This window comes from Rhinatrema bivittatum, chromosome 3 (genome assembly GCF_901001135.1).
Source record: "Rhinatrema bivittatum chromosome 3, aRhiBiv1.1, whole genome shotgun sequence".
Classification (NCBI taxonomy): domain Eukaryota; kingdom Metazoa; phylum Chordata; class Amphibia; order Gymnophiona; family Rhinatrematidae; genus Rhinatrema; species Rhinatrema bivittatum.
In genome coordinates, this window is record NC_042617.1 from 538,446,441 (window position 1) to 538,518,529 (window position 72,089).

Sequence of the window (72,089 nt, forward strand, 5' to 3'; positions counted from 1 at the left end):
GCGCCCGTGCAAAGAGCAGGAAATCTTTCAAGGCAATTTATTTCTTGCTTTCATTGCAGGCAGAGAGGAACATACGGTATATCAGAAGCGCTACTCTGTTACCTGCTCTTTCAAACCACCAAGAAAGGAAACAAAAGTTTACAAAAATACAATGCAAGAGAAACTCCGAGATAAAAAATATATGTTTGATTAAAAAAAAAAAAAAAATTCTTCTCTACAATAATCTGATTAAAGTGAGAAACTTCAATTTTTATCCAGCTTTTCCCTCTTACCAAGTTCATTTCCTAAAGCTGTATTTAAAATTTTCATTTGACCTTTTTTTTTTTTTTTTTTGTTGATTTGAAGAAGTCCAGCATTTACAGAGAGATTTTAGGGTTACAGCAAAAAAAGTTGTTGAGGAAAGTTCAAAGAAGACTGCAGTAAACACTCCTCTACCAATGATCTTGTAAAAGTACCCTGGCGTTCTTAGTCACAGAACCGCTTCTGCATGTAGGTCTCTTCTGAAGGGGAGTAACCAAACTTTTCATAAAAAGCCACGTTTTGCGGCGTACACTCTAGGGTAATTTTATAACAGTCCAGTTTCTTACTGAGCAATGTAAGAGTCGAAACTAATCTAGAAGAAAGAAAAAAAAAAAGAAAAACACATCAATGCATTGGGGTAGATTTTCAAATACCGCGAATAGGCGTACTTTTGTTGGCGCTCCAGGCGCAAACAAAAGTACGCTGGATTTTAGTAGATACGCGCGTAGCCGCGCGTATCCGCTAAAATCCGGGATCGGGGCGCGCAAGGCGATCAATTCTGTATAGCCGGCGCGCGCCGAGCCGCGCAGCCTACCCCCATTCCCTCTGAGGCCGCTCCGAAATCGGAGCGGCCTCAATCGGAGCGGCCTCGGAGGGAATCCTCTAACGCCCTCCCCTCACCTTCCCCTCCCTTCCTCTACCTAACCCACCCGCCCGGCCCTGTCTAAACCCCATCCTTACCTTTGTCGGGGGATTTACGCCTCCCGGAGGGAGAAGTAAATCCCCGTGCGCCAGCGGGCCGCTAAGGCGCCGGGACGCGACCTGGGGTCGGGTCCGGAGGGCGCGGCCATGCCCCCGGACGCCCCGGGCCGTAGCCACGCCCCCGAGCCCGCCCCCGGAACGCTCCCGACACCCCGAAAATGCCGCTGCGCTCGGTCCCGCCCCCCGACACGCCCCCCTCCGAAAACCCCGGGACTTACGCGAGTCCCGGGGCTCTGTGCGCGCCGGTAGGCCTATGTAAAATAGGCTCACCGGCAAGCAGGGCTCTTAAAATCCGCCCCATTATGTTTTAGAGGGGGTCCCCAAAAAACTCTGTCCTTGCAGGTCTTAATCCTGTTTGGATTTCAGGACTGCTAAAGTGAACGTGCAGGTCATCTATTTGTATGCGCTATAAACAGATCTCATGCACATTCACTGTGACAATCCTGAAACCTGACTGCGTTCTAGACCAAGTTTGGGGACTCTTGAATTACCTGAGTACAGATTTTATACATTCTAGGGCAGCGTTTCTCAAGCCAGTCTTGGAGTATTCCCTTGTAAAAGGGATGGTCCAAGAAAACAAACCGGTAATTGATCCAAGATGGCTGACAGCAATGAACACAAGTAGTTGGATCGATGTAAAACAGGTCCTGTTTTACATCGATCCAACTACTTGTGTTCATTGCTGTATTCCCTTGTAAGTCTAGTTTTCAGGATCTCCACAATGAATATGCACGAGATAGATCTGTGTACAATGAAGGCAATGCACATAAATCTCTCTTATGCATATTTATTGTGGAGATCCTGAAACAGATTGGCTAGGGATAGCGGAACTAGTTTGAGAAACACTGGTCTAGAGTTTGTTTCAGAATGTTTCAAGTCAGTTTCTTGAAATGCAAATATCCAGTTTCAAATCATGGTGCTACTGAAAACAAACAAAAAAGTTTCCTTTACTGTGGAACAGATTAAAAATGAGCCTGTCGGGCTGCCTGTGCCTCTAACATCCAACTTCCATTTCCTGACTTTGGGGCCAATGCAATAATCTTCGTGGAAAGCGGGCGCTGAAAAGTCAGCGCCCACAAGGGGGGGGGGCGCCATGCAATATGTAAATTAGGGGGGTCACGCTAGGAAGGAGGTGCTAGGGTCGCTTGTGTGACCTTAGCGCCTCCTTCCTAATGCAACTCACCGCAGCTGCTGGTTATGAAGACTGACGCCGGTAAACTCGGCCTCGGTTTTCATAACCTGCCTGTCTGCCAGTAATGAAAAACTGGCAGAGTTTATCAGCGGCCATTTTCATTACTGGCAGATGGCCGGTTATGAAAACCGAGGCCAAGTTTACCGTTGTCTATCTTCATAACTCGGTCTGTGGAGCTTTTTGGGTTTTTTTACTTTAAAAAAAAAGTACAGAAAAGCAGTTTTTTCTGCTTTTCTGTACTTTTCAATGCACTCAGCTATTAACGCCTGCTTCAGGCAGGCGTTAATATCTGAGCGATAAATGTGCGTCCGAGACATACATTTATCTTTTTGCATTTGGAGTGAATGAGTAATAGGCTCATTCACGTGCATTTGCATGTGATGAGCGCTAACTCATTCACTCCATATCAGACACGCGTTAAATAGGCGCTAATCCCCCTATTGCATTAGGGGTGGATTAGCGCCTATTTAACCCGTGTCCGACAGCATGTGCTGCATCGGCCCCTTTACTAGCTAAGTTCATTCTTTATACACTTGATTACTGTATGGTCAAAAAACAAAAGAATATGTTGATTTCCTGCAATAACTGAAAGACATCAGCAGCCATAGGTTATCCTATTGTGTATCGACATCTACTAAACAGCTACACTCCAAGCCTTGAATCTGTAGGTTATTTGTGCATTAAGTAACTTTTCGACCCAGGGCTGCTGGAAGGGCACGGCAAGGATGACCACAATGAGCATCAAACTAGGAGAGGTGAAGGATGCACCATCACCTGTTTGAGCCTACAAGTGCACAAGCCCAAAAGGGTTGCTTTTGGCACTCTCTTCCCTTGGCAGGGGTGCCATTTTAGCCAGCAATGGTCCTGGTTCTACCCAGGAAGCTGAGCAAATCTAGGCTGCCAGTCACAGGGCAGTCCTCTCTTAACTGTGGGGGTTGAGGGGTTGTTTGTAGTAGCTGTCATCAACTTTAAATCTATTATTACTGCTTTAAAATCTACATCTCTAATTAGCAAGTCCATGCTAATTAGAGATGTACGGACCATGGCTTTTAAACTGAAGCAACTCCAGTTCTACTTTATGATAGAAAAAAAAGATATATCTGTATGTAATGTTACACTGGACCATGTTCAAGGATTTTCACATGGTATTCTTTTGTTTGGGCGTCAGAGCAATCTTAAAATGTGACCTTCTACGAAGCAGATAAAGCGTGTGCTGCTTGGTAACTCAAAACACACAACAACTGAGTTTCTAAGCCTTCAAATCACAATTTATTTTTTTAAAACAAAAAGATACTTACAATTTGCCAAGTTGCTTCCCTCTACATTATCACTAACCACCACTTCTTCTATCCTTCCTCTCTGTGGGAATATTGAGAAAGTACTTAGTTTAGCACAGAAACATGCAATGCAAGTTTAGCCACATTAAACAATGAAGCAGAATTCTAGCATATCTGAAAACATGAAAATATGGCTGTCAGAAAACTTACAAAATAAGATGAGCATTAGCTTTAAATTCCCCGAGCTTTCCTGCATATTAGGAACTTGTTTTTCTCCTAAGGCTAACAAACTCCCTGGAGATCTAGTTGAACATGTTTTGAGAGACTCAGCAAGGACCAAGTAAGTGGGACTCTCTCTCTCTGTTGGCACATCTCTTGAAATGATTTAAATCGCTGGTAAAATGAATAATTCTGAATGCCTGCTTTACCCTTGTTCTATAGCTTTATTTAAGATGATCAGAGAAGACAATGGCCCTTTAATGGCCAATACTGATAACATGACCCTGTCTGAGGGAATATTGCCAACCTCCCTGAAGTCAGACTCTGTCCATTACTGAAGAAATAGGGGATAGGCCCTCTGCTACTGTCCCATCTCATCCTTGCCTTTTCTCTTGAAGATAAATCAAGACCGCAGTATTGCAGCAATTGACGAGCACTGAAACCTTGCTTCTTTCAAGCACTGATACAGTTCATTGTAGGTTTGATAATAGCACTAAAATACATTCTGGTGCTGTTGGACATTACCGTGACTTTTGATGCTATTATCCACCAGATTATGATTTTTCAATCGAGGGCGGGTTGGGAGGCACTGTATTATCTTGGTTTACCTCCTACCTTTCCAACTAAATCCAACAAGTCAGAATTGCCAACAATACCTCAATAGGATATCAGATTTCTACGGGCGTTCCCCAAGGCTCTGCTCTTTTGGTGACACTTTTTAATATCTATTTGACCCCATTGTGTAAGCTCTTAGCAGGACTTGGCCTAAACTACAAATTATATGCAAACAATATACAGTTCTTCATACTTGTTACTTCATCTTGGTCTTCTACCTTCAAACACACGTGTTGAAAATAAACATGTATGCACTGGCGTCCGTTAATGGATTGAGAGTGTGGAGAGTAGCATACATGTAAAAATCATCTGTGGCCGTGGAATATAGGTAAGCACTACAATTATTGATGCGTATGATGTAGTTCAGCACTGCAGTGAGTATTTTATAATATTGAATTATAAGTAGGGTATAATTATGTAAAATGATTATAAATATTTGTTTAGACACATTGAGTGCTCTTGATGAACAATTTATATGAAAATAGCTGTTTTTGTATGATGTGCATTATGCAAATACAATGTAATAATTTAATGTATGTATGATATTGTGTATTGTTTGTGTTTTATGTTGTGTTCTATATGTTTTGCAGATATTGTGGAAGTTGTATTTATACAAAGACATGGGGGTTGACATGGTTTTAATTGGGTGTCCCCTGAAGAAGGTGAATGGTGTCGTCAAAACTAGGTCCTAAGTTGGGTGTTGAGATCGTGGGTTTGAGGGTTTTAATGTATGTTTTAACATTCTGTGTATAGCAGGGTATTGTGTGTTATACAGTGTACAAAATAAAGTGTTTGGAATTGATAACACCACTGTTTGGTATTTGGAGTTAATTTTTACAGAACCAGTAAAATATCTGAACACCCAGTTCTGTGTCCTGTGAATTTGTCCCTTCAGCACTACATCACAGACCACAAAGAGAATCTCACACATGTTTTGAGAAAAACATGTCACCATCTGGACCAGAAGCATCAGCTTGCTCCAGAGAAAGGACTCACACCTTGGGGGAAAAGGTAACAGTGAAGACAGCCCCAAAGACAAATTATTTGTGTGTGCCCTTGGAGAATATGCCACTTCAGAGAAAAGGGTTACAGAAATATTAGTTTCTCCAATTATAGGGCTTCACACACAGCAGGAACAGTCAGCTCCTAAGGAATCTGTCAGGGAACTTCCTGCTTCTTGAGCAGTTCGCTTCTCCTACATTACCCTCATTACCCCACAGGCCCAGAAGGGAGTTAAAAGACAGCTGGAAAACTATTTAAATTATACAGAAAGATGATGCTCATTAAACAGGAGTTTTTTGGTGTCTAAGGATGCAGGCATATCTTTATGCCCTATACCCAGTAGAGATTACAAAATAACCAGCTTGAGTTCACTGGTTGAAAAAGTGCTTTAAAATACAGCACATTGACAAGACCTCTTACTATTCTAGTCCATATTGCAAAAATAAATAAATAAATAAATAAATAAAAAATACCTTTGAACACGCACGAATAAATTTATGTTCTATGATAAGCGTGGCTGTAGCAACAATCTGTCCAAGATAGGTGTCTTCTACGACAGTAATATAGTAATCCCCCGTTTTCTTCATGTGGTCAAATTTCTCTGTGGAAAAATTATGAAAAATGAAAATGTAACAAGCATTTCCAAAACTTAAACGCATCCCCTCCTCTGCTGGTTCACAGACCATCTCCCACCCACCTAACAAAAGGGACAGGCCCTCTGGCTCAGGGCACAGCGCTGGCAGGGTCCAAGTATCTGGCAGTGGCTGCCCAAGATCCCAAGGAAGGGGGGGGGAAAGGCTGCTGCTGCTACTGGGGCAGGCCCTCCCACACAAAGAACAGCACTGTAGGATCGTCCCAGTGAAGTCTCTCCAGACCTGGGCTGGCAAAGATTCCCACTGCAGTCTGGGCCTGAGGTTTTAGGGATGGAGGTGGGTAGGGGGGGAGGTTTAAAGAGAAGAAACTAAAAAAAAAAAAAAATAGATGTTGGGGAGAAAGACTAAAGGGTAAAGACAAATCAAGGACAGGACGAATGGAGAGGAGATTGGACCGGGGGCAGCACAGAGAGAACGAGAAGGGAGAAGTAGTAATGGAAGAACAGACAAAAAGTGAAATTAACTGGGGAGTGAGACCATGTGATGAGGGAGTGAAACGTAGGGACATGAGCTTACAAAAGAAAAAAAAGTGTAAGAGATAGGGGCCGCAGGGGAGCTCAGATGTGCATGAGACAAACAAACAAGGATAAACTGTATCCATTTATAAAATACAGCAGGGTAGGCAACTCCAGTCCTGGAGTGCCAGAAACAGGACATTACCAATGAATAGAGAGAAGATAGATTTGCATTCAATGAAACAGTGCATGCAAATAATCCTCATGCATACTCATTGGGAATATCTTGAAAACCAGACCTGTTTGTAGCACTCCAGGACCGGAATTGCCTACTCCTGCAATAGAGTAAAACGCCAACGAGAATGGAAAGGCTGTAAACTTAACTCACAGTGACTGACAGTATGTTTAGTGGGTAAATCATTTAAGCTTACTTTGAAATAAATATACCGTGAGCCACCTTACGTTCACAATGATTCCATCTGCCTGTGCTATTTTCTAATGTATGTGTGTAAATTTCTATGGCGTGTGCAGAATATGCAATATTTTCCTAAACAGGATGCTTGGCTGTACAAATCGTAATGTGTCAACCATACTCACAGCTTGCCAGTTTGGCTACTTTAATTTGCTTTAGTACTAAATTAATATTAAACATTTGCCAATATTTAAACCTTTAAAAAAAAAAAAAAAAAAATTAAAGACCCAGAAAAAAAACAACCCAGATACATATTTCCAAGTCTCTTTCCTGGATCTTTTTCAATAGCAACTTAACAAAGCTCTGGAGAACCAGTGAAGGAAGGGAGACTACTCCCAGCTTCCCCCTGCCACCAATCACACACTACAAATTAACATATAACTGATTTAAAAAGTCATACTTCTCACTTGAGTAACACTAGTTTGCATATTGCCTTTGGTTAAATCCAAACATCTTATACAATATTGCATACATACATGAAAAAACCATACAATTAAAAAAAAAAAAAAAAAGGTACTCACTGACAAATTGCTCTACAGTAACATCTCCGACATCAGTCAACTGACTGAGCACTTTGAAAAACCCTGTTTTATAAAAATAAAGCAAATATTAATTCTATGCAGAATGAAAAGAAGCAAACAGGTCTTCAGAAGTGCCCGTGTGGGGCTAAGGCACAAACGCATGACGCGCTAAAAGGAGATGTTCCAGCTACAGACGCTGGCAGAGGAGAACTATAAGGCTCGTCCAGTCTGCCCAACTTACATCACATTGCAAGAAAGGGTCAGCAGAACATTTTTTTTGGGGGGGTGGCGGCAATAAGGGGCAGCCCAAGCCAACCAAGCTTGGCACCCCTTCCCCACTCCCTTCGTTTTTCTCTCTCCTTAATGATCCCCCTTCCCCCTCCTCCCATGGTGATCGGCAACCGGAGGCAAACAGTGGCGCCTTAGGTCATGCCCCCCCCCCCCCCCTTTCTCTGCCACTTGGCCCAACTGCTGATTTGAACCCCACAACTGTACAGAATCCCATGTGGTTCAAAGCAGCAATCAAACCCCGAGCTGCGGAGGTGGGCATGGCTGACATGCTGTGGCTCTCCTCTTGCTCGACCCAGTCCTGAATCTCCTGCAGCGATTCTGCAGATGGGCCAGATTTTGATCACCCCGTGGTCCCTGTGGGTCCCCCCATTCTGACACAGATACTGCAAAACACCATAGACCTTTATTGATTTCTGGACTGAGCTACTTCTAGCAAATCAGAAGAACAAAGGACCTCACATACATCATATTAAAAACTAATTTTTTGTATATTCCTACGAATGTTGAATCAAGGAGGAAAGAGACCTCAGAAGCTCTTGCTCATTCTACAGAGAACATTAAAGCATTTTAGAGGATAATGTCAATCATTGGTCTTAAAAAAAACCTCCAACCACCACATTTCAGAATTTTATTTCTCAATAATCTATTATTTTCTTTTTATTAATTTGTAAAATTTCTTTTTTTTTTTTTTTAATTATAAAAGAGTAGATTCACTGGTTAATAACTCCAGCTGTAATCCCATCAATTAGAAATCATAGGGGCAGATTTTAAAAGCCCTATGCGTGCCAAGCCTATTTTGCAGAGGCCCGGTGACGTGCGCAAGCCCCGGGACGCGCATATGTCCCAGGGCTTGAAAAAAGGGGCAGGGAGTGGGCGGTCCGGGGCAGGGGTGGCCAGAGGCCTCCGTAGGGCCTCTAGGCTGGGGGATCGCACGCCGGCAGTTGGCCGGCGCGCACAACCTACACCTACCCAGAGGCAGGCGCAACTTGCAAAACAAAAGGTATGGGGGGAGTTTAAGTAGGGCTGGGTGGGGGGGGGGCAGAAGGAAAGTTCCCTCCGAGGCCGCTCCCATTTCGGAGCGGCCTCGGAGGGACAGGGAAAGCCATCAGGGCTCCCCTAGGGCTTGGTGCGCGCAAGGTGTACAAGTGTGCACCCCCTTGCGCGTGCCAACCCCGGATTTTATAACATGCACGCGGCTGCGCGCGCATGTTATAAAATTGGGCGTAGATATTAAAATCTGCCCCATAGCGTATGTCTCTTATGAATGAAATGTCCACTACATGTTTTTCGCACGATAAGGAATTTTCACTTATCTGACTGGAAACATTGCACAGAGAACCATCTACATGTGGTAGTACTTCTTAACGATCCAAACTGGACATTCTTAGACAAGTTAGATGAAACCCGAAGGGAACAATTTTTTCATTCACCAAGCCAACGTTTCGCCGTGTGGCTGTATCAAGGCAAACTATGTAGACAAAATATAGCGACATCAGGGATTTAACATTTTGAAACAGCTTCATAAACAATGCAAATTTGAACCCCCAAAATACTTTTAAGAAAAGTTCCAACATCCTTCTATTTCTCTGCTGCGGAGAACCGCTAATGGCGATTTTGTTAAAAAACGCCAGCGCATGCGCTGTCTATTTATATATATATATATATATATATTTTTTTTTTTTTTTTTTTTTTTTTTTTAAATTTAACAGTTTTTATATACCAGTATTCGTAGATACATCATATCGGTTTACAAGAAACAATAACGCAATACATGGAACAGGATGGGTGGAAGTCAACAAAACATTTTGATTATAGGGGATATATTAAGGTAGTATAAAAGTGGGATGGAGCAGTAAATATATAAGGGAAATACAAGTGATATACAAGGGAAATACTATATAGGAGTAATGGAGGTGGGTAACAGGGGGAGTAAAAGGGAATTATAATGTGCAACGTTATGTGACAAAGGTTAAGTACATTGAAGTAAGGTTATATGAAACAGGACAATTACATTGTAGCATATTTTATGGGGACGGTAGTGACGGAAATTGGAGGAGGGGGGAATAGAGTAGGGCATCTTGTTGGCAGAGGAGGGATAAAAAGGAGGTAGAGGAGGGAGGGGTGCTATTGCGGAAAGGCCTGTTTAAAGAGCCAGATCTTAAGTTTTTTTTTAAATTTCTGGAAGCAAGGTTCTAGACAGAGGTCAGGGGGCATTGAGTTTCAGAGAGTGGGTCCTGCAATCAAAAGGGCTCGTTCTTTCGGGGATTTGAGGTGGGTGGTTTTGGGTGAGGGTGTAATTAGGGTTCCTTTGTAAGCTGCTCTCAAGGGTCGATTGGAGGTGTAGAGGCGGAGGGAGTCACCTAGCCAGGGTATATTACAGTTATGAAGGGTTTTGTGAATAAGTGAGAGATTGTTTTTTATGGAGGATACAGAAGGCTATTGGAGGCCAGTGGAGTTCTTTGAGGACAGGGGTAATGTGGTCTGCTTTGCAGGCGTTGGTTAAGATTCTGGCTGCGGCATTCTGCAACATTTGGAGTGGTTTGATGGTGGAGGTGGGGAGGCCTAGGAGTAGTGTGTTGCAGTAGTCGATTTTAGAGAAGATGGTAGCCTGAAGGACTGTACGGAAATCATTTAGATGAAGGAGGGGTTTCAGGTTTTTTTTTGAGGACATGAAATTTGAAGTAGCACTTTTTTGTTGTGGCGTTGATAAATATACAAGCTTCACCAACAGGAGCAGACAATCTGAGCTACAAAGATTAATACCGAATGTTTCAAATGCATAGTCAGTGTGCATCAATAAATGTGCTATCAACCCTTTTTCCTATCATTTGGAAAAACTGAGAAACATGAAAAAGTGGAAACCAATGAATTACTAAGCTTTTGCGATTTATATATCTAGCAAAAATCCTGCTGTATAAATCTCTTTACTCTAACATCGCCCCTGATGTAAATTTGTGCAAACAATATATGGAAAGTCAATATGTAAAAGTAGATCTGTTGTAGACCATGTTATTTTCAATTGAAAAGGTGTATTCAAAAAAATGGAAACCAATCAATTTCTGAGTTTAAACCAAGAGGACCGAAACTTTGCAACTTGTATTTCCAACGTGATTCTTGCTGTAAAAGTCTCTTCATCTGTCACCGCCCCTGATGTTAAACGTGACTCTCTCCAGAACACTACATCGTAGATCCCAAAATTTATGTTTGAATTCTATTCAATGGGATACCACGGGCTCTTCAATTTTGACTATTTATGCATTTGAAACATTTGGTATTAATCTTTATAGCTCAGGTTATCTGCTCCTGTTGGTGGAGCTTGTATATAAACAGGCAGTGCATGCGCCGGCGTTTAATAAAATCGCCATTAGCAGTTCTCCGCAGCAGAGAAATAGACGGATGTTGGAACTTTTCTTAAAAAAGGTATTTTGGGGGTTCAAATTTGCATTGTTTATGAAGCTGTTTCAAAATGTTAAATCCCTGATGTCGCTATATTTTGTCTACATAGTTATGCCTTGATACTGCCACATGGCGAAACGTTGGCTTGGTGAATGAAAAAATTGTTCCCTTCGGGTTTCATCTAACTTGTCTAAGAATGTCCAGTTTGGATTGTTAAGAAGTACCACCGCATGTAGATGGTTCTCTGTGCAATGTTTCCAGTCAGATAAGTGAAAATTCCTTATCGTGCCAAAAACATGTAGTGGACATTTCATTCATAAGAGACATACACTATGATTTCTAACTGATGGGATTACAGCTTGAGTTATTAACCAGTGAATCTAATCTTTTTTAAAAAAAATTTTACAAATTAATAAAAAGAAAAAATAGATTATTGAGAAATAAAATTTAGAAATTTGGTGGTTGGAGGTTTTTTTTTGTTCTCTGTAGAATGAGCAGAAGAATCTGAGGTCTTTTTCCTCCTTGATTCAACATTCGTAGGAATATACAAAAAATTAGTGTTTAATATGATAAATGTGAGGTCCTTTGTTCTTTTGATTTGCTATTCACTTGCTTCACATTTACCTGTTTACATGAAGTACTTCTATCCAAAATACTTTTACTTCAGTTCAAGCTCCAGAATGCAGCGTTTCTCAAAATGGTCCTGGAATACACCCTAACCAGTCTGGTTTTCCAAATATTAACAATGAATAGTCATGATGAGCTAGATTTCCATGCAATGGAGGTTATGCATGCAAATCTAACTCATGCATATTCATTGTGGATATCCTAAAAGCCAAAATAGCTAAAGGGTATTCCAAGATTGGCTTGAGAAACAGTGGTGCAATGCATGTCTTTGGAAGCAGAACATGACACAAAAACGTCTATGAAAAATATTCAGCATGAAATACACCTTTTATTCATTCCCTCCCATTTCTACAAAATAAAACAGCACTATACAAAATTGGAAAAAGAAAGGGAAGTTGTTTCAATGCAGGCTATATCCTGTGCAAACTGCAAGGTACTATGTGCAGTAACCGATGAAGTTACCTCTACTCCAGTCAGCTGTGCACAAGGGCCTCATAATGAGGCCATCTCCTGCATTCCCAGGGGACAGGGCCGGGGAAAAGAGAACGGTGTTCTGGCTCCAGTCAAGGTCCTGCAGAAGTCGGGGGTCAAACAGTGGCGTGTCGTCGGACATTATGATCATACACAAGATTTCAAATCCAAACAAAATTCCTGAGAAAAATAAAAGGGTTCTGTCTTTAGTATCCTGTAATAGCCAAGTGCTAAGGGATCAATTTTCAAAAGGGCTAGGTAAACTTTCAGCTAAATTTAGAGGCCATACTTTTCAACTAAGATTTAGGCCTGCTATTCAATTTTCCTATATGGAGGCGCCTAACGTTTCTCCCCTGACCCACCCACTTTTTTGGCTGTCGGGATTTAGGGCAGAGCTTCCCAAACTGTGGCTCGGGACCCCAAATGGGATCACAAAACCTCCAGCCGGGGTCACAAATGCCTCAAAGAGCAGTCCTCTCCAGACATCACCAGCAGCAGAAGTAGTGGAAATCAGCATGAGCTCTTTGAGATAGCAGGCACTCTCGGGTCCTGCAATGGTCCTGCCCTCGCTTGAGTTTCCACTTTAACAGGAAGCCATGTGTGAGGAGGGACTGGGGCCACTGCAGGGCTTGTGAACTTTTACTGGCTCACAGATCCTGTGCTGACTTTCATTACTAATGCTGCTGCCAGTTGCAGTTCAACATCAGGCATTGGACCAGCCATTGGTGAAGAGTGGGCAGAGTGCGCACAGGTCTGTGCAGATTGTCACTTCTTCTCTATCCTCTCCCATCATCACTGAGCTTACCTAAGAGAAAAATGTTGCCCCTGTCATCAGCCTGCCCTCTCTTCCCACTAGTTGTCGCATGAGGCCCAAAGGAAAATGTTGCTGCTTGAATGGGGGCTGTTTGAAGGGAGGGATCAGATACAGGAAGGGTTTGAGGGTTGGATCAGTGGGAGAGGGATGGGCTGTGGAAGGTGAGAGGAGATGCAAGAGAAGAGCTAGGGGTGAGAGTATCAACTGGGGGGGGGGTATGTGAGAAAAGACAGGAAGGGGATGACAGATGATCAATTGGGGTTACAAAAATGGCTTGGAGGTGAGAGAGGTTCAGTGGGGAGGATGTAAAAAGCTGGAGTGGGTGAGCGAGAGGATAGGCTGGGAAGGGAAGAGGAACTGGGGGATGTAAGAGGGGATCAGTTGGAGTGCAGGAATGGTGAGCAGAGGGACTGTTGGAGGCGAACGACACCCTCACTAATTAGGTTTGGTTGTCCTCTGGGGTCGTGTGAATTTTCAAGTGCTAAAATGGGGTCACATTGGCTAAAAGTTTGGGAAGCCCTGATTTAGGGGTCTTGTGAAATAAGGTGCTCAGCCTGGCTCTGTTTTCAACTAGATTGATTTAACCATCCAACTCCTAAAGTTAGAAGGCTAAGCCCTTTGAAAACTGAGCCCTTATTGATTACTGTCACACTTTCTCTGGGAGAAAAAAAAAAGCAAACATTTACTTTAGCAAGAGATGGACTTCTGGGTGTATCAGTCCTGCTTGCTCATTGCATTGGCTTTCTATCTCTTGATATGGACTCCAACCCACAAAACTTCAGATAATTCTCATGGCAAAAAATTCCCCTTTTTTCCCCCCTAGCACTGCATAATACGTTTACCTTTTATTACAGATTTAAAAAGAAAATCGCTTCTGTCTTTTCCCTTTCCATAAGATGCCTTCCCTTGCTTCCACCACTAAACTTTAAAGAAACAATTTTAGGGATCACATCTATATGACAAGTATACTCAACTTTGCACTTTTCCTGTGACAAAAATGTTACCAAACTGGTTGTATCAGTTTAAATCATACAAGGGATGGACTTATCTCTATAATTTTTTCCACCTGGAATCCAAACAGTTCAAACATGGCCAAAACTGTTTTCTGAAGTTAAAAATCCTTGTTATTGGATAGGATTAGTATAACTGTTGTGAATAGCAATATGCAGTGCACAGCTATAAAAATTATTTTTAGCACAGGCCTTGGAATAGTGTGGGCCACCCAGGCCCTGGCCTGTCCAATTTTTTTGCAGCTCCATCTGGGAATGCCCTGGACCCAGAGAGGAGCAGCAAGAACCCACGCTGCTGTTCCTGCTGCAAACTCTCGGTCTGTGCCGGCAGCATGTCCTGAAGGCAGATCTCACGATAAGCGAGACCAGCCCAAACAAACAGAGGTGCCGCATGCTCGCTGGCAGGTCAGACAGTCAGACTGAGAAAAGCGCAGGGACATCAGCGCCGGCCAACAGAGGGAGTAGTATGGAAGCAGCAACAGGTGGCAGGTGGCGGCAGCAGTAAGATAAGGGGGGGAAAAACCTGGGGAGGGAACAGGGAGAAGAGAAATTGAAAGAGCTGGGGAGAAGAAAAACTGATGGGAAGGGAGAGGAAAAGAAATTAATTGGGCACTGATGGAGCTAGGGAAGGAGGAAATGAAGGAAGGAGCTGATGGGGCTGGGGGAGCAGATGATGGCCAAGGGAGAATGGGTTACCAGATCAAGGCTTGGATGAATGGGGGCAGAGACTGGATAGAGGCTTTTGGCTCAAAAGCCTTGATCTAGCCCTCCTCCCCCTGGGCTGCTGCCCCCTCCTACCCAAACATGTGGTAATCCAGGGGGGAGAAGGGGTGGATCATGGCTTTTGAGCCACACAGTGTTATGTTGGGCTTACTGAGCCTCTTGTCGCAGGGATGTGATGCAGGGCTGGCCGACTTCCTGCTGTTCTTGCAGGAGGCGCGTACTATATTAAGGCCCATAATGTCCAGACAACAGAAGTAGGAAAAAACCATTTTATTTCTGTTTAGCGATTGGAATATGTTAGCTTTGGGAATGGGAATCTCCTCGGACTTTGTTTTTATTGCTCAGAACAGGAGGAAAGGTTTCTGTTTCTGTTTTTCCGGTATTGCACTGCATGCGGTGTCTGGCTTCTTGGAGATTCTTATTTTTGTCTGGGCCTTACTTTGTATTTGATAATGGTCTCTGTGGCTTCTGTGTGTGACTGAGGTGAGGGATTCTGCTAGCTTGTTAATTCCTGAGAAAGGATCCAGGGCAGGCCCAGCTTCCTTTGTTTTCCTAATAGGCGTGTTCTAGGCCTAGTATAATATTTGCAGTGCTGCCTTTTCATAATTGGGGTATTACTTTTGGAATCCTGCTGCGGTCTGGTAGGTTTACCACCTATGTCCCAAGTGGGGGTTTTTTTTTTGGCAGGATTATGTATTTCATAATTGCCTGGTAGAGGAAGAAGTCTGTTTCTGTTACTTAGATAATACCAGAATTTTTTTGTATGGTGAGGTGTAGGGGAAAATATCCTGCTTTGCCTTCATTGTTAGAGAAGGTTGTGGGTGTGATGTGGATACAAAGGATATATTTATTTATGGAACTAGAGGTTCAGGATTTATATTGGGTTTGTCTTGCACAGAGGGACTGATGCAATACGACACGCATTGAAAACGAGCTATCGTGTTGAGCGCCCGTTTTCCTAACTTGCACACAGCAACATCTCCTAGGCGCCCGATGCAGTGTTTAAATGAGAGACTGCTTAAAAAAAAAAAAAAAGACATGCCAGGGGAGAATTGTGCTGGGGAGATACCCGTATCAGAGAAGGTTTTCATGAGTGATGATTCAGATGGACTGAACCAAATCACGGTGAACCTAGAAGACGTGGTAGGCCTGATTGACAAACTGAAGAGTAGTAAATCACCTAGACCGGATGGTATACACCCCAGGGTTCTGAAGGAACTAAAAAATTAAATTTCAGACCTATTAGTAAAAATTTGTAACCTATCATTAAAATCATCCATTGTACCTGAAGACTGGAGGGTGGCTAATGTAACCCCAATATTTAAAAAGGGCTTCAGGAGTGATCCGGGAAACTACAGACCAGTTAGCCTGACCTCAGTGCCAGGAAAAATAGTGGAAAGTGTTCTAAATATCAAAATCACAGAACATATAGAAAGACATGGGTTAATGGAACAAAGTCAGCATGGCTTTACCCAAGGCAAGTCTTGCCTCATAAATCTGCTTCACTTTTTTGAAGGAGTTAATAAACAAGTGATAAAGGTGAACTGCTAGATGTAGTGTACTTGGATTTTCAGAAGGCATTTGACAAAGTTCCTCATGAGAGGCTTCTAGGAAAAGTAAAAAGTCATGGGATAGGTGGCAATGTCCTTTCATGGATTACAAACCGGCTAAAAGACAGGAAACAAACAGTAGGATTAAATGGACAATTTTCTCAGTGGAAGGGAGTGGGCAGTGGAGTGCCTCAGGGAAATATATTGGGACCAGTACTTTTCAATATATATATATATATATATATATATATATATATATATATATATATATATATATATATATATATTTATAAATGAATCTGGAAAGAAATATGACGAGCGAGGTAATCAAATTTGCAGATTGTGATAAATTGCAGGAAAACCTTCTGAGACTGGAAAATTGGGCATCCAAATGACAGATGAAATTTAATGTGGATAAATGCAAGGTGATGCATATAGGGAAAAATAACCCATGCCATAGTTACACAATGTTAGGTTCCATATTAGGAGCTACCACCCAAGAAAGATCTAGGCATCATAGTGGATAACACATTGAAATCGTCGGTTCAGTGTGCTGCAGCAGTCAAAAAAGCAAACAGAATATTGGGAATTATTAGAAAGGGAATGGTGAACAAAAATGGAAAATGTCATAATGCCTCTGTATCGTTCCATGGTGAGACCGCACCTTGAATACCGTGTACAATTCTGGTCGCCGCATCTCAAAAAAGATATAGTTGCAATGGAGAAGGTACAAGATGATAAAGGGAATGGGACAGCTCCCCTATGAGGAAAGACTAAAGAGGTTAGGACTTTTCAGCTTGGAGAAGAGATGGCTGAGGGGGGGATATGATAGAGGTGTTTAAAATCATGAGAGGTCTAGAACGGGTTAATGTGAATCAGTTATTTACTCTTTCGGAAAATAGAAAGACTAGGGGGCACTCCTTGAAGTTAGCATGTGACACATTTAAAACTAATCGGAGAAAGTTCTTTTTCACTCAACACACAATTAAACTCTGGAATTTGTTGCCAGAGGATGTGGTTAGTGCAGTTAGTATAGCTGTGTTTAAAAAGGATTGGATAAGTCCTTGGACGAGAAGTCCATTACCTGCTATTAATTAAGTTGACTTAGAGAATAGCCACTGCTATTATTAGCATCAGTAGCACGGGATAGACTTAGTTTTTGGGTACTTGCCAGGTTCTTATGGCCTGGATTGGCCACTGTTGGAAACAGGATGCTGGGCTTGATGGACCCTTGGTCTGACCCAGTTTGGCATGTTCTTATGTTCTTCTTACTGCTGAAGTGCATCGGGCGCCCGCAATTGCAACAAACGCTCAATTCGAGCGTCCATTTTTCTCCCGCTTCTTCTGGCCGATTTTGCTGAGGTTGCCGAAGACGCCCATTGCTAAGCGCCCTTTACTATGGGCATCTAAATTGCATGTCCAGGAGATTTTTTTTTTTTAATTAAGGCAATACACATTTATTTTTCAACACCGCAAGCAGTAAATTTAAGTGTCACAACGATACTAAGGAGGAGACACCTCAGAAGACCATATTTTTTAAATTTCTCCTGAGCCCTTGATTCATGGATTGACTTTACACAATCTCTGGGGCTGGAGTTAAAATTTGCTGCGCGTAATGGGGGTTACGCACGCAACCAGGCCCCTTCTAAAATGCACGCAGTGCGCACAAGGCCCAGCCATGCGCGTAACCCCCGTTTTCCCTGTGCACCTTTTTTTTTTTTTTTTTTTTTAAATTGACCCGTTAGGACTTTTTCTGTATCTTTAGGCCACATGTGCTCCGTCTGCTTACATCTCCTGGTACTTGATGATCTTCTCTCTTGTTCCATACAGAACAGAATAGTTCCTTAGTACCGATGCTTCTATTAATAATCCTGTTTTGGACATTTTCTCCTTTACCATAGTGGTAAAGGAGAAAATTGCTTTTCTAGCATCAAGCATTTTATCGGTTGGTCTGGGATTGATTATGATTTATGAGAAGGATGGCACTGACTGTAAACCAAGTTAAGAAACTGGCAATGGGAGCGGGGGTTGGAGCTGATCAAAAAGATGTTCCACTGCCTCCTGATTTTTTAGTACACTACAGTACAGTGCTACAGTCTTTTTGGTCTTAAGTGTGGGGTGTAAACCAGTATGTTATGTCTTATAAGAACTTAAAGCAAATACCATCACTTTTTTGTGTAACTCAAACAAAAAAAACAAGTCCCATAAAAATTACTCCCCATAATTACATAGAGGTGCATAGCTAACATTAACAGCCTGCAGCTCACCAGTTAGCTAAAGTCAACATCGTGTAAATAAAGTGCACGCATACTACCAGGAAGAGAGGATCTCAGGAACCACACACTCGGAAGCTGACAAAGAATGCACAGCTAATCAGAAACCCCCTATTCCCATCCGTGTGTACAAACATACAGATTAGAGTCTGAGAATTTGTATCAGTATAAAAACTTAAATGATATATTGGGTCAGACCAAAGGTCCATCAAGGCCCCTAACCTGTCTCTGGGACCAATCCAGGTCACAAGTACTCGGTAGGATCATAAAGATTAGAGCCAGTCCTCCTTGCTCCTAACCACGTTTTCCATCAGCGACAAGTGATATGGAACACATTCAGTTATGGGTGTTTAAGAATCGGGAAAAGTAATTTTGTATCTGAGTTGCACACTGGAGAGAAAGAAAGGAGCAGCAATGATGGCAGTGATGTATTTTTTATTTTGATTAGCGGTTGTTTTTTATTTTTTTATAAACTGCTTTTTCGAGCACTTTTTTGTTTTGGGTTTTTTTTTGGGGGGGGGGATTTTTTTCTGATTTTGCAATACATAAATTCAAATAATCATAATTATATAATTAAATAATCATAAATTCAATAAGTCATCTATTAATACTACTAGATTTATCTGCTGCTTTTGACACAGTAGACCACAGTAGACTAATTTCCAGTCTCGCCAACATTGGACTTACCGGAGTCACACTCAAATGGTTCACCTCTTTTTTAAATGACAGATGTTTCAAAGTCACCTTCAATAACATCTCTTCCGACCCATGCCCCTTAAAAACAGGGGTTCCCCAAGGATCTGCCCTCTCAGCCACCCTTTTTAATATATACCTTCTTCCCCTCTGTCATTTCATTTCTAACCTAGGTATCACCTTCTTTCTATACGCCGACGATATTCAACTGTTAATCCCAATAACCTCTTCAATTGAAGATGCAATCTGCCTCACAAAAAAACATCTCAACTCAATCAAAAAATTTCTAAACCAACTAAAATTATGCCTAAACATGAACAAGACAGAATGTATCCTGATAAAAAGAAACAATCTAGAAAAATTATCACAAATAACCCACATCACAATTGACAACATCAATATCCAACTGAAGAACACAGTAAGAGACCTAGGTATTTGGATTGACAATGAACTGAACCTCAAAACATGCATAGCTACAAAAACAAGGGAAGGTTTCCAAAAACTTCACATACTCAAACATCTCAAACCCTTACTGTATCCTCATGATTTTAGAACTGCTCTTCAATCACTCATATTCTCATGTATCGATTACTGCAACGCATTATTCATTGGACTCCCAAAATCCACACTGAAACCCCTACAATTACTGCAAAATGCTGCAGCACATGTCCTCACTGGAAAAAAATAACAAAATGGTGGATGCCACAAAAGAGTCTCTCAATCTTTAATCAAGGAGACGTAAAATATCATGTACAAATGCCCGACTCTGGCCGAGTTTTGCCACCTATGGTGGCTGCCTCAGGGGCTACAAACAAACATATAAAAGTGTTTAATAAATCATAAATACCATTAAAAACAAATATTAAAAACATAAATAATTAAAAAACTCACAAACATAAAAATCAAATCTTCAGAAAACATAAAAAATAAATAAATAAATAATAAATAGCTTACAGTGACAATGGAATAACAACATGAAAAAATAATAAAATGATAAAATAATAATAAAATCAACACAACTAGAGCAAAATGCAGCATGAAAGGATAGTACCTCATTAATCAAAGAACAGTGTTCTGGTGATGGTCCGGATAAGATCAAATGTATACATACATCTATTTAAAACAATGAATAGATCAAGGTCAGCTATATATTGTATCAATAATACTAAATAGGAGGACATACCTCCACATCCATTAATGAAGTGAATATCCCCTTCTTTTAGAAACTCTATCGTTGAGTATCATCATTGTTTGATATCGATCACAACATGTGTCAATCAATCAATCTATTCATTTTTTACTCAAATTGTATTCATGTATTTTAGATGAAAAGAATTTTTAATATTATATTTTTTATTATTATATTTTGTGTATGTCGAAACTAAACAAATATGTATTGTGTTCTTCGAAACAAAAAACCTTTTCAAATTTTCTTCATATGTTTTGAATGAAAAGAATTTTTATGAATAATATATTTCTCTAATTGTGTCAAAACTGAACAGATCTACATGTGTAGAAACTAGTGCTTGAATCAAGAGGTCTACAACAAAAAACTTATATATTGTGCCAAAACAGCGAACTAAATCAATACTATTTAGAACGTGATCTCAAGTTGAGAAGTATAAATAAAAAATTAATTGATTGTCATTTGAAAAATAATATGAGTGCACTACAATTCATGGTCAAAGTGGAAAGGAATTGAACAATCCTACATATTAGTTGTGAAACGATTTGTGTTAGAATATTCAGCCAGCATTACTTATTGTCTATGTACCGACACAACTCATCTCCTCTTATTGCAAAGGCAAAAACACCGCCATTTAGAAGCGGATTTTAGCACAAAAAACCAAGGCAGTGTAATTAAATGAATTGATATGAATGCAAAAAGGTTCCAATTATTAATACAGGAAAAACAAAGGATCCCATTAATAGTACTGAAAAAAAACGAGAACTAACCCCACTAGTACATAGCGTATATCAGAAAAAAAACCTAAAATAAATTATGCAATTAGCTCTACTGTGCTCCAAACCAGGGCAATAAAACATATAAAAATCAGAAGGTAAATGGTGAATAATGTGAATGCAGATATGAATCATTCATAGAACAAAAATATATGATATAGGGCATTACACCACTTTTATCTGTTTAACCAGACTGCTTGTATAAAAAATATATTGCTGTCACTATGTCAAAACTAAAAAAGTAAAAAAGTGCTCAATTGCGAAACACCTGTTGTGACACATAATAAAAAATATATATCTATTCACCACTCCTCTTGTGGTGCAAAAGCGGGATGAAAGTAATCTATATATAGCGTGACAGGTCAGAAACAAAGTGAATAGTTTACGTGAGAAATCTGAGTTGTGTGCACAAAGATTCGCGCTTGCAAGAACTTCATAATTATGAAGTGATGAATGACTTACCTCTCGTATATACAACAACACGGTTCGTCTCCTCGCAGTGAATAGTGAAATGTGGAGATGCCGAAAAAGACGCCATTTAAAGGTAAATTTGGCGCCAAAAATGTGTTAATTAACATAGGGGTGGGGTTATGAAACTGACGTGAATGCCGGGAGGGGTTACCTAATAACATAGGGGTGGGGTTATGAAACTGACGTGAATGCCGGGAGGGGTTACCTAATAACAAACAAATGCAGTGAAAATCTAACGATATCCTGACTGCAATCATGTATATAGATATGTCAAGTCAAAATAATACTGAAAAGAACGAAAACGTAGCTTGTATCAGAACGGCAAAATATATGAAGATAAAACTAAATTGAATTATGCAATCAGCTCTACTGTGCTCCAACGGGGCAATAAATAAGAAATAAAAATCAGAAGGTAAATGGTGAATAGTGTAACTGCAGATATGAATCATTCATAGAACAAAATTATTTGATATAGGGCATTACACCACTTTTATCTGTTTCATCAGACCTCTTATATAAACGATGTATTGCTGTCACTATGTCAAAACTAAAAAAGTGCTCAATTGCGAAATACCTGTTGTGACACATAATAGAAAAAGTAACTATTCCACAATAATATTGTGGTGCAAAAGCAGGATGAAAGTAATCTATAGCGTGACAGGTCAGAAACAAAGTGAATAGTTTACGTGAGAAAATCTAAGTTGTGTGCACAATGATTCGCGCTTGCAAGAACTTCATAATTATGAAGTGATGAATGACTTGCCTCTCGTATATACACCAACACGGTTCGTCTCCTCTCAGTGAATTGTGAAAGGTGCATTCACATTATTCACTATTCACCATCTGATTTTTATATTTTTTATTGCCCTGGTTTGGAGCACAGCAGAGCTAATTGCATAATTTATTTTAGTTTTTTGTTGTTTTTTTTTCTGATATACGCTATGTACTAGTGGGGTTAGTTCTCGTTTTTTTTCAGTACTATTAATGGGATCCTTTGTTTTTCCTGTATTAATAATTGGAACCTTTTTGCATTCATATCAATTCATTTAATTACACTGCCTTGGTTTTTTGTGCTAAAATCCGCTTCTAAATGGCGGTGTTTTTGCCTTTGCAATAAGAGGAGATGAGTTGTGTCGGTACATAGACAATAAGTAATGCTGGCTGAATATTCAAACACAAATCGTTTCACAACTAATATGTAGGATTGTTCAATTCCTTTCCACTTTGACCATGAATTGTAGTGCACTCATATTATTTTTCAAATGACAATTAATTTTTTATTTATACTTCTCAACTTGAGATCACGTTCTAAATAGTATTGATTTAGTTCGCTGTTTTGGCACAATATATAAGTTTTTTGTTGTAGACCTCTTGATTCAAGCACTAGTTTCCACACATGTAGATCTGTTCAGTTTTGACACAATTAGAGAAATATATTATTCATAAAAATTCTTTTCATTCAAAACATATGAACAAAATTTGAAAAGGTTTTTTGTTTCGAAGAACACAATACATATTTGTTTAGTTTCGACATACAAAAAATATAATAAAAAATATAATATAAAAAATTCTTTTCATCTAAAATACATGAATACAATTTGAGTAAGAAATTAATAGATTGATTGATTGACACGTTGTGATCGATATCAAACAACGATGATACTCAACGATAGAGTTTCTAAAAGAAGGGGATATTCACTTCATTAATGGATGGGGAGGTATGTCCTCCTATTTAGTATTATTGATACAATATATAGCTGACCTTGATCTATTCATTGTTTTAAATAGATGTATGTATACATTTGACCTTATCCGGACCATCACCAGAACACTGTTCTTTGATTAATAAGGTACTATCCTTTGATGCTGCATTTTGCTCTAGTTGTGTTGATTTTATTATTATTTTATCATTTTATTATTTTTTCATGTTGTTATTCCATTGTCACTGTAAGCTATTTATTATTTATTTTTTATGTTTTCTGAAGATTTGATTTTTATATGTTTGTGAGTTTTTTAATTATTTGTTTTTAATATTTATGTTTTTAATGGTATTTATGATTTATTAAACACTTTTATATGTTTGTTTGTAGCCCCTGAGGCAGCCACCATAGGTGGCGAAACTCGGCCAGAGTCGGGCATTTGTACATGATATTTTACGTCTCCTTGATTAAAGATTGAGAAAGACTCTTTTGTGGCATCCACCATTTTGTTATTTCCTTACGGCTTCACTGGATCGCCTACCCTGCTGTTTTTTGGGCCCCTCACTGGAAAAAAGAAATTCGATCATATCACTCCAACACTGATGAATCTACATTGGCTACCCATCACTCAAAGAATCAAATTCAAATCATTATCTATTCTCCATAATGAAATCTACAATGATAACAACACTTCACTTGATCACATGATTAAACTTTTCAGACCACCAAGATCTACTCGAATCTCCAACAAATTGCAACTAATCATTCCCCCACTCTCCGATGCAAAACTTACCAATACCAGGAATCGAGCATTCTCTATAGCAGGACCAAAAGAATGGAACTCCTTACCATCACATTTAAGCTCTATTAGAGACATCAAATCCTTCAAAAAAGAAATCAAGACTTGGCTTTTTAGACAATCATTCACTACCTAAACTGGATTTACACTCTCGGCTCATTGAATTCATCCCTATGTATGAACATTAAGCCTCTCTCCTTCCTTCAAATCCACTTATCTATTCCCCATCAATCCCAACCCCTCTTTTTCTCCACTTTACCTCACCTCCCTTTCACCCACCCAGCCTTTACTTTATCTTTTGCCCGCACACTCCCCCTCAATACTAATCTGATTCCTGTACCCACTATAACTAAATCCTCCCACTATTTGTCAGCAAGCTCAACTAATAAGATTCTCCCTATAATTATGTACCTCTCTATACTAATCTGCGCTCACTGTAAGATCAATTATGATTCTAATGCTGAATGTTTATGTTAATCCTGTTTAATTGTTTAATGGTTAGATTGATATGTTATAAAAAAACAAACAAAAACGTTTCCATGTATGAAGTTGTTCAACTGTAAACCGGAGTGAAGGCTTTCTGCTATACTTCGGTATAGAAAAGAACATAAATAAAATAAATAAAAAATAAATAAGCACTGGTTCTCTCAAGTCTACATGGTTAATAATGGTTTATGGACTTTTTCTCCAGGAACTTGTCCAAACACTTTGAATTCAGCTATACCAACTGCTTGTTCCATTTCCTTTGGCAACAAATTCTACAATGTAATTGTGTTAGACTAAAAAAAAAAAAGTCCTTTCTCCAATTCATATTAAAACTTGCTACCTACCAGCTTCTTGGATCGCCCCCTAGTCCTAGTATTGTTGTAAAGGGTAAATAACTGCTCCTCCTCATTAATGATTTTATAGACCTTTATTAGACCTCTCAGCTGTCGCGTCTCCAGGCTAAAAAGCTCTAACCTCATAGGGAGCAGTTCCAGCCCCTTTATCATTTTTGGTAGCCCTTCTCCGGACCTTTCTTAGTTCCACTATATCTTTTTTGAAATGGGGTAACTAGAATTACACACAATGCTCAAGGTGTGGTCACACCATGGCTTGATACAGAGGCATTACCATATCTTCTGTTTTAATTTTCCCATTCCTTTCCTTATAAAACCTAACATTCTATTTGCTTTTTCATGGCTACTGCACACTGAACTGAGGATCTCAAAGTCCATAATGACTGGCTAGGAAAGGTCGGAAGCCAGCAGTTCTCCCAGCCAGTCTGAGAACTTTACAAGGGGGGAGGGGGGAAGGAAAAGGAACAGCATTCCAAACTTCATTGGATCAGTCTGAAAAAAAAAACGAAGCAAGACAAAACTGCAGCCACTGCTACAAGAATAGGGTAAAGAAGCTGTGATTAAAATTTCCTGCTTTTACCATGTGTTCAGTAATACATTCTGGTTCTCTAGGTGAAAATGGGGACAAGTCCCAATATTTCCTATGGGAAAAATCACTTTCCACTTAAGACATGGTTTGCAGGAATCAACTGTGACTTAAGTGTGAGGACTTCCTGTGATAATGTTAAGAGGTTCAGAAATAGGTAAAGAGAATCTGAAGCCCTGGCCAGTAGCGCTACTGCTCATAATTTCAAACTTCTGCTAAGTCAACACCTTTGTGATTTCAGCAACTAAAATGTCTGGAAAAGAAATAACCTTTTAAAGAGTCTAAAACATTTATTGATTATATACTATTGATTTACAGGAGTTCAAAAATAAGAACAAAAGTTATGCATGCCATACTGGGTCAGACCAAGAGTCCATCAAGCCCAGCATCCTGTTTCCAACAGTGGCCAATCCAGGCCATAAGAACCTGGCAAGTACCCAAAAACTAAGTCTATCCCATTTACTTTTGCTAGTAATAGCAGTGGCTATTTTCTAAGTCAACTTAATAGCAGGTAATGGACTTCTCCTCCAAGAACTTATCCAATCCTTTTTTAAACACAGCTATACTAACTGCACTAACCCCATCCTCTTGCAACAAATTCCAGAGTTTAATTGTGCATTGAGTAAAAAAGAACTTTCTCTGATTAGTTTTAAATGTGCCCCATGCTAACTTCATGGAGTGCCCCCTAGTCTTTCTACTATCCGAAAGAGTAAATAACCCTAGACCTCTCATAATTTTAAACATCTCTATCATATCCCCCCTCAGCCGTCTCTTCTCCAAGCTGAAAAGTCCTAACCTCTTTAGTCTTTCCTCATAGGGGAGCTGTTCCATTCCCCTTATTTTGGTAGCCGTTCTCTGTACCTTCTCCATCGCAATTATATCTTTTCTAAGATGTGGCGACCAGAATTGGACACAGTATTCAAGGTGCGGTCTCACCATGGAGCGATACAGAGGCATTATGACATTTTCCGGTTACACTAACTGCTGTAACCACATCCTTTGGCAATGAATTCCAGTGCGTAACTAAGCGCTGAGTGAAAAATAATTTTTTTCTATTTGTTTTAAATGAGCTACTTGCTAACTTCATGGAGTGACCCCTAGTCCTATTATCTGAGAGCGTAAATAACCAATTTACATTAACTTGTTCAAGTCATTTTATCATTTTGTAGACCTCTTATCATATCCCACTCAGTCATCTCTTCTTCAAACTGAACAGCCCTAACTTCCTTAGCTTTTCCTCATAGGGCAGCGATTTCATACCCCTTTATTTTTGTCACCCTTCTCTGCACTTTCTCCTGTGCAACTATATCTTTTTTTGAGATGCAGCGGCCAGAATTGCACACAGTATCCAAGATGCAGTCTCACCATGCAGCAATACAGAGGTAGTATGACATCCACTGTTTTACTCACCTTTCCCTTCCTGATAATTCCTAACATTGTTTGCTTTTTTGATCGCCACAGTACACTGACCCAACGATTTCAATGTATTATCTACTATGACGCCTAAATCTCTTTCCTGGGTGGTAACTCCTAAGACAGAACCTAACATCATGTAACTACAGCAAGGGTTATTTTTCCCTAGATGCATCACTTTGCACTTGTTCACGTTAAATTTCATCTGCCATTTGGAAGCCCAATTTTCCAGTCTCGCAAGGTCCTCCTGCAATTCATCACAATCTGCTTGAGATTTAACTACTGTGCATAATTTTGTGTCATCCATAAATTTGATCACCTCACTCATCGTGCCCCTTTCCAGATCATTTATAAATATATTAAAATGCACTGGTCTAAGTACAGATCCCTGAGGCACTCCACTGTTTACCTTTTTATATTGTGAAAGCTGACCATTTAATCCTACTCTGTTTTCTGTCTTTTAACCAGCTTGCAATCCACAAAAGGACATCGCCTCCTATCCCATAAGAACATGCCATACTGGGTCAGACCAAGGGTCCATCAAGCCCAGCATCCTGTCTCCAACAGTGGCCAATCCAGGCCATAAGAACCTGGCAAGTACCGAAAAACTAAGTCTATCCCATGTTACTGTTGCTAGTAATAGCAGTGGCTATTTTCTAAATCAACAATTAATAGCAGGTAATGGACTTCTCCAAGAACTTATCCAATCATTTTTTAAACCCAGATACACTAACTGCACTAATCACATCCCCTGGCAACAAATTCCATAGTTTAATTGTGCGTTGAGTGAAAAAGAACTCTCTCAGATTAGTTTTAAACTCTCCAGCGTCTCGATCCAGGAGAGTGGGAGCTCTCGTCCTACACCATGACCTTGATCACCAACAGGTGGGGCCTTCCGCACCTGGATCTCATGGCGACTTTGTCCCTCATTAGCAGGGCCTACATTATGGAACATCATGCCGTCAGAAATCAGATTGCAAAAAGACATCAAACTATTCAAAAAGAGCCGAAAAACATGGCTATTTAAACAAGCATACCACAAAGAGAATGGAGAATAGAATCCAAAGAATTGTAGAAAGCGATGAGTTTGCGCTTTGACACAACACACCTACTCATAATGAGTGTTTTTACTTTTAAGCAGTAACAGATAACATGTAGATTATTAATAATTTTGAACCAACCTGATAAACCTAAACACACAACCTCACCTAGCATCTTATAGCTATTATGAAACTCTGTACTGTACCTTACAGGCACCTGTCTAGATGTTAAAATAACAGTTAAACAACATTATTTTAAGTGCCTTATTGTTAACCGTTGTGACGGCTTCTAGCTTAACGACGATATAGAAAAGAGTTTAAATAAATAAATAAATGTGCCACATGCTAACTTCATGGAGTGCCCTCTAGTCCCTTCTATTATCTGAAAGAGTAAATAACCGAATCACATTTACCCGTTCTAGACCTCATGATTTTAAACACCTCTATCATATCCCCCCTCAGCCGTCTCTTCTCCAAGCTGAAAAGTCCTAACCTCTTTAGTCTTTCCTCATAGGGGAGCTGTTCCATCCCCTTTATCATTTTGGTCACCCTTCTCTGTACCTTCTCCATCACAATTATATCTTTTTTTTAGATGCGGTGACCAGAATTGTACACAGTATTCAAGGTGCAGTCTCACCATGGAGCGATACAGAGGCATTATGACATTTTCCGTTTTATTCACCATTCCCTTTCTAATAATTCCCAACATTGTTTGCTTTTCTGACTGCTGCAGCACACTGAACCGACGATTTCAATGTGTTATCCACTACGATGCCTAGATCTCTTTCTTGGGTGGTAGCTCGTAATATGGAACCTAACATTGTGTAACTATAGCATGGGTTATTTTTCCCTATATGCATCACCTTGCACTTATCCACATTAAATTTCATCTGCCATTTGGATGCCCAATTTTCCAGTCTCACAAGGTCTTCCTGCAATTTATCACAATCCACTTGTGATTTAACTACTCTAAATAATTTTGTATCATCTGCAAATCTGATTACCTCACTCGTCGTATTTCTTTCCAGATTATTTATAAATATATTGAAAAGTACAGGTCCCAATACAAATCCCTGAGGCACTCCACTGCCCACTCCCTTCCACTGACTTTTTAGTTTTCTTAGAAGTCTCTTATGAGGGACGTTGTTGAATACCTTCTGAAAATCCAAAAACACCACATCTGTTCACCTATGTCCACATGTTTATTCACCCCTTCAAAAAAATATAGATTTGTGAGGTAGGACTTCCTTTGGGTAAATCCATGCTGGCTGTGTCCCATTAAACCATGTCTATCTAAATGTTTTGTGATTTTATTTTTTTATAACAGTTTCCACAACTTTTCTTGGCACTGAAGTCAGGCTCACCGGTCTATAGTTTCCCAGCTCACCCGTGGAGCCCTTTTTAAATATCGGGGTTACATTGGCCATCTTCCAATCTTCAGGTACAATGGATTATTTTAATGATAGGTTACAAATTAATTGAAATAGGTCTGAAATTTCATTTTTTAGTTCTTGGAGTGTATGCCCTTTTTCAATATAGTTGTGAAAAAAAATGTACTTTTTTCTCATACATTTTACAGTTTTTGTGGGTTTTTTACACTCCTAATTAGGCTTTGAACCTGCTTGAATATCCCCCATCTCTTCCCAGTAAATCAGAAAGTGGTTGAAGCATGGAACTGGGATTCACTGCCACACAGGAAAGGCCAGCCCCGATGATATCAGTGAACATACCGTACCACTTCATCAGACAGGAAAGCTAAAGCAGAACATGACAGTGAACTGAAAATCAGTCAGTTACTGGCCACCTATACCCTAAAGCCCAAGGTACCAGTTATTTACAATTAATCTTATCTATTTCGTGTTATTACTACACTATTATTTCTAAAGTAAGGGTTAGACACACAGCTCTACAGACACACAACAGTCTCTTCTTCATAGAGCTTAAAATCTAGTCAAGACACATACATGATCAATGGTGTGACTGCACCTCGAGTACTGTATGTGGTTCTGGTCACGCCATCTCAAAAAAGACATAGCTAACATAAAAAAGGTACAGAGAAGGGCAAAATATGGAGAAAGGCTAAACAGATTTGGGCTTTTTAGCTTGGAAAAGAGATAACTTTCTGATTTTTGTCAGAACAAAGGTATAGAAATAAAATAAAGAAAGTTGTTTAATAAAGTTATAAAAAAATAAACAACTGAAAGGGGACATGAATGAAATTTATAAAATCAAGAGTGATATAGAATGGTTAAATAGGGAATCCTTTCAAACAGCACAGACTAGGGGACACTATCAAACGTGCAACGGGCAGATTTAAAACAAAAGGTAGGGAGTATTTTTCACTCTGTGCATGATCAAGCCATGCAATCTGTTGCAGGAGGACATGGTGACAGTTTACATAGTGGAGTTCAAAAGAAGATTTGACAAGTTCCTGAAAGAAAAGTCAATACACAATTAGCCAGATAAAGTTGGGAAAGCCAGCACTACAACTAGTAGATCAGCTATTGGGAATCTGCTGGGTTCTTGTGGCCATTGTCGGAGACAGAATGCTGGATTCCGATGGATTTTGGTCTCACCCTGCGTGGCCCTTTTAAAGTTCTGATGAGAGCGATTATAGAAAAGTGGTTCGGTTAAGCTTTAGAAGCAGACTCCAAAAGGCGAGTTTTTAGATAGGAAAAAAAAGGGGGGCGTGTCAGGAGAAATCCAAATGAGGAGGCTGAGTCACATCTATCCTGCATTCCGCCCAAGTTACTTTCCCTACGGGGCTATCAATGAATGGAAGCTGCAACGCCGTCCCTCTCTTCGAGGATACTCACCTTCTTTCCCTCCTCACTCTCCTGTACGGCTGTCTCAAAGACGGGGATAAAAAAGAGAAAGGATCGCAACCTTTAAAGCCAGAGCCGCAGCCGCAAGTCAGTCAGAAGGCCGGCTCGGGGGACACTCGGACTGTCAGTGGGCGACAGCCACGGGTGAGGACTAGGGATCGCAGAACCACACGCGCACGCTTACCCTCAGCAGCAGCAGCAACTCCTTCCTCGCGCTTCCGGCCCAGCAGCAACAGCAACAGTGACGTGGCCCCCTAGCCACGACGAAGAGAGCACAACCAGTCCCTGCTCAGGAATCCGACACGCCCACCGGGCGCCAGCGGAAATGCTCAGGCGGGGCGGCCCTCTCGGTGCCCCACGGCAGACCCCACCCCCAACACGCGTTTATTGTTACCATGGCAACTGTGTCAGGGATGAGTCGCGCGGGCTCACGTTGCCTGATTTTCCAGTTTGTGGAGCCCACGAAAGAACTACGAAGGCGAAGGGCTGCACCCGCGGAGAAATTGTTTCCCCAGCGCTGTGTTTCAGTTGTGTAGTATACAAATATCACCCCTAGTCTTTTATCATGCTATCCATTCTGCTATACTGGGACATTTTTTCTATATTAGGGCATCACATGAAAAAAAACCCCTACAGTTTAATTCTGATCAAGACTAATGTAATGGAAATGATTGAACAGGTGGGAGATAGTCATCGCTGATTTTTGCTTTCCTGATGCTACATAAAGATTAGATGCAGCAAAAGTGAATTCATGGCTCTGGGAGAGAGGGTAAAGAAGTTAGGTGAACAGGTTGCATTCACCTTAAGGTTCCCAGTAAAGCAGTGATTCTCAACCCGTGTGTCGCCAAGCACCGGCAGGTGTATCGCGGCTTCCGGTGTCCCACTGCCCCATTTGTGCTTCCCTTCTCTCCAGGGGTGAGGCTGACCTAGGAGAGACACTGTGCGCCGCCACCGGAGGCCAGGCCGATGGAGGCTGAAGAGTTGGGAAAAACCCTGTGCGCCGCCGCCAGAGGCCAGGCAGGCGGGGCCGAAGAGCGGAGAGATCCTGCGCGAGGCCAGGTCAGCAGCGGTGGCTGATAAGCAGAGGCCAGGGTTATTGGGCCAATCAGAAGAGGCTCCCTGTGAGCCTGTGTTTATATGTTTACTGTTTATTGATTTCTGGTTATTAATCTTTGTTCTATGTACACCATATCCATGGTAATTAACAATCTGGTTATATGTAAACCGAAGCGATATGTACCAGTACATGATCTTCGGTATATAAAAGTCTTTAAATAAATAAATATGAGTGGCAGGTTTTTTTTTTAATTTTTATTTATCAGTTTTTTACAATAATTTCAAGTATTACAAACTTGAATGGAAATATATGCTTAGTAATACAATATCACAAATATGACAATTTAATTCTGCTCTAGGATAATTAAAGATTCTTAATCACCAACCCATTTCTATAATAAGTAAACAAACCATTCCACAAGCTTCTAAGCACATCTCAAGCCCACTAAATGGGTCCAAAATTAACTCAACCTTGAAGGAAATATTACAAATTCATGGTATTGGGGGATACAATATACTTTATGATAGACAAGTTACATCTATTGAAGTTAACATTTAGTCACTAGGGAGGAGAAACGAACAGAAACGTTCTTCCTACTAGGGATGTGAATCGTTTTTTGACGATTTAAAATATCGTCCGATATATTTTAAATCGTCAAAAATCGTTAAAGCCGCGATACAATAACAATTCCCCCGATTTATCATCCAAAAATCGTAAATCGGGGGAAGGGGGAGGGCGGGAAAACCAGCACACTAAAACAACCCTAAAACCCACCCCGACCCTTTAAAATAAATCCCTCACCCTCCCGAACTCCCCCAAAATGCCTTAAATTACCTGGGGTCCAGAGGAAGGGTCCCGGTGTGATCTTTTACTCTCGGACCTCCGGTGCTTGTAGAAATGGCGCCGACGCTACCTTTGGTTTTTCCGTACGGAAAATGGCGCCGGCCATATGGCTATGGCTGGTGCCATTTTCCGTACGGAAAAATGATTCGCGGCAGGAGATCGCTCCCGGACCCCCGCTGGACCCCCAGGGACTTTTGGCCAGCTTGGGGGGGGCCTCCTGACTCCCACAAGACTTGCCAAAAGTCCAGCGGGGGTCCGGAACGACCTCCTGCAGTCGAATCGTGTTGTCTACGGCCGGCGCCATTTTGCGCAAAATGGCGCCGGCCGTAGACAACACGATTCGACTGCAGGAGGTCGTTCCGGACCCCCGCTGGACTTTTGGCAAGTCTTGTGGGAGTCAGGAGGCCCCCCCCAAGCTGGCCAAAAGTCCCTGGGGGGTCCAGCGGGGGTCCGGGAGCGATCTCCTGCCGCGAATCATTTTTCCGTACGGAAAAACGATTCGCATGAAGGAAGTCGTTCCCGGACCCCCACTGGACTTTTGGCAAGTCTTGTGGGGGTCAGGAGGCCCCCCCAAGCTGGCCAAAAGTTCCTGGGGGTCCGGGAGCGATCTCCTACGCTCCTGACCTCGGGGGACAAAAAACAAAATGGCGCCGGCGCTACCTTTGACCTGTCATATGACAAGGCAAAGGTAGTGCCGGCGCCATTTCTACAAGCACCGGAGGTCCGAGAGTAAAAGATCACACCGGGACCCTTCCTCTGGACCCCAGGTAATTTAAGGCATTTTGGGGGGGTTCAGGAGGGTGGGGGATTTATTTTAAAGAGTCGGGGTGGGTTTTAGGGTTGTTTTAGTGTGCCTGTTTTCCCGCCCTCCCCCCCACTGGACCCCAGGTAATTTAAGGCATTTGGGGGGGGGGTTTCGGGAGGGTGGGGGATTTATTTTAAAGGGTCGGGGTGGGTTTTAGGGATGTTTTAGTGTGCCGGTTTTCAATTTACACGATTTTCACGATTTTCACAAAACCCATACGGCGACGATCCGATTCCCTCCCCCTCCCAGCCGAAATCGATCGTTAAGACGATCGATCACACGATTCACATCTCTACTTCCTACTTGAAATAAACGAAATTAGTTGTGATGGTTGAAAAAATAGGAATGAATTACCTTGGTGCTTGATTAAGCACTTGCAGGGAAATTTTAGTAGGAATAAACAACCCAGCTGCAAAACTTGAGGTTTCAAGATAAGAAATTGTTGCCTACGCTTCTGGGTTACCCTCAAGAGATCAGGAAAAATCTGAACCTTGTGACCAATGAAAGTTTCTGTTCTATGGGAGAAATACTTTTTAGGAACTAACTCCCTATCAGATTCTAACAAAAAAATACTACAATTAAAGTCGCTGAAACCGCTATAGTTTCATGTGATGGTACAAGAACTGCAGCTATGTCCAATACTGATGTTTCCCTTAGGGTTAAAGTTTGAAAATCATCCGTACCAGTCTGTATTCTCTTCTTCGGTGGTATATAATAAGCTTTTGATAAAATAGGTAATGTTTCTTCTGGGATTTTTTAAATCTCCATCCTATATCTCCTCCAGCTCTCTTTTGGGGTACTATATGGCAGCTTGGGGAAATTTATACATCAAAAATTTCTTACTCTACTTTGGTTATCTAGATTTTCATATTTTTGTTGTAGAATTTGGTTCTCTTTCAGCATTTCATGTTGTAAATTTTTTACACTTTCAATATTAACCTCCAAGGCTTGCAGTTTTTGTTGATTCCCATCTTGTTCCTTTTCTAATTTGGTCACTCGGACTTCCAATTTTTCTACTTTTTTATCAATTTGTAGAATTTGTAGAGAGATATTTCTGTTAGTTTCTTTAATAGCTTCCCAAATTGTTTCCAGCGAAAAAAACTGGGGCCTTACCAGCTCATAAATTTGTCCAAAAGTCTCCAGTCCTCCAGAAGCTTGCTCCAGTATCTCCACTCCCTGTGGCTGCAGTTCAGCTTCAGGTGTAGCTTCTCCTCCATCCCGTTCTAGATGGTGCGACGCTGAAACAGTCCCCCCCGTCAACACAGGCTCTGGAGAAGAAACTTGCACGGCCCTCAGCTCCAGTGCCTCCGGTTCCTCCTGCAGTTGACCGGCACGTTTCAGCGCGGGATTCAGTGGAGACTGTCTATCCTCCGGTGATGATGACATCAAATGCTCAGGGCCGTCTCTGGACTCTTCTTCCCTCTGTTCAACGACCAGCGAGCTTGCAGCCGGAGTTTCTGCTCCCCGACGCAGATGGGCATCCATAGGGCTTAAGACCACTTGGGACGGGGGGGGGGGGGGGGGTTGTTTCCAGAGCAAGGCGCTCCCTCACCCTCTTTTTGCGGCTTGAGTGAGGCATGTAAAAAGGTAAGATTAAGGAGAGACGCTCTCGTGTGTCTTACCATTCAGCCATCTTGGACAAGATCCACCTCTCCATGAGTGGCAGTTTTGTGTGCCTGTGGTAGAATGGGTGCCTGAGTGCATGAGTGAGAGCTTGTGGGTGTATGGTAGAATGGGAGCAAGAGCATTCATGTGTGATTGAGAGCTTGTATGTAAGAAAGCATGTGTGTGATTGAGAGAAAGACTGGTCAGAGGTGATGTGTTTCTGTGAGAGACAGACTGGTCAGGAAGATGACTGGTGTGTGTGTGTGTGTGTGAGAGAGAGAGAGACAGAGACTGGTCAGAGGTGATGTGTTTCTGTGAGAGACAGACTGGTCAGGAAGATGACTGGTGAGTGTGAGGGAAAGACTGGTCAGAGGTGATGTGTTTCTGTGAGAGACAGACTGGTCAGGAAGATGACTGGTGAGTGTGAGGGAAAGACTGGTCAGAGGTGATGTGTTTCTGTGAGAGACAGACTGGTCAGGAAGATGACTGGTGTGTGTGAGAGAGAGAGACAGAGACTGGTCAGAGGTGATGTGTTTCTGTGAGTGAGAGAGAGAGAGAGAGACAGAGACTGGTCAGAGGTGAAGTGTTTCTGTGAGAGACACTCTGGTCAGGGAGATGACTGGTGTGTGTTACAGAGACTGGTCAGCAAGGTATCAATGGGCTTGGTACTGCATTGCCAGGGAGTTAAGTTTGCGCTGTTGAACCCAGCAAAACTTGGTGTTTACCATGAAGGCACTGTGCGTCTCTTTGCCAGCAAAACCGAGGATGAGGCATTTCTTCACCAGTTGAATGAATCAGACGGATGATAGTAGTGCAGTGTCAGGGATTGTCGAGTTTGGTTGCGGCGTCAGACCATGAAGAGAGTTTCTAAATCCAGGACAAATACTGGCAAACACTGTTGTCAGCAGGTCTATTTGATTTGGTGCTCCTTTGTACTGTACTTTTTCTTATGCTTTCCTAGAAGTGCATCATTCATTCCTTTTGGCTGCTTGTTGTCTACAGGCTGGCAGACTATGATAAATAAAAAAAAAAAAAGGGAAGAAAAAACAAAACAAAACATGGCTAGCCATTAAACTTGAGTCTGTTGATTCAAGGTTTATTATATTTTGAGATCACAATAATCTTTTTGTATGGTTTGATGGATGCTGATTATACTAGACTAATTTCATGTGGGGACCCTGTCTGTGCACATCTTGGGCAGTGGAAATGAGATGGGGGTTGTGGTCCCTTGGAGCACGGGGGTAATTTTTGCTGTTTTGGGTGTATGGGCTAATTGGATGACTGTGGATGTCTGTTTGTGTTTACATGTGGCTGTGTAGAACCTGGTCCTTGGGAGAGAGATGGATAGTCATGGGAATATTCTTGATAGGGATGGTACTGGTCTGGAGTAGTGTGGATCAGTGGCCCTCTATACTAAGACCTGGATGTCAGGGCTTTGGTGGGGGGGGGCATCTGGAGAAGTGGAACACTATCAGTCAGAACCCACTTCGGCAGGATGCAATTTTACTTTTTTGTTGCTCACAGATCATGGTTAAGTTAAATGTATGCACTTTGAATGTTGTTGGGGTGCATTCCCCCATTAAGCATCAGAAACTGCTATATATGTTTAACAAGCAGAAGACTCATATAGGAATGGTCAGGAGACACATTTGTCTGATGCAGAATACCTTAAATTGGCAGAGAGGAGTGGCAATTTTGATCCATAAAAAATGCCCTTTCAATTGGACCAACATGTTTCAGATGATTAAGGCACATATATCATGTTATTTGGTAGTTTATTTGGGCAGCGGTTGTGATTGTGTAATCTTTATGCCCCACATACATACTCCCACAAATTTTTTGCAGAGGTGGTCTGTGTGTTGTTACAATTTCCTGGCTATAAATTGATAGTGAGGGAGGGACAAATTTCAAATGGTAACTGATAGCAGAATAGACCATAAGCTACAGAGAGAGCATAAGTTGACTCAGGAACAATTTCATTATTGCAGAGTTGGGTTTTGCTTGATATTTGGAGGACTCTCCCCCACAGCGAATGGGACTTTACTTTTTATTCTAATCCACACAGAAGCTATTTGAGATTGGACTATTTATTGGTCTTGAAGTGATGCGAAAGGCCAAAGTAGGCATCATATCTATGCCAGATCATGCACTAGTAATGCTTGGATTTGAACTGGGGGATCCTGAGCAAAGGGCGTTTATTTGGAGAAGGAATCGTGGTCTTTATCAGGATCAAGATTTCCATGAGTATCTTCCTTCTACGTGGAGAGAGTATGTGTCGTTCAATAAGGTTGATTCAATCCCTGGCTTTGATGTGGGAAGCCAGTAAGGTGGTAATGAGGGGTCATATGATATCTTGTCTAAAATAAATAAAATACAAAATGCTGAAATGTTAAGACTATCTCAAAGTTAAACAAGACCAAGCCCAACACCTGATATGTTAGCTGCAGAGTATAAAAGAATCTGGGAGCAGGTACGGGTGGCAGTGAATAGCTTTTGTTCCAAAGAGCTGGAAAATCGCTTACCGTATATACTCTTGTAGAAGTCGAGAAATTTATGCCAGAAAAACAAAAAGGTACAAAGGTCATCCATTGCTCCTACCATGTGACAGGGGCTGGCCAATGGCACCAGTAGCCTCTGTCACTTGGTGAGGACAAAGGGCTGCCGGTGCCATTTTGGTTACTGGCAGCCGACTGAGTCTTTCAGTGAGTCTTGGAGGAGGGATTGAACAGGGAGGGCAGTTATCAAGAGAGTTACCCAGGCAAATCCTCCTGAGGGAGAACTGCCCTCCCCTCAGCTTGCACACATTTAGACACTGGGGTTAGGGAAGATAAAGTACATACGGAGATCTCATTCTCAAATCCCCATGCAGATTTTCCTGTATGGAATTTGCACCTGTGCTAAATCAAGTATTTTAGACAAGCATTGCAAACTGAAAATCCTCAAAAAAACTCAAACCTCTGCTATTCCACCACGACTACCGCACAGTAATTCAATCCCTCATACTATCCAAGTTGGACTACTGCAACTCCCTCTTCCTCGGACTGCCAGCCTCCACCACCAAACCTCTTCAGCTTCTTCAAAATGCCGCAGCCAGAGCCATCACGAACACCAACCGAACCTCACACATCACCCCAATTCTAAAAGAACTACACTGGCTCCCCATAACATACAGATCTCAATACAAAACCCTTACCATACTACACAAACCATCAACAACCAAAATATCAAATGGTCCAAAGACCCTCCCTAACCACAACATAACCCAAGAAACCTGCGTTCCCAAAACACAGGCCTCATTAGCATACCACATACAAAACTTGCCCACCTGACCTCCACCAGACAACGCTCCTTCTCTGTAGCCGGTCCTTCCCTCTGGAACCAGCTTCCTTTCCACCTCAGATTGGAACCCTCCCCCCAAACATTCAAAAAGCATTTGAAAACTTGGCTCTTCCTGAAAGCCTACCAACTCCCCCCCGGCATTTGCCCGCCCTGGTACATGCCCCTGTACCCACTCCTCCCGTTGTCACTCTCCTGCCCCCGCATATTCCACTCCTGCCCATCTGATACCCATCCCATCCCCCCCTTTCCCCTCCACCCCACTCCTCCCTCCCTCCTTCACCCTAATATCTTTGGCCCTCCCAACTTGGCCCTTCTGTCTTTCTGCTAATGCCCCCCCTCCCCTATCCTAAAACTTTTCATTCTATGCCAAACATTCCGTCCCTCACCTACCTTGGGAATGTATATATGTTACAATGTATAATTTAATCCATGTTACAATGTTACAATGTTTCTATGCATAAAGCATAAATGTTACAAGGTTTAATTTTAAAAAATTAATGTTACAATGTAAAAATAGTACGACCCATCATACTATTTCCTCTGTTACAATGTGAACCGATGTGATGTACCCCTACGAATGTCGGTATATAAAAGCAAATAAATAAAATAAAAAAATAAGTACATTGTCTCAGGTCTGTGGATATGAAAACCTGCAAACTCTCTGGGATAGGTTAAAAATTGCCCTTAGAATGGGGAAGATGCCTGAGGAAATCTGAGCCTATAAACATATCTTAGAAATAGGAGCCTATGCTTGAACTAACTTACATAATTTAATTTACATAATGAAATGCTAGCAAAGACCAGTCAAAGCAAAGGGTATTGCACTGTACTTCTCCCCTTTATTTATAAGCTACAGAGGATCGGACAGTTCTAATCCTTCTAAATTTCTCTTCTGAATTCAAATGCTTTGGGGAAAATGAATTGAAGTTGCCCAAAATACTTTGAGCTGCTTTAATTTAAGCTTGAATTCAATTATTGTACATAAGTCTAAAAAAAACCAACTAATTTAAAGGAAAGAGAAACACTGGCTGGAAAAAACATCAGCTCTTCATGGAACAATCCATCTTGTTAATTGAACAAATGTTTCATAAGCCACCCTGTTCCTGCTGCTAGTAAGGAAGGATTGAACCATTTCATAAGCACTCTAGGTTTTTTCCTCAACTTATCCACGGGGTGACAGATAAATCTTGATTTTGGGGTCCAAAAAATACCCTTGACTTATACATGAGATCAACTTATACACGATTAAATACAGTAATTTCTTTAAGCATAAGCTTTACAAATATGGAAATAAGGCTAGTAAACTCCTAGCAAATTTGGTAAGAATCAAGGGGGAAAGGTCTACCATAACACGCATACAAGATGCTACAGGACAGTTGAGGCATTCTTCTAGAGAAATAGCAGACAGTTCCGTATCCTTTTTTCAGAACTTTATATAGCTGACACCTGGGGGACAAAAATATTAGTGTTTCTTTTAAGACTTTTGTTGGCCATCCCGTTCTAAATACCAATTGGACAGCACCAATGTACCCATATTCAAGGTGGAAGTTAGTGCAGCTATTCAAAGACTGAGACTAGGGAAAGCGGCTGGCCCAGGCAGGCTTGTTTTGGAATATTATAGAATTTTGCAATTTGCCCTTCTTTCACCATTAGCTAAATTTTATAATTCCATTTTGGAATCAGGCATCATTTCTGAAGAAATGAATCAGTCACTGATAATTGTTTTGCCCAAAAAAGGGGTAAAGATCCCTTAGATGTCAAATTTTATAGACTAATCTCAGTGATAAATGTAGATTTGAAACTTATGGCCACATTGTCGACAGCTCACACGAATACAGTGATCTCAGGATTAGTTGTGGAAGAACAGGCAGGGTTTGTTCATGATAGACACAAGGTTAGGAATGTTTGTAGGTTGTTAGCAGCTGTATCTCAAAAAAAGACTTGCAGCAGGGTCCTTATCCTTGATGCCGAGAAGGCATTTGACTCGGTCATGGGACTACTTGTTGTGGGCATTGAATACTTTTAGTTTCCAGGAGCCTATTCTAAAGTGATTAAGTATTTTATATAGTAATCCAAAAGCTCAAGTATTTACAGACAGCTCTGTATCAGTTTGGCTTTCAGCTAGGGCTGGGTGTTAGACAACGCTGCCCCTTTTCTCCCTTGTTTGGTTTGGCAATAAAGCCTATAGTTATAAAACAAAAAGGATCAGTCCTTTCAAGGCATTAAAATAGGGTGGAAGGAGATAAAAATTTCACTTTTGGCTGATGATATATTACTTTTGTTGATAACTCACAAAGGAAGATACTGGCGATACAGGAGCAATTTATGCACTTTTATTCTAAAGTGAGCTTCAAAATGAATTGTGATAAATCTGAGGCTTTGGCTCTAGACCCTACCATCGTGGGATCATGGCATGGAACTTTCTTATTTAAATGGGCAGAGCAGAAGTTAAAATATTTGGGGTGTGGATTCCTCGGGATCTCTCACTGCTTTACAAGCTTAATATTACTGAAAGTATAACAGCAATATAGACACAAATGAATACTTAAGGAAACTGCCTGTGTCCTTTATGGGGAGGTGTGCACTCTTAAAAATTGTAATCCTGCTAAAGTTGCTATATAAAATGCTTCCATGTTGGCTAGCAAGGGCCAACCTTTCTCTCCTTAAAAGATTGTTTCTTAAGTTTATCTGGTGTGGTAAATGAGCCAAAACTGGGTTCTGTAAATTGTTCAATAGTAAGGAATGCAATTATATAATGTAGCATGTCATTTATGCTTCCTTGGAGAATGGCTCACAGGCACATATAATAAATATTATGAACAAGATATGGTCTCAAACATGCTCACCCCTTGGTCACCACTGTATATACTGCATACCATCAAACCCAGAATAATCAGTGTCACACAGGAACCTGTGCTGATGTGGGTGCTGGTTTTGGCACTGGAGTGGCAAGAAAAGTCCTGTTTCCCTATTTCTGCCCATTTTAGGAAACAAGGCCTTCCGACCTGGATTGGAATACAAACATATCTTTCAAAGTTGAGCCCAAGGAGGTTGTCACATAGTGTGTCACTTTGGCAAGGTGGACACAGTGGAACAGTCATTCCAGTTGTTGCAACTCCAGTATGATCTTTCAAAAACTCATTCTTTCATGTTTCTTCAGGCCAGACACTACTGGGAGTCTCTTGCATTTTCCGAGGATGACAAACAAAGGAATGCAAGTTCTTTTCTACTGTACATGTGGAAGAGTCTAAAAATGCTATCTCTCAATTGTATACCAATTGTAAACAACAACAGCTGTCGGAGGAGCTCCCTAAACTGGGTGCATTCTGGAACTAGGAGCTCAATACAGATATTTCTCTTGTGATGCATCTCTATAGCTCTTTTTGAACATTATGCATATTGATATACCCCAACATGAATCCCAGTTTAAGATCTTGCACCATTTCTACTTGGATGATCTTCATATGATGCTAACCGATATGCCCCCTTGTATTAGATGTAAGTAGGAAAATGGGTTGATAATGCACCATTTTTTAAAATGCTGTAAGTTGGTATCGTTCTGGGGACAGATTGTTCACGAGTTGCATGGCTGTATGGGGGTGTTGTTTCCTCAACAGGGTGCAACATTGCTTTTAGGAACTCTCTCCAGGTTTTGAGGTTAGCTCAAGGAAAAGAATGATTCCTCCCATTAGCTTTAGCAGTTGACCGTGAACGTGTGCTTAAATGGTTTGAGACAGGGGCGGCTCAAGGCACTCTGCTGCCTGAGGTGAGGGATGAGATGGCACCCACTACCCCTCACACATACATACTCTTATACATACCCACAACCTCTCAGGCTCTAAGATCCTTCCCCCCCCAGGCACCAATTCTCTCTCTCTCACACGCACACACACACACAAGGCACTCATTCATTCACCCACCCATACCCAAGCAGTAATACATACACACCCACACACAGGCTCTCACCCTCCCACCGACACACAGCCTCTCACCCCCCCCCCCCCCCCCCAACACATACACAGCAGTCACCCATCTACCTAGGCAGGCAGTCACCCACCTGCACACACACAGACAGACAGTCATCCACACATGCCCAAAAGACCTAGACCTTTTTTTCAGCACTGTGTCCTCCTCCTCTCTTGGGTCGCCAGTCTCGCAGCAGCAGGAAAATGATGAGTCGCGTTTCTCCCGACGTCATCTCCTGCTGCTGCAGGGCCAGTCTCATGGCAGCAAGAGATGACAAGTCACGTTTCTCCCGAAGTCGAGAAAAATGCAACTCCTGCTGCCGGGGGTTGCCACTGAGTGGATCAGGCAGGGGTTTGGGTTATTCCTGCCCGATCCGATGTTTGACTTTGGAGGCAGGGTGAGGCGGCGGCTGCAGTACAGGTGTTTTGGAGGGGCACTTTTTGCTGCTCCAAAATTCTGCCACCTGAGGCCGCTGCCGCTGCCTCACCCTGCCTCATGATAGAACCGCCCCTGGACAGAGGAAACTCCACCTGACTTGAGTGTATGGAAACATAGAATGTCTGATTATATATGTTATTAGAGAGGATTCATGTAAAGTATGCTAAACAGAAAGTGTCTAAGGGATATGTTGAGGAATGGGCTCAATTTTTCCAGTGGCTGTTACCAGATCTGTTGAAATCTATGATAGATGTAGACTGGTAGGTAATATTTGTAGAAGTGCAGTCAAAAGTCTTTCTCGGGGATGGGGCAATGTGTGTTGGCTGTGTGCAAGTATGATTGTGGAGTGGAGTAGTAGAGGAGAGATGATTTGAGCGTGTGAATTTTGAGGAGAAGTGTATGTGAGGTGAGACAATTGGAAGGGTGAGGTGGGGATAGGGCCAGGAAATTGTCTATTGAGTGAGGTGCTATGTAAATTAGGTTACAATTAAAGGAAATGGCAAGAGAGCCCAGGTGGTTAGTAAGCCTTTCAGTGAGACAGGGAGGCAATGTTATTATAACCAATAACCAATTTGGATTCCGAAAGAAAAAGAACACCGAATCACTATTAACTACCCTAGCTGACACCATTATCTTCAATCTGGAAAAAGGCCATCCTTGCCTTCTCGCACTCCTAGATCTGTCAGCAGCATTCGACACCGTGAATCACACTAGCTTACTACAACGACTCATAGATATCGGCATCACAGGAGCAGCGTTTAACTGGTTTAAATCCTTCCTAGAGAACAGAACATACAGAGTCAAAATAAATAACAAGGAATCTCATCCCATCCAAGCCAAAATGGGGGTTCCACAGGGATCCTCACTCTCCCCCACCCTTTTCAACATTTATCTTCTCCCACTCTGTCACCTTCTCACCAACCTCAAGCTTACCCATTTCCTATACGCGGATGACATACAAATCATCATTCCCATAACGGACACATTACACAATACCATGGCCTTCTGGAATAAATGCCTCTCAACCATCAACGAGCTTCTAACCAGCCTCAACCTAGTTCTAAATACCAACAAAACGGAAATCCTGATAATAGCAACGGAAAAATCTACCCTGCTGACCTCAAGCAATTCCCCTGACACCTCAGGATACACCACCTCACCGCATGTCAGAGACCTGGGTGTAATACTAGACGACAGATTCAGCCTCAATAAATTCGTCAACAACACCACCAAAGAGTGCTTCTTTAAATTACAAGTTTTAAAGAAACTAAAGCCACTTCTACGCTACAGAGATTTCCGCACAGTACTCCAAGCCATCATTCTCCCAAAAATAGACTATTGCAACTCACTTCTGCTGGGACTTCCCGCCTGCTCCACCAAACCCCTCCAGATGGTGCTGAATGCCACAGCAAGAATTCTCACCAACGCCAAAAAAAGAGACCACATCACCCCGATCCTCCAGCACCTCCACTGGCTCCCCATTAAATATAGGATACAGTTCAAAAGCAGCATGATGATGCATAAGGCCCTTCATAACTTATCCCCACTCAACTTAACCTTCAAGCTGCAACTACATACTTCGGATAAGCCGACTAGAAGTGCATACCAAAACAGAATGATTACTCAGCCCGCAAAATCCTCCCTGAGAAAACGCGCTCTATCAACGGCGGGCCCGTCCCTCTGGAACTCTCTACCACCAGACCTCCGCCTTGAGCCATGCCATACTACGTTTAAGGCGAAACTAAAGACTTGGCTCTTCCTGCAAGCATTCCCAGAGAGCTAAGAACTAGAAAATATAACAACCCCTATCCTTTGGTTCTAATGTACTGTTCTCTGCACTATTTATCCAAGATTATAAACTGCCTTATTTATATGTTTAAAGTTTAAGCCTAGTTAGTTGGTTTGCTTATTTACTTAGATCAAGCGTTCTGATTTGTTCCAAGATCTGTTCCATGTAAACTGCCATCCGGCAGTAGTTATTTCTGTTATCTGTGAACCGGAGTGATATGTATTGTATACAGGAACTCCCGGTATATAAAAACCATAAATAAATAAATAAATAACAACTAAGACTGAGTTATTATTAGCCGTTGTATCAGTGTTTTGATATATTCTGGTAGCTGCCTTATGGCGGTATACTTTATTGAGTGTTTTCAGATATACTGTGCATCTTGCTAAATAAGGGCTAATTAAAAAAATATATATATTAAAAAGCTCCATTTAAAAAATGCATGGTTTCTGCCCACTAATTCTATATGGTTCAATGCATACATGATTGTATTCAGAAACTGAAGCCTTTCCTTCTATCCAGCGAAGGTGAAATTGCATACCTAGATGCTGAAGAACGTATGCATCATCTTATTCGCTCTATTTACGAAGTGTTAGACATTACAGCACATACTTCAACAGCATCTATCAGAGCACATTGTTTGGCTTCTTTGAGAGCCAGTAGCCTCCATAATGATATCCACGACATGTTGATGGACTTCCCATGCCAAGATGATCACCTTTTCAGCAAAAAAGCTCAAACAGTTGCTCAACTAAAAGGAAAGGCATGTGGGCAGTCCAGCCCCTTTCAACAGGAATACAACATCCTTCTGCAAGGCTCTCTTACTATACTTTTAAAAGACCGTATTTGCAGAGATGCCCCTTCCAGCAATTTCAGCCTCTGCTTCTGCAACAGCAGCAGCTTCCAACACATTAAACAGCACAAATGTCATCAACCTAAAGCAGCTCATCTAGTCCAGCCCAAGCCTGGACCAAGTTTTTGACCAAACTCCAAACCCAGCAACAATAGAAGGATCCAGCACTTTAAGGAATGGCTCAAAATCACCAAGAATCACTGGGCTCTCAAGATTGTGGAATCTGGGTAGTGCTTGCTTTTCTCCCAGTTTCCAATGCTGCTTCCTTGCTCAGCCTTCAAACCGGATCTGTCTCACTTGAGGCAACTCCACCTAGAAGTGGAATCGCTCCTCAGAAAACTGCTGATGGAACCTATTCCTCCACGTTACTATGGCCAGGGGATCTTAATCCAGTCACATCATCTCCAAAAACTCCTGGATATTGAGATCCATCTTGGATTTAAGACACCTGAAGAAGCATATAGTCCAGAAGAAATTCAAAATGAACTCTCTCCACACAATTCTTACCTTTATCAGATAGGAGAGTGATGTGTGCTCTAGATTTGAAGGATGCTTATGCTCACCCATCCACTCGCATTACCTTCATGGAGGACTCTTCCAACTATCAGCATAGAGTGCTCTCCTTCAGACTGTCAGCAGCACCAAAGGTATTCACCAAATGCCTAATGGCAGTAGCAGCGCATCTGCGACAATAAGACATCAGAGTCTTCCCATACCTAGACAACTGGCTTGTGACTGAATTTTCAGAAAGATGCATTAACTTTCCTGAAGAAATCATAAGAACATAAGATATGCCATACTGGGTCAGACCAAGGCTCCATCAAGCGCAGTATCCTGTTTCCAGAAGTGGTAATTCAAGTCACGAGTACCTGGCAAGAACCCAAACATTAGATAAATAACAAGCTACTATTGCTTATTAATTACTATAATAGCATTTTATGGATTTTTCCTCTAGGAACTTTATCCAAACCTTTTTTAAACCCAGTTACACTAATTGCTGTAACTACATCCTCTGGCAATGAATTCCAGAGCTTAACTATGTGTTGAGTGAAAAAGAATTTTCTTCGATTTGTTTTAATTGAGCTATTTGCTAACTTCATGAAGTGCCCCTTAGACCTTCTAATAACTGAGAGAGTAAATCAATTTACATTAACTTGTTCAAGTCCTTTCATAATTTTGTAGACTGTTATCATATCCCCCCTCAGTCATCTCTTCTCCAAACTGAACAGCCCTAACTTCTTTAGCCTTTCCTCATAAGACAGCTGTTTCATGCCTCTTTATCATTTTGGTCACCCTTCTCTGCACTTTCTCCAGTGCAGCTATACCTTTTTTGAGATGCAGTGACCAGAATTGCACACAGTATTCAAGGTGCGGTCTCACCATGGAGCGATGCAGAGGCATTATGACATCCATCATTTTATTTGCCATTCCCTTCCTAACATTCTGTTTGCTATTTTGATTGCCACAGTGCACTGGGCCGATAATTTTGATGTATTATCCATTATGATGCCTAGATCACTTTCCTGGGCAGTAACTCCTAAGACAGAACCTAACATTGTGTAACTACAGCAAGGGTTATTTTTCCCTATATGCATCATTTTGCATTTGTCAACATTACATTTAATCTGCCATTTGGAAGCCCAGTCTTCCAGTTTCGCAAGGTCGTGCTGCAATTCATCATAATCCAATTGCAATTTAACTACTCTGCATAATTTTGTGTCATCCGCAAATCTGAACACCTCACTCATCGTATCCCTTTCCAGATCATTTATAAATATATTAAAAAGCACCAAGTACAGATCCCTGAGGCACTCCACTGTTTACCTTTTTCCATTGTGAAAACTGACTATTTAATCCTACTCTCTGTTTCCTGTCTTTAACCAGCTTGAAATCCACGAAAGGACATTGCCTCTTATCCCATGACTTTTCAGTTTTCTTAGAAGCCTTTCATGCGGGACTGTTGAATGCCTTCTGAAAATCCAAATACACCACATCTACCGGTTCACCTTTGTCCACATTTTTATTTACCCCTTCAAAAAAATGTAGGTGGTTTGTGAGACAAGACTTTCCCCTTGGGTAAATCCATGTTGGCTGCATCCTATTAAACCACGTCTATCTAAATGTTTTGTGATTTTATTCTTTATAACAGTTTCCACGATTTTTCCCAATACTGAAGTAAGGCTCACCGGTCTATAACACTGCTTCAAATTGTTAGGATTTCTGATAAATTGAGAAATCTCTAATTTCCTGCCAGCAAATAAACTGAGAGAGCACTTACATTTCAGCAGATCAAGTGAACACTCTCAGATCCCTAGTGTACAACCTGTTGAACACAAATCAGTCATCATAAAGGGATATAATAGTTATTCTCAGCCGAATGGCAGCAGCAATGTATATGGTTCCATTTTCCTGCCATCACATAAGATTTCTGCAGTGGGGCCTTCATTCCCAAGGGTAGTAACATATTCAATCTTTGACAACCAAAGTGCTGATTTCAAATGAAATAAAACAGGAATTACACTGGTAACTAGACTTTTTATTTATCAGGAAGAAGCAACCCTTCAGCTCTGTCCTCCGCAAATAACGCTGGTAATGGATGCCTCCATAAAAGTTTGGGGAGCCCACACAAGCCCCTCTCAAACCCAAGGGACTTAGTTATTCGTACAAAAACAAATCCAAATAAACCTCTTAGAACTGAGAATGATCAGGTATGCTCTGACAAATTTAACTTGCTTTTTCTAAGGGAAGAGTATTCTAATTCAAACCAACAACCAGGTAGCCATGCTCTATGTGAACAAACAAGACAGCAAATGGTCATGGACTCTCTGCCAAGAAGCGATAAAGATATGGGAATGGGTGTGAGGTAATCAAGCTGCTTGTATTTCGACTACATAAATGGACTCTTCAGCAATCGACAGCCGACAAACTATTCAGTTAATGGAGACTTCCAATCATCGACCTGTTAGCATCAGAGCAAAACAGAAAACTGGAAAAGTTTTGCTCAGTTCTTCTTAACTGGAATGCTGATCTCATGTATGCTTTTCCACCAATACTGCTCATAGCCAGAATTGTGCAAAATGTTATCAAAAACTGGACCCAACTGATGCTCATAGCTCTAGCATGGCCTAGACAAGTTTGGTTCACATATCTGGTACAACTGTCCAACACTCCTCCCATCCCTCTCAAATCAGATCTATCATTTTTGACTCAAGAGGAGGGACATCTCTTTCATCTGAACCTCCCTCAGCTTGACAACTTGGTGTTGCGTGCTCATTAATGACCAAATTCTCTCTTCCTAAAGAGGTTGAGGACATTATACTATCCTCCAGAAAACAATCACCTAGGAGAGCCAATGATTTTAAATAGAAAAGATTCTCCACATAGTGTCTTCACAACACCTTAGATCTGTTCACATGAAATCCAAAGACTTATTGAAGTACCGGTACTTACTTGCTCTTTCTGCTTCAGGTCTTGCCGCCTCATCTATGAGAGTACACGTCAGTTCCATTGCAGCTTATCATATCCAAATTGAGGGTAAGCCAATCGCTATTCATCCCTTAGTATCCAAATTGATAAAAGGTGGTTTTGTAACCTTCAGTTATAAAACCACCTAAACCATGGGAGCTAAATGTGGTTCTAGCACAACTGATGAAGCCACCATTTGAATCATTGCAATCAGCTTCGCTCAAGTTTCTATGATGGAAATTTATATTCTTGTAGCAGTCACATCATTCAGAACAGTCAGCAAACTTCAGGCCTTGGTTCGTTATCCTCCTTATATGGATTTCTTCTACAATAGGGTAGTACGCCACATTCACTCTAAGTTTCTACCAAAAGTAATTATCAGTTTTCATATTAATCAATCCATCTTGTTATCTATGTTGTTTCCGAGGCCACATGCTCATGAAGGTAACATACCTTAAGAGTGTAAAAGGGCACCGGTTTACTACAAGAGAAGAATCCAGCCTCATAGTCAGGCTTTTCAGCTCTTTATCTCCTATGATCCAAATAACCAGGCTTAGCAGTAGCCAAATACACATTATCAAGTTGGCTGACTGCATCGCACACTGCTACACTCTAGCAGGGTTACAGATCACGGATACTATCAAGGCTCATCAAATCAGTGCCATGGCTGCTTCTGTGGCTCATTTACAAGTTATTTATTTATTTGATTTATATTCCAGTTTTGGGCACTTCAAAGCGAATTAGATTCAGGTACTGACGATATCTGCAAAGCTGCAACATTATCATCAGTATTCACCTTTGCATCCCATTACCGTCTGGACAATCTCTCAAAGACTGACAGTAAATTCAGACAAGCAGTTTTGCGTAGCTTATTCACTCAGTAGTCTACTTTCCACACTGAGGTCCGGGATGCTTACTCAGTAAATGCTCTGCTTCAGCTTGGGTCTCCCTGCATGTCATGCCTAATTCAGTCCTGCTTATTGCTGAAAAAAACAAGTTTGCTTACTATAAATGGTGTTTTCCATAGATAGCAGGATGAATTAGCCATGCTAAATATCCACCTCATCCCTGGAAATTCAACGACCTAGCCAGGTTAGTTTTAAAATCAACTGAAGGTGCTTACAAGATAACACCTGTGTGGAAATTACCACAGATGCTCAATAGAGCAAAAGCTTTACTAGCTGAGAGGTGTGTTTGGTGCCGCTGGATGATATTAACCACGTCATGACTAATTCATTTACGGTATCCCAGAAATAGCCTCTGATGCTGGGAGTCCAATAGCTCCTGCAGGCAAAGAAGGATGACCTAGCACACCTATGTGGCAGAAACTCCACCAAGCAAGCAGCGCAGACATGAAGAGGCTTTATAAGGCCAAAGGAAGAGCTAGGGAAATACTAAAAGCCCCACCAATCTCTCTTCCAAATTTTGAAACAAATGGAAAGAGAGGGCAGAGACACACATGAACCCATCATTAATCAAGTTAAAATGAAATGTTTAAATGTATACCAACATAAGTTTCATTTTGTCAATTAGGCTTCTTTGTTACTATGTAAGAATAACAGGACATCGTTGTCATATTATTCCATGAGTTCATATGTAAACCAATGTGATATGCCATATCGAACATCGGTATATAAAAACAAATAAATAAGATATAAATAAATTACAGTGTACAAATGCAAGAGAAGGGAGAAGTCAGTGTGGTGTAGGCAGCAGACTCAGTTAGTTAGTTTGACTGCCAGTGCTTATCTACTTTTGCTGCTCCCAACATTCACAGTGAGTCACTTCCAGTACTTAGTGAACATTCTCCCTTTTTCCCTCAGCCTAGAAATAAGACTGAGACTGGAAGAACTCAGAGGCCTGCACAAACAGGCCGATTCAGTAAAGTCCGCGGGAGAGTGGGCAAACGCCTGCTCTCCCGGCGCGCGATACAGTATTTAAATGAGGCCCGGCGGTAAAAACGGGCAAAAGGAGGCACTAGGGACACTAGCGCGTCCCTAGCGCCTCCTTTTGGCCCGGAGCGGCGGCTGTCAGCGGGTTTGACAGCTGACGCTCAATTTTGCCGGTGTCGGTTCTTGAGCCTGCTGACAGTCACGGGCTTGGAAACCGGACGCCGGCAAAATTGAGCGTCTGGTTTTCGACCCGACAGCCGCCGGCTGACTTCAAATTTTTTTTTTTAAATTTTAATTTTTTTACTTTTTATACTCTGCGGGACCTCCGACTTAATATCGCCATGATATTAAGTCGGAGGGTGCACAGAAAAGCAGTTTTTACTGCTTTTCTGTGCACTTTCCCGGTGCCCGAAGAAATTAGCGCCTACCTTTGGGTAGGCGCTAATTTCTGAAAGTAAAATGTGCGGCTTGGCTGCACATTTTACTTACTGAATCGCACAGGAATACCTAATAGGGCCATCAACATGCATTTGCAAGTTGAGGGCGCTATTAGGTTTGGCGGGTTGGACACGCGTTTTCCGCCCCTTACTGAATAAGGGGTAAGAGAAAACGCACGTCCAATGGCAGGTTGTACTGTATCGGCCCGAAAGTGGGGTCCAGCTATCTATGCCCTGCATGCTGCCCATTAATTACCACAGTCCAGGGCTCATGCTGCAGCTAGGAAGATGATGCATGCGTGTTCTCAGAGAGTTATCCCTGGTGATTCTTGTTGCTGTAAAGTGCTGACAGCAGCGCCTAGGTATTGGCCTGAATTTGAGCCTCAGGCAGTGGTGAGTTTTACGTGGCACACCTGATTAGGCCTAAAAGGCACACTAGTTGGGAAACATCTAAAGTCAATATTGTACAATATTGTTTGAATGGAACTCCAGGAAGTACTGAATAAACATGCGCAATCCCTTTGACTCCCAAGTAAGAACTTCAGATAACACTCTTGCAAATTTTTCTGCAAGAAACAAATTTAAATGTATGCACATTTACCTCATGCATATTCATTGTGGATATCCTGAAAATCCAACTGTCCGTGAAGCCCTAAGCTAGATACTGTGCTTCAGTAATGAAAATAAATCTGTTTGCTACAGCATCATTTAATTTCTTTGGATACTGCTACTCTACATGTGATGTTAGTGCTGGAATATGACAGAGACTGGATCTTTTATTTTTTCTAAAAATATCCACATTTTTAAAAGAAAACAGGATGGAGTACAGCTTTGTCTGGAGAATTGTTTACATTTATTTTTCTTTGCCACCTGTGGTCCACTAAAACACCTGCTTGACCAAATATATTAAGAACTCACAAAACTGTTTCAAAAACACAAAGGATACACTTGTATCACAGTTCAGGTACAATTTCATAAACATAAGACAGAATCCATCTTGTCCAACCTTTTCTAAAAATGGCAAGGTCAGGACTTACCAGCCCTGTCCCGGTGACCCCAGTGGCAGTCAGGGTTTCTAGGTATCCATAATGATATGTTATGCTGTAGTTTCACTTTTATCACATTATTCTATTTTGTTTACTTTATTATTTGTATTTGCCAGTCCTCGAGGGCCGCATGAGAAAGATCTGCATCCAGTGGAGGCAGTGCATGCAGATCTTTCTCATGCATATTCATTGTGGATATCCTGAAAATCCAACTGTCTGTAAAGCCCTAAGCTAGATAATGTGCTTCAGTAATGAAAATAAATCTGTTGTTTGCTACAGCATAAACATTTCATATGCATAACCTAGGGGAACAGCCTCTATATGGAATCAAAACTTAGGTTCATCAAGATTCTGTAATCAAAGCAGATTCACTTTCATTACTGAAATTGAGTTCATCATGGACCCTGCCAACTCTTGTAGCCATATGATCATCATTCAGAAAAACACATATACAAATGTTAATTTTATTCTACAAACTGCCCCAAATCAATCTTTTTTTCTCCTAAAACAGAATTAAGTTCTGTGTTTTTTGTTTTGCAAATAAAGAACCAATAAACACAGTGAAGTGCTGTCAAACAATTCAAAACCCGAGGGGGCCCCAATACAATGATGGCATTGGTGAATGTTTCAATTAAATATAGCAAGAGAGAGAGAGAAAGATGCTAAGCGTCATACTTTGCTGCAAAGCAGATTACTGGGTATTTGTCTGCATCTGCAAGCACAGACGGAAAACAAGGTGCGAAGCCCTTTAAAAGGAAGCATTCCTCAGACTCTACCTGTAGCACTGGGTGCAGTTGATGTCCAATCATACTAACCCCATTCAGTAACGCTAGGAGGTGCAAGAGAGGCAGTCCTACAAATTGCCCTGAATACTGTATAACATTCCAGCTTCTACGAGTGGGGATTGTGCTACAGGTATAGATTAGGACCCTGTGTTAGTCAAGTTATGTATTTTCAGTCACAGAGTTCCAGAAGTACATCTCTTATTAAATAAATCAGATGAAGAACAAATCACCTTGCAGGTCCTGTTTTAGGCAGGCACTGTTCACATCACAGAATGCAGCCCGTTATGATCGAGCCAGTACTGGTTCCAGAATGCCACCCGACTTGAGAGCACCAGTTCGTATTTCAGAATGTCACTTGGCTTGAGAGCGTCAGTTCATATCCCAGAGCACTGTCATGCTGGAGCATGGAGGTGGCTGCTCCACAGCCCCATGCATTCAGTGACCTGGAGCGCGGGGGTCAGGAGCTCTTTACTTTCCGTCGCTGGGTGCACCAGAGCAGCAGAGATGCAGCAGCTGTCACCAGCCCTAGAATCCCAAAGAACATGAACATGGGGAAGGAACCCTGGGGGAAAGCAAAGAAGAATGCCCAGGTTAACGATAACAAGGGAGGAGAATGGACAGCACGCATGGCACTGGAGAAGATGGAAAAGAAACAGAAACTGTTTGCAGCCAGCTCCTTTCCCCAGCCTGCAGTCTCCTAAGTCTGGAGAGTATTCAGCACCCTCCCCTGCTATTAAAGGGGGCAATTTTGAAACTACGCACAATGGAAGAGTCAGTGGGTACTTTTTACCTGTGGACTCTGCATTGCTTCCCCAAAGTGAAAGGATGGGCGAGCTTTCACTTTGAAACTTCCCACAGCTACAAAGTACCCATGGACATTAGCACCTGCTGTTTGTGCATATAGCTGAAAATGTGATCTGTTTGCGCTATTCCCCTCCAGCGACCTAAACACGCCCCCCCCCCCCCCACCCCCACCACGCCTCCTCTCAATGTAGCTAAATATGCGCACATTACAGAATGATGCGGGAACTCGTAGCCATTGGCGGAGGAGCGCACATTTTCATACAGACAATCAACTTCTGCGCATAAACGGCTTTGAAAATTGTCCTCCTAATGAGTTGGGTGTCATATGTGACCAACACAAAACCTGGTGATGTTCTCCTGATTTTACCTTGAGATGGAGTAGGCTATTGTTCTAATGGTATTTAGATGGAGTCCCTGGATTTCTTCAAGTGCAGTATCACTAATATCATTGGTGCTATCCCTCTAGTTTTGGCATTGGACAGCCTGCCAGTAACCATATGAAAAATCTTAATTCCCATAACCTGGGCCTACTTAATCAATCAGTTTTGCTGCTAGGCTGGCAAGATTAGTCTAACAAATGCTCCCAGGTGTGGCTCAGTAGCACTGCTCCACGTTGCCACGCAGGAGATCTGGGTTCAGTTTCTACTCTTCAGGCGACCAGGACTGGGGGGTGCTGCAGGGACCATGTTTACAGCCCTTTGGGGGGGAGTCAACCCATCAGTGCTGACACTTATACTGAGTTTCAGGAAAGGACTGTCGTTGTGATAAGTGGGTTAGACAGAAGAGGGAGAAAGCTAAACTTGGTGGGGGGGGGGGGGGGGGGGGGGAGAACCCTGGCTAGTTGTAAATAAAGGCTTGTGGCATCCTAACACCAACAGATGTTGTTTCCAACTGAGCTGAAGGCCCAAAGGAACAGCAGGAAAACCACCAAGCCAAAAACAAGCAGAAAAAAAAAGAATAGGGAAAGAAAGCGATTCATTTTCCCGACAGACCACTAAGCTCTCCTTCTCTCTCTCTCGTGACTGTGCTTCTAGATTAGTGCAAAATCCATTAACCATGCTTTTTCATCAGCCTTATTCCTGTAGTTTCACAGTAGAGTCTATGAAATGAAATGACAATGTTTTGTGTAGATCAATTCACTACTAACATACTTGCCACCCTGCCACTCCCTCACGATATCTCACCTCTCTGAGACACTTGTAGCCATGGAAGCCTTCAACACAGACACATTGGGACATGCCAGGGCCATCAGGACTACACAGCGAATTTTCTGGGCACAGCAATGCTGAAACAAGGCCACAAGCAAACATTAGATCTTTTTTCCATATATAAATCGACAAGCTTTTTGCACCAGGCATCAGAGTTATAATCGATGTAACGGTGTCAAGAGTCACCCTGCCCTGGGATTAGCGTCACTATAAGGCCAGACATTGGGCTCAAAAGGCTCTGAAGATGGGTGGGTTGTTCAGGTTTTTTATTTCACTATATGGGATAAAGAGCTTTTCCAAGGGTGGCTGGAAAGAAAGATATGAAGGGCCACACTCAAAATTCAATTTCAGTTCTTTTTATCAACTGGGACCATCGGGATCAATGTGTTCTTGCAGCTTTAAGCTTAGGCCTTGGAAGATTTCTGGTGTACAGCCAGCATTTTCTGCTGGCATGCACATTACAGTGAAAGGTTTAGCCCTTGGCCAGTTAAATGTCTGCACTACCCAGCAGGCTGTCCCAAATATATTATGGGGAGAAAGACAGCAAGTGAAGGGATTTATAAATAAGTGCTGCTGTCTTAATTCTAATTCTTTACTGAGCAGGGTTTGTGAAAGCGATAAATATGAGGACTGTTTTCAAATCCAGAGACCTTAAAACACTCTTCCAGTAGTAGCTTAAGCAACTCAAAAGCAGCAGTGACTAATTTATGGTCCACTGTCTCCTCTTCTACTACTACTTAACATTTCTATAGTGCTACATGACATATGCAGCACTGTACAAACATACAAAAAGACAGTCCCTGCTCAATAGAGCTCACAATCTAATAAGACAAACATACAGGACAAGAGACTTGGAGTATTTCATAAAGCAAGATAATGAAGAGCTTTCCTGTTTCCCCAGTAGTATCTAGAGGCCCCATGGACAATCACGTCTGTCGACGGGTTGAAGCGCCAACAGGGGAAAATTCAGGGGACCATTTTTCTGCTTCCCTGAGCCCCGGCGAGGGTCCGATATTTCCACCCCAACCGACGACATCATTACCAATATCTTTGGAGAAGGCAAAGACAAGCACCTCAAAGGATAATGAGGTATGCTTGGAAAATGCCGATATGGCTTTAGGAGCTTCGACTCCTATAGATAATTTATCATTATCATTGTCAGGAGAATTGATGTGGCCAGAACAATGGCCCACAATTCCTCCAGACAATGTAACGTTGGTAGATATATGGAAAATGATATCGTCTGTAAATGCAAATATTCACCAAATGAAATTATCTTTACCAATGATTGTAAATGAAAATAAGTTGCAAATTGAAGATCAGGGAAAGAAAATAATGAGTGTGGAACAAGAGTTGGGAAAATTGACAACAAAGGTTAAATTACTGCAAGATACGGAAACTATCCATATAAAGGATAGTTTTTCTATCCATAGAGATTTGGAACACTTAGAGAATATGATACGATATAAAAATTTGAGATTGGTTAATTTCCCACAGACTAGACTCCTCTCACCCAAGGAAATGTTTTTAAAATATCTTAGAGAAATAATGCAGTATGAGGTAAAAGATATTCCACAAATTTCTAAGATTTTTTACTTTCCTAGTAGATTGAGTAGAGATAATAAAGAGGTGTTCGAGGAGCAGGTGGAGGACTCAACTATTGGAGTCTCCACCTTTCTGGAGGAATTCATTGACATAATCAATAAGAGATCAACGTTGTTTGTATCATTACAATTGGAATCTGAGAAAGATAAATTATTTAGAGATTTTTTTAGATTTAAGGAATTAAACTTTTGCGGTCAACCTATACAAATGTTCCATGATGTATCTAGAGTTACACAAGTGAAGAGAAAGCATTTCTTGTCCTTAAAAACTAGATTACTAGCTTTAGGGGCGACTTTTTTTTCTAAAGTACCCATGTTCATGTTTTGTAACATATCAAGGAAACAAGTTTAGTTTTAATGATCCGATGCATTTGGAGACTTTTTTGCAGGATAAGAGCAGTGTTGGAGGAAATAATGTAGCCCAATAAAGGTAGGGAATCTCTCTCATCGAATCTTTGTTAATATGGTGAATAAATTTTGTTGTTATCTCTCCCCCCATTATGGGTTTAGTAATTACAGATATGAATGATTTGTGTACACATGCTGGATATTTATGATCTGTAAATTGCCATCTATATATTTTGTTTAAATAGATTTTAAATGAAATTCAATAAAAATTTAAATTAAAAAAAAAAAAAGGAAGAAAAGTTTATATAAATCAGGCCCTAAGCCGAACTGTGAACCTCCCAAAACAGCCTATGCTATAAATGTATGCAATAGTCCACACCAAGGAGCATGGCCCTCCTTGTTCTGCTCCAAAAAAATGCATACCTGGCCTGTTTAAATATGCACAATGAAGTCAATATTCAGCAGCACGGCACACAATTTATACATCTAAAGACAGCCAAAAAAATTGCCAATTAGGTGCTTCAATGAATATTGCCAGATAAACTTATCCAGCCGATTTCAGGACTGCTCTCCAGCACGACCAGAGTTAGCTGGATAAGTCATCTAGTTAATTCTGAGACTGTCAGAATGGCAGGAAATTTAAAACCTGCATCTTGTCCAGCTAAGTCCCAAACTTTGCCAGACAAACCATCTGAACATTGACCCCAGGGAGGCCAATATTCAATAGGTTGATTAGTAGACAGATAACTTGTCCTGGATATTCAGTGGGATGAACATCCCACTGAATATTCCTGATTAAAGTTAACCAGCTAGCCTTAGCCAGATAACTTTATATACAAAACCAGATATTCTTTTGAACATCACCGGTTATGTATAAAATTTTTGGCTATGGTTAGCTGAAATAATATAGCCGGTTAAGTTGCACTACTGTAAAATAAATAAATAAACAAACAGATACATTGTGGGCTTACAGGCCCAAACCTGTCCTCTGCCTTCCGAGCTCCAAAGGCCCCAAGGGTCGAACCTGGCGCCCCCGTCTCTAAAGCGCCCCATCTCAATGTTTTTCAAAAAAATATTAAAGCTGGGAGCTTCTGCCAGGTAATTCCTTCCCCTACCCCCACCCCCGTTTTATTTCTCTCTCACTCTATCCAGGACTATCCCCCCACCTGTACCTTACACTGTAGTATTTCTTTAGCAGGGATCACATTAGGACATGACTGCAATCCAGATTGAAGAAATACTACAATGTAAGGGACGGGGATGGAAGAGAAAGGTTTGGGGTGGGCTGTGGAGTGCCTGAAGAAACAAAAAGGTAACCGGGAGCGTGGGGAGGGGAATTACCCAGCAGTGACTCCCAGCTCTAATATTTTTTTAAAACATTGAGATAGGGCACTTTGGAGAGGGGAGTGCCAAGTTCAGCCCGTAGGGCCTTTGCAGCTTGGTTGGGAGGGGACGGGTGACAGGTTTGGGCTTGTAAGTCTGCAGTGTGGTTTTTTTTGTACAGTACTGCAACTTAACCAGCTATATTCTTTTGAACATAGCCAGTTAAGTGTTAAGTTATCCGGCCAAACAAGCCTAGATAACTTAGCTGGTTATAGTTAAAATTCGGCTAAGTTAACCAGATAACTTTGTGATGTCCCTTGTTTATCTGGCTATAACTTAGCCGGATAACTGTCTGAATATTCCAAAATATGCCACTTAGATGGCATATTTAGTTCATTAAAACTTATTGTCCGCTTCATCACATTAGAATAGCTTCAAAGCAGATTACAACAGTAAATAGAACATACATAATAATGAAAATCATACAAAAACAAAACAAGAAAAACATGCTCGATATCCTATAACATTTCTCAGAACTCGGCAAAAATTCGATCCAGAGAGAACTCATTGGTACACCTGAGTAAACCGAAAAGTTTTAAAGTTTTTTTTCTTTTTTAAGACATTTTGGCATTCAATAGTCCTGATGGGATCCAGAAGTGAGTTCCAAAAATTGGTCTTGTGACAGAAAAAGCTCTGTCCCTCGTTATTTCCAAATGGGCTATTTTAATAGATGGACCTTTTTAGCAAACACTTATTCTCCGATCTATGAGATTGGGAAGACTTTTTTTTTTTTTAATTCTTTATTTATGCATTTTCATAATTATTACAAATCAAAGATTTATAACAGAAATCACAGAAGCCATTATCCGAAATAATTACAACAAGAAAAAAAAAACCAACAAGAAAAAAACAAACTATGATATAATTATAATGGACTTCTTCCATTATACATATAACTACTCTAATTGCCAAAACATTGGGACTGAATAAGGGAGAATTTTAACATCCCAAAAAAAAACAACTAAATAGATGGGTTAAGAAACCTTAGGCTTGGTGCACCTATTTACTTAATTAGGACTCTGGGGTTGACGTAGGTTGCTTCTTTAACTCAATAAAACTAGCCAATTATTCCAGTGTAAAGAATATATTACATTCATCTCTTGTTTTAACTAAACATTTACAAGGAAAACGTAATATGAAGGTGTATCCTAAGGCTATTACTTCAGAACACAAATTAAGAAACAATTTCCTCCTTTGCTGCGTTGCTAAGGCCAAATCTGGGAAAATATTTACATTTAAATCATAATACGTAACTGGGTATTTTCTAAAATAAACCTTCATAATCTTGTTTACTTCAAAATTAGTAATCAATGAGATTAACAAAGTCCCTTTGTCAATCACCATTTGATCTGAATTTTCCAGGAAATTTGTCAAATTAACCTGAAAGGGTTCATTTGACCTATTACTTGAATTTGGCAAAAAAACCCAAGAATTAACCATAGGCATATCGCTATCTGAAAACAATTTCTTTAAAGTGACAAATGGAGTCTCTCCTACAATGCGGGGAAAATTTGATAAACGTAAATTCAAACTTTTTGAATTATTTTCAAGTGATTCCATCCGTCTATCCAATCTTGTACGGTCTTTAGCAACAGCAGCTTTAAACTCATTTGTTTTTTCAGTCTCTCTTTCCAACCCTCCTATTAACTTCTGACACTAAGTTCTAAAGCAGCCAGATCCTGATGTTGCTTTATATTGGCTTGGTTCAACATTTGAAAAGCATTTTTTGTCTCCTGCCTAAACCCCACAACCAAGTCCCAAAGTCCTTGTAGGGTCACGCTGGCAGGATTAGGAGAAATAGGAGGGGAAGGGCCCCATATTCCGTTGACTTCGCTGTTTTCTCCCCTACCTGCTTCACTCTGCGGTGGATATGTACAGAGGGTAATTCTTTTCAGACTAAACTCTCTGATTATCACATAACCATATCACATAACAGAGAGATTACATATAACCAAATGCTATATAACCATTTATTGAAATTCACAACATATTCACCTATATAGACATTTAAAAACTAAACTCACACATTCATCCCTCAATCACACACATCTCATCATCTAAAAACATATGTATGCACAAACAGTACTATGTATCAATATTCTCAATTACTCTTCACTCTGTGGTGGGGCATTTGCAGCGATCTCCCCGGCGGTTTGTATCAGCAGCCTCGATTCTCCAGCTGCTGTCTCCGCCTCTTTAACAGTCTCCAAGTTGTTATCCACGGCTGTAGCTGCATTCGTCGGAGTCACAGGACTAAAACTCCCCTCCAATGCTGAAGTGGTCCCGGGAGCAAAAACACTTCTCGGGTCAGCGTCCCCAGCTCCTCCATCATCTCTGCGCGCCGGTGGCCTCCTCTGGTCCGGACTCAGTGACGCCTCCAAGAGCGCAGGGGGTTCTCCCTCACTCCCTCGCTCAGCGGGTTCCTCGGCTCCTGGAAAAGTAGGTGCTGACAGGTAGCGTATAATTTCCTATTGAATTGGGGAAGGGATGGGTTCTAAGGGAAAAACCCTCATCTTCCCCTTACGTTTCGGAGGCATAGTTATTTAGAACAAAAAGACTTTCTTCAGGAATTACCGCAACGATCTTCAGAGTGTGTCTCTCAAGCCGCCATCTTAACCGGAAGCCCTGATGAACATTCCAGGTTGGGAAGACTTACAGACATGTAGAACTGTATTCATCCAGCAGTCACCACTCCCATAGATTATCCTGTGTATCAATGAGGTGATCGTAAGTTTGGCTCTAAATTTTACAGGCAGCCAATGCAGTTTATAAAGAACCAGAGATATGTGGTCTTGACTAGAGGTGCCCGTTAGAATTCGTGCTGTGGCATTCTGCACTAGTTGAAGAGTTTGTACAGCACTTAAAGGCAGAAAGGCATATATTACACCAGTCGAGATCAGTTATCAACAGTGTCTGCATAAAAGTGCAAAAGTCAGGCAGAGAAAGAAGAGGATGTAAGCATTTTATCAGTCTTAATTTGACAAAAAAAAAAAAAAGATTTCACTACTGATTTTATATGTGGTAGTAATGACAAATGTTTGTCAATAATCTCACCTAGGCTTTTGATTTGTTGACTGATTGGGGTGACAAAATCATAGAAACAGAGAACCATGACGGCAGAAAAAAAAAAAAAAAAAAAGACTGTATGGCCCATCCAATCTGCCCATCCGTCCAATTAATTTAGCATTAGCAATATAATTCTCATCACTTCCTTAGAGATTCCCTGTATTTATCTCATGCTTTCTTGAATTCAGATACTGTTTTGTCTCCACTACTTCCACTCGGAGGCTGTTCCAGATATCTTCCAACCTCTCTGTAAAGAAATGCATTGCATTTAAAAAGTATTCATCCCCTTCTCATTTTCCACTTGTTACATTACAGCCTTATTCTAAAATGGATAATATGCATTTTTCCCTCAATATATTCACAATACCCAATAATGACAAAGCAAAGTCAGGTTTGTAGAAATTTATGCAAATTAATTTAAAAAACCTGAAATATCACATTTACATACAGTAAGTATTCAGACCCTTTACTCAGCACTTTGTTAAGGCACGTTTTGCAGCCATTACAGCCTCAACTCATCTTGGGTATGATACTACAATCTTGGCAGACCTGGCTTTAGGATTTTCTCCCATTCTTCTCTGCAGATTTTCTCAAGCTCTATCAGGTTGGATGGGGAGTGTCGATGCACAGCTATTTTCAGGTCTCTCCAGAGACGTTTGCTCGGGTTCAAGTCCGGGCTCTGGCTGGGCCACTCAAGGACTTTCAGACTTCTCCCCAAACCACTCCTGTGTTGTCTTGGCTGTGTGCTTAGGGTCATTGTCCTGTTGGAAGGTGAATCGTTGCCCAGTCTGAGGTCCAGAGTGCTCTGGAGCAGGTTTTTATCAAGGATCTGTCTGTAGTTTGCTCCATTCATCTTTCCCTCGATCCTGACTAGTCTCCCAGTTCCTGCATCTGAAAAATATTCCCACAGCATGATGCTGCCTCCATGCTTTACGCCAGACATGACGCTTGGCATTCAGTCCAGTGTTCAATCTTGGTTTCATCAGACCAGAGAATCTGGTTTCTCATGCTCTGAATGTCCTTTAAGTGTCTTTGGTAAAACTCCAAGCAGGCTGTCATGAGCCTTTTCCTGAGGAGTGGCTTCCACCTGGTCACTCTACCATAAAGGCCTGATTAGTGTAGTGCTGCAGAGATGGTTGTCCTTCAGGAAGATTCTCCTAGCTCCACAGCAGAACTCTGGAGCTCTGTCAGAATGACCATCGGGTTCTTGGTCATCTCCCTAACCAAGGCCTTTCTCCCTTGACCACTCAGTTTGGGCGGGCAGCCAGTTCTAGGAAGAATCCTGGCAGTTCCGAACTTCTTCCATTTTATTTATTTATTTATTTATTTATTTCTTTTATATACCGACGTTCGATCGAGATATCACATCGGTTTCCAGATAACTCAAAGAATAGGGTAGTAACAGCCCTATTTTACATTATAACATTGTAATAAAAATAATAAATTGTAACATTGTAATAAATATAACAAATTATACAAATTATAACAGGAATAACAGGATTACGTTGAACATTTGATGTAGTATATAACATATGTACATAAATGACTTGTTGATGAGGATATATTAAGGTTAGGTTGGCAGGGAGGGTTGAAGGGGGGAATGGGGGGGATAGGAGGGGGGAAGGTGGTGCAAGGGAGGGAAGATGGTGATGCGAGATGCTTGTGTAGGGGGGCGTGGTGTGTTGCAGTTGAATTTGGGTAGGTTACGTGTCAGGTGGGAATGCTTTTAGGAACAGCCATGTTTTGAGGTGTTTTTTGAAGACTTGCAATGAAGGTTCATTTCTGAGACAGGTGGGGAGGGAGTTCCATAAGGAGGGGCCCGCAATTGTTATGGCTCGTTTGCGGGTGACGTTGAGGTGTGCAGATTTGAGATTGGGTACGGCTAGGAGGCCAGTGTTGGTGGATCTGAGAGTTCTTTGAGTAGGGTAAGGTTGTATTCCGTTGTTTAGCCAGTTCATGTTGTTGTTGTTTATTTTTTTGTGCATGAGGGTGAGGGTTTTATACTGGATTCTTTGGGTAATGGGTAGCCAGTGGAGTTCTTTGAGAGTGGGTGTGATGTGTGAGGATTTTTTGTTGTTAGTGATGATTCTGGCGGCAGCGTTCTGTAGCACTTGGAGGGGTTTGATGTGAATTTCTGGTAGGCCAAGGAGGAGGGAGTTGCAGTAATCAAGTTTTGCGAAGATAATTGATTGAAGGACTGTTCGGAAATCGTGCTCTTGGAGAAGGGGTTTGAGTTTTTTTAGAGTCTGGAGTTTGAAGAATCCATCCTTGATTGTATTGGAGATGTGTCGTTTAAAGTTGAGATGGCTGTCGATTGTTACGCCTAGGTTTCTTGTGGACGGCGTGGGTGAGATTTGGGGCACTCCCGGGTTGGTTGAGCTTCCTGGGTGGTCGGAGGGGGTGCACTTGAGTGGAAGAGAGGGTCGGTCATCGTGGATGTGAATGATTTCTGTTTTGGCTTGGTTGAGGCATAGAGATAATTGAGATAGCAAGTGGGATAGATTTGAGCTGAGTTTGTTCCATTTTTCCATGGTTAGTTGAATGGACTTGTTTATGGGGAGTAATATTTGTATGTCGTCTGCATAGATGAAGTAGGTGAGGTTTGCCTCTGAAAGGTATTTGCATAGTGGGATGAGGTAAATGTTAAATAGGGTTGAGGATAGGGAAGAACCTTGAGGGACTCCATGAGTGAGGGGCACTTGAGAGGATTCAGATGAGTTTGTCTTGACGATGTAGGATCTGTTTGAGAGGTAGGAGTTGAACCATTTGATTGTGGTGTCTTGGAGACCAATTTCTTTAAGTCTAGTGAGGAGAGTTCTGTGATTGATGGTGTCAAAGGCGGCGGATATATCAAGAAGTATCAGGAGGAAAGATTTGCCTTTGTCGCGTCCTCTAAGGATGGTATCAGTGAGAGAGAGGAGGAGGGTTTCAGTGCTGAAGAATTTTCTGAAACCATGTTGTGCGGGCTGTAGAACATTATAGGTTTCAAGGTGTTCTGTGAGTTGATTGTTGACTGTTTTTTCGATGATTTTTGCTAGGAATGGGAGGTTGGAGACTGGTCTGTAATTTGCTGGGTCGGATTTGTCGAGTTGAGGTTTTTTGATGATTGGTTTGATGATGGCGTTTTTGAGTTTTTCTGGGAAGATTCCTTGTTCTAGGGATAAGTTGATGATGTAGGTTATTGGTTTGACAATAATCTCTCTGATGAGTTTTAGGGTTTTGATGGGGATGGGGTCTAGAGGGTGTGATGCAGGGTTGGTTTTTCTGATGATAGGTTCGATTTCTGTGGAAGCAACGGGTGTGAATTGTGACCATGTGTGGATGGGAGGGGGGATGTCAACTGGGTCGTTGTAGTTTTGGGGAATTTTGGCGATGATGTTGTTAACTTTGTCCTTGAAGAATTGTGCTAGTTTTTCACTTGAGATGTTGCTGGAGTTTGGCTTATTGTCATTTTGGATGGGGTTGGTTAGGTCTTTGACATAGGCGAAGAGGGTCCTCGGGTTATATTGGTAATCATGAATTCTTGATGTGTAGAAATTGCGCTTTGCTGTGTTGAGGTCTGTTGTATAGTTATGTAGTAGTGTTCTGAATTTGTCTTTCAGGTTTGAGGTGGGGGTTCGTCTCCATTGTTTTTCAGATTGTCTCAGTGTTCGCTTTGAGGTTTTCAGTTCTGGGGTGTACCATGGAGCTCTTTGCTTTGTAGATTGCTTGATTTCCTTCCTTATCGTGGGACATAATGTATTGGCTATGTCTGTGTTGATGGTTATCCAGGAGTTTGTGGCTGAGTTGGCATCATTTAAGTTGATTGTTTTTAGTGCCTCAGGTAGCACTTCGGCGATGTCTTCACTGGAGCATGGTTTGGTGAATTCGATGATTCGGTTGTTTGTTTGTATTGGGTTGGATTGGATTTGAAGCTTGGCTTGGATGAGGCTGTGGTCGGACCATGGGGTGGGGGTTGTAGAGGGTGGTCCAGTTGCAGATATTTTGTTGTTTATGAATATTAAGTCCAGGGTATGGCCCGATTTTTGAGTGGGCGTGTTGATGATTTGGGTGAATCCAATGGCAGACATGGTGGAAAGGAGTAGTTCGCTTGTGGGGGAGGGAGGGTGGGTGTCGATATGGAGATTGAAGTCTCCTAGTATGATGGCTGGCTCTTGTAAGTTTATGTGGGTTGTGATGGATTCAATCAGGGGGGAAAGGTTATGTTGTAGGCAACCAGGTGGGGCATATAGGAGGAGTATTTGGAGATGTTTTGATTTGAATAGGTTGGTCTCGATAGGAGGTGGTAAGTTAAGGGAGTGGGAAGAGAATTTAAGTTTTTTGTGTGCTAGGAATAGTAGGCCACCTCCCTTTCTTTTGCTTCTGGGAATGGAGAAAATATTGTATGTGTTTCTGGGCAGTTGATTGAGTAGGACTGTATCAGAATGTTTCAGCCAGGATTCGGTTATACAGAATATGTCTGGTTGGTCATCTGTGAGTATGTCATGGATGACTGGGATTTTTTTGGTGATCGACTGTGCGTTAATGAGGAGGAGGGTGATGAGAGTGATTGTGGTATAGGGTATGTTAGGGTTGGTGTGAATTTTGGTGAGGCGTCTAGTGGTGGGTGTGGCTTTAGGAGTGTGGTGGTGGTTGTGGCGATGGATTAGTTTGGGGATGTATTGGTCTGAGGCCATTGTGTGGGTTTTGAGTGGTGGCAGGGGTTGTCAGGTTGTTGAGTGTTGGATGGTTTTTTTTTTTTTGTTTTAGAGATTCATGTGTTGAGTGTTGGAAGGAATATATGGGGGCTGGCAGTTGCTGGGGGCTGTGGAGGGATTGGAGGGGAGAGCAGTGAAGACAGAGGAGTATACGGGGTACACAAAGGGAGTGCACTAAGGAGCGCACAAAGGAGCAGGCTCCTTTGGCGTGCTCCTTAGGCGCGCGACGCTAGGCGCGCGGCGCCTGGGAGTCTGTTACATTTGAAATTAAAGGGCTAAACAAGGTTGTCCCCTGATTGGCTGTGCGCCGGCAGCGTGTCCCTCGGAGGCGGAGGAAGGTCGGCCCGATGACGTCAGCGTTTCTCGGCGGAAGGCAGGGGCTGCCTCGTGGTCGGGGTCGGAGGCGGTCGTGGGTAAGTGAAATCAAGTAGGCCTTACCCCGGCGGGCCTCCGGCGCCGATCGCGCAGGCCCTGCTCCCACTCGCCCTCTCCGTTCGGCGGCGTCCGCTTGAAAGGGGCTCAGTCCGGGAGCCTCTCGGGTTTAAAGGCCAATCAGGGCTGTCCCCTGATTGGCTGTGCGCCGGCAGCGTGTCCCTCGGAGGCGGAGGAAGGTCGGCCCGATGACGTCAGCGTTTCTCGGCGGAAGGCAGGGGCTGCCTCGTGGTCGGGGTCGGAGGCGGTCGTGGGTAAGTGAAATCAAGTAGGCCTTACCCCGGCGGGCCTCCGGCGCCGATCGCGCAGGCCCTGCTCCCACTCGCCCTCTCCGTTCGGCGGCGTCCGCTTGAAAGGGGCTCAGTCCGGGAGCCTCTCGGGTTTAAAGGCCAATCAGGGCTGTCCCCTGATTGGCTGTGCGCCGGCAGCGTGTCCCTCGGAGGCGGAGGAAGGTCGGCCCGATGACGTCAGCGTTTCTCGGCGGAAGGCAGGGGGCTGCCTCGTGGTCGGGGTCGGAGGCGGTCGTGGGTAAGTGAAATCAAGTAGGCCTTACCCCGGCGGGCCTCCGGCGCCGATCGCGCAGGCCCTGCTCCCACTCGCCCTCTCCGTTCGGCGGCGTCCGCTTGAAAGGGGCTCAGTCCGGGAGCCTCTCGGGTTTAAAGGCCAATCAGGGCTGTCCCCTGATTGGCTGTGCGCCGGCAGCGTGTCCCTCGGAGGCGGAGGAAGGTCGGCCCGATGACGTCAGCGTTTCTCGGCGGAAGGCAGGGGCTGCCTCGTGGTCGGGGTCGGAGGCGGTCGTGGGTAAGTGAAATCAAGTAGGCCTTACCCCGGCGGGCCTCCGGCGCCGATCGCGCAGACCCTGCTCCCACTCGCCCTCTCCGTTCGGCGGCGTCCGCTTGAAAGGGGCTCAGTCCGGGAGCCTCTCGGGTTTAAAGGCCAATCAGGGCTGTCCCCTGATTGGCTGTGCGCCGGCAGCGTGTCCCTCGGAGGCGGAGGAGGGTCGGCCCGATGACGTCAGCGTTTCTCGGCGGAAGGCAGGGGCTGCCTCGTGGTCGGGGTCGGAGGCGGTCGTGGGTAAGTGAAATCAAGTAGGCCTTACCCCGGCGGGCCTCCGGCGCCGATCGCGCAGGCCCTGCTCCCACTCGCCCTCTCCGTTCGGCGGCGTCCGCTTGAATAATGGAGGCCTCTGTGTTCTTCAGGACCTTCAAATACTGCAGCAATATTTTTGTACCCTTCCCCAGATCTGTGCCTCGAAACAATCCTGTCCCAGAGGTCTACAGACCCAAAAAACAAAGAGGAAGACGGTCTAAAAAAGCCGTGAGGAATTAAAGCAAGGAATAGCCGAAAGTCCTTAAAAGATCTATTTATTAATTAAATGATAGCCCGACTCTAGGCCTGAGTTTCGCCCATTGTATAAGCTAGGTATACACCGTGTACTTAGAAGGCATTGAGAATATTATTACAGTCCGGATGACATTGGTAAGTTCATTCAACTTGGATAACTCCGCTTATAATACGAAATATACATTTTTCCCTCCTCAATCTACACATAATATCCACACTTCCCAGTCCCCCGCTGGCCCAGCTGCTCCCCTTGCCCCAGGAAAATAGGAATTTATCTTCCACCCGCGCTTAAAATGCTGATAGCCTGGGCAGAATGTGGCAGGAGAGCTGGAGTCAGTGGTATCAGCATGGTCTCTTCTTCCTGCCCCCCCCCCCCCCGCGGCCCAGAAGAGGAAGTGGATTGCAGCGGCCGTGCATGTGGGAAGAAGAGACCATGCTAGTGCAAACAGCATCAGCCCGAAGAAGAGCAGTGCGGCGTGAAGCAACGTCAGCCCTGCGGCCATTGGGGCTCCTTTCTCAAGGCCGCGAGGACTGAAAGTGGAGGAGGCTGCTGTTGCCACTAGGTTTGAAAGTGGGAGGCTGCTGTTGCCGCTTGTTCGGTGGGAGGAGAGAGAGAGAGAGAGAGTTTGAGCAAGCATATATGTTTGAGATTGTGTGTGTGTGTGTGTGAGAGTGAGAGAGAGAGAGAGAATGTAAGTGAGTGAGTGATTGAGAGCCTGTATGTGTGAGTGATTAAGAGCCTGTGAGTGACTGAGGGATGAGTGGGAGGCTGCTGTTGCCGCTAGTTCGGTGGGAGGAGAGAGAGAGTTTGAGCAAGCATATGTGTTTGAGATTGTGTGTGTGAGAGTGAGAGAGAATGTAAGTGAGTGTATGATTGAGAACCTGTATTTGTAAGTGAGAGATGTCATGTGTATATATACCTAGATCCCACAGATCTAAACAACTACAGGCCAATCTCAAACCTCCCCCTACTCGCAAAAATGACCGAGAAAGCTGCTCTTACACAACTCAATGAACACCTTGAGTACAACAACATTCTCCATGCCGCTCAACATGGATTTAGGAAAAACCGTAGTACGGAAACTTTCCTCGTCAACCTATCAAACAAAGTAATTAGGGGATTCGACAATAACCTAAACCACATTCTCATCCTACTCGATCTATCTGCGGCTTTCGATACCGTGGACCATACATGTCTACTTTCAAGACTAGCCAGCATAGGTCTCTCCGGCAAAACCCTCAACTGGTTCAAATCGTTCCTAAAAGACAGATTCTTCAAGGTTACCATTAATAGCCAATCCTCAAATCCTCTTCCACTCGAAACTGGAGTACCACAGGGATCTGCACTCTCGGCCACGCTCTTTAACATATATCTACTCCCTCTCTGCCACCTCTTGTCAACCATCGGAGTTACTTTCTATATGTACGCTGATGACATCCAACTCCTCTTCCCAGTAACATCCACAATAGAAGAGGCACTAAGCACCACAGCCAAACACCTAAGCACCATCAGAGACATGCTGAACCACCTAAAGTTATGCCTTAACATGAATGAAACAGAATGCATACTCATAGGAAGAAACAACTCAATACAATCCACCACATCCCTCTCTCTACAAATAGATAACATCAACATCCAACTGAAAAATTCAACGAAGGACCTCGGCATCTGGATCGACAACAAACTCAACTTAAAAAAGAACATCGCTATCAAAACCATATAAACCATATAAACCATATAAAACCGCTACTCCACCAACAGGAGTTCCGAACAGTTCTACAATCACTCGTCTTCAACAGCCTTGACTACTGCAACTCCCTCCTGATTGGCCTACCAAAAACCACCCTAAAACTTCTGCAACTACTACAAAACACCGCAGCAAGAATTCTAACCGGAAAAAAGAAATCAGACCATATCACCCCTGTCCTTAAATCGCTTCACTGGCTCCCAATCGACCAAAGAATCAAATTCAAAACATTAACATTAGTTCACAACGCATTACATACTACTGACAACACCGCTCTCAAGGAAATAATCCAACCACACAAACCTCAAAGACTGACCAGATCTGCCAATAAACTACACCTTGAAATACCCTCACTTCCTCTAGCGAAACTCACCAACACCAGGAACAGAGCGTTTTCCATAGCAGGCCCAAATTTATGGAACACCATACCACAACACTTAAGTTCAATTTGCGACATCAAATCCTTCAAAAAAGTGCTAAAGACTTGGTTATTCAGCCAAACATTCAGAGACGGCGTGGGCTAAGTAATACACTGAACCATTACACGTCGACGACCCCTCTCTTTTGACACACCTTCCTCGCTCCCCACCCCGCCTCCAACCACCAACCCCCCCCTCTATCCACTTTCCCTCTTCCCCCTTCCAACCCACCCAAGACCTGACCTGCCTCACCCTACTTGCTCTGATCTCCTTTTCAAACCAATATCGCCAATCAATCAAGACTCCTGTTTAACACTTATGTTGTTAATTTGGTTTATTTGTTCTTTCAAGAAATGATTTAATAGTTCTATTAATGAATATCGTATTCATATAAAATTTCGGTTAGAATGTTACATAAGGTTCTAAGTCAACTGTATGTATTATGTTGTTATTATGTAAACCGGAGTGAAGGCAGAACACTATACTTCGGTATATAAAAAATCCAAAATAAATAAATAAATAAATAAATAAATAATATATGATTAAGACCCTGTGTGTATAAGTAAGAGAGAGAGCATGTATGTCTGTGTGTGACGGAGCCAGTGTAGGTGAGAGAGTATGTGAGTATGCGACTGAGAGCCTGTGTGTGAGAGAAAGAGAGAGAGCATGTATGTAAGTGTGTGAATGAGTCTACGTGTGAGAGAAAGACAGCATGTATGTAGGTATGTGATTGAAAGCCTGCGTGTATGTGTGAAAAGACAGTCAGCATGTGTGTAAATGTGTGATTAAGAGCCTATATAAGTGAGAGAGAAAAAGCATGTACATATGTGCGTGATTGAGAGCCTATGTAAGTGAGAGAGAGAGCATGTGTATATATGTGTGTGATTGAGAGAGCTTGTGTATGACAGAGAGAGAGGAGAAAGTTGCAAGCAAACCATCCCTCCTCCTGCTAATTCAAAACAATCTCAGGGCACCTGGATATCAAACTTTCCCAGCTATGCAGAGCAAAGCATTTTTTTATCCTTATTAATGGGTCTTTGTGCCTGCTATTCTGAAATATTTTATTGGTATCTAGAAATTTTTTATATGAGTTTTTAATTATTGGATATTCCATTCATCAGCTGTTTTAAAATAATCTGTTCATTTTATTATTATGGTTTTACTGCTCTTGATTTTATATTTCTTAATTTGTTTTATGAGGACTGGTGATGTTTCTCTTTTCCTTTGTTACACTGCACAGAGTCTCTCTGGCTTGTTACAATTTCCAGTTCAGTTTTAGTCTGCATGTTTCTATTTATGTTTTATGGTCTCTTTATTCTTTGTTAGGTGAGGGTCAGCACATATGATTCAGGTGAGGTTTTCTGCTGGTGTGTAGTTTCTGTGTAGGGCTCTATAGCAGCCTGGCTTGGTCAGTTTTCCTAATAGGAGTCAATTTCCTGAGAATATGAGCTTATGTATGCTGAAGCTGCCCTCAGCAGTTTATCATAAGAACATAAGAAATTGCCATGCTGGGTCAGACCAAGGGTCCATCAAGCCCAGCATCCTGTTTCCAACAGAGGCCAAAACCAGGCCACAAGAACCTGGCAATTACCCAAACACTAAGAAGAACCCATGCTACTGATGCAATCAATAGCAGTGGCTATTCCCTAAGTAAAATTGATTAATAGCCATTAATGGACTTCTCCTCCAAGAACTTATCCAAACCTTTTTTGAACCCAGCTACACTAACTGCACTAACCACATCCTCTGGCAACAAATTCCAGAGCTTTATTGTGCGTTGAGTGAAAAAGAATTTTCTCCGATTAGTCTTAAATGTGCTATTTGC

General features: G+C 42.1%; 1 protein-coding gene across 1 annotated transcript; it reads right to left on the reverse strand.

The window, feature by feature from the left end:
- Positions 1-293: 293 nt before the first annotated feature.
- GNPNAT1 (glucosamine-phosphate N-acetyltransferase 1) lies at positions 294-31,069 on the reverse strand. Its single transcript, XM_029596377.1, is given in 7 exon segments — positions 294-613; positions 3,493-3,520; positions 3,523-3,553; positions 5,781-5,908; positions 7,409-7,471; positions 12,185-12,373; positions 30,883-31,069. Coding segments are annotated over 6 exon segments (558 nt in total). The 5' UTR covers positions 12,345-12,373; positions 30,883-31,069; the 3' UTR covers positions 294-465.
- Between the last annotated feature and the right edge of the window lie 41,020 nt (positions 31,070-72,089).